At 44.0% G+C, this 72,089-nt stretch overlaps 1 protein-coding gene across 1 annotated transcript; it reads right to left on the bottom strand.

Annotated features, from left to right (window-relative positions):
• Positions 1-24,218: 24,218 nt before the first annotated feature.
• Positions 24,219-58,045, bottom strand: LOC141109843 (nesprin-2-like). Its single transcript, XM_073601104.1, has 6 exons — positions 58,007-58,045; positions 49,616-49,763; positions 47,190-47,831; positions 28,427-28,990; positions 25,821-25,991; positions 24,219-24,501 (listed from the first exon to the last, which is right to left on the bottom strand). The coding sequence occupies exons 4-6, from the start codon at positions 28,783-28,785 to the stop codon at positions 24,219-24,221; spliced, it is 813 nt and encodes a 270-aa protein (XP_073457205.1). The 5' UTR covers positions 28,786-28,990; positions 47,190-47,831; positions 49,616-49,763; positions 58,007-58,045.
• Positions 58,046-72,089: the final 14,044 nt, after the last annotated feature.

Genomic DNA, 72,089 nt, shown 5'->3' with positions numbered 1-72,089 from the left:
GCCGTTTGCAATAGGGAAAGGATCAGATAACAGACCGTTCACTTTCACCTGAGCTGTTGGGTTATAGTAGATCCTACCTATCCCATTCATCATCCGCTCTCCCATTCCAATGTGACGTAGGACAGAACATAAAGTTCCAGTTTACTCTGTCAAATGCTTTTTTGGCATCTGTACTGACAAAGACACATGGGGTATGACTAGCATTTGCTATGTGGACGAGGTTCAGCACCTTAATGGTGTTGTCCCTCGCCTCCCTTGTAGGGATAAAGCCTAACTGGTCTAGATGTGATAGGGATTGGAGATGTTGCGCTAAAGCAGGTAGCTAATATTTTGGTGAACAGCTTTAGGTCAGTATTTAATAGAGAAATAGGTCTATAGCTCCCGCAGGACCCCGGATCTTTTCTTTCTTTATGAATCAGCGTAATGTGCGCTTTTAAGGTGTCTCTGGGGAATCGTGTCCCTGTGCCTATTGCTTTAAAGAATGTCACCATTCGTGGACCTATAATTGGGAGGAGATTTTTGTAATATTGGACGGTGTATACGTCTGGGCCCGGGGCTTTACCTTCATGGTCCCAATAGCGAGCTGAAGTTTCTCTAAAGTGATCGGGGAGTCCAGGTCCTCTAGGGCTTCCAAGGGTAGAGAGGGCATTTGTGAGGTCGTAATATAGTCATCAATATCAGTTTGTGGGGGGCTCCTGTTCAGTAAGTTGTATAGTGAGTGGTAGAAGTCTCTGAACTCACGTGATATATGTTTCGGTAGTATAACTTTCCTCCCGTCTGGGCTCTTAATTTGGGATATTGTAAGCTGCTGATTTTTGATCTTTGACTGATCTGGCTAATACCTTACCACATTTGTTTCTTGATTCATAACTTATTTTCCGACATAGTTGTAATGCTGCTTTTGCTCTATAATGAAGTAGGTCAGTATTTTGTTTGCGTATAGTTCCCAATTCGATCTCTAATTCCGGTGTGGGGTTATGTTTGTGTCGGGATTCCGTTAAGACAAGTGTGGAAAGTAGTTTGGAGATTTGAGCATTGCGTTCTCTCTTGATGCGCGCCCCGTGTTTAATGAGTATTCCTCTAAGTACAGTCTTATGAGCTTCCCAAAGGGACCCGGAGTCGCAGTCTGGAGTGTCATTTTCCTGGAAGTACAAGGCTAACTCTTTCAGGACATCGGTCAGGACTTCTGGGGTCTGAAGAAGACTCTCACTGAGTCGCCAGAATCTGGGTCTAGTAGAGTCTCCCCCGTCCAGGGTGTATGTAAGGGAGATGGGGGCGTGGTCCGACCAGGTAATATGGCCAATCGAGGAGTCGGATACAGCATGTAATTGGTTATGGGGAATCAAAAAGAAGTCTATCCTGGTGTAAAGTTTGTGCAGTATGGAATAGAACGTGTAGTCTTGCTCCCCTGAGTGTTGCAGGCGCCATATATCTATCAGTTGGGACTTGTGTAGGGAGTTAGCTATCCTTTTCCTCTGAGATAGCGGGATCACAGAGTACCCGGACGAGGTGTCCGATGAAGGGATCAGAGGGACGTTGAAGTCTCCCCCAAGGATCAACTGGCCCTCCGCGAATTCTGTCAATTTGTCGAAGGTTTGTGAGATGAATTTAGCTTGTTGGTTGTTCGGGGCATATAGCGTCGCTAGAGTAAGTTGTGTTTCACCCACGAGCCCTTTCACAAATACAAAACGTCCCCCTGGGTCTAACATTTATGCCTGACATTTCCATGGTATTTTACTGGACAGCAATATGGTGACACCCTTGGATTTAGCTGTAGGGTTAGTAGAGTGGTACGTCAGGGGGAAGAATCTGCTTTTAAGGATAGGTAGTTTGTCATGCTTAAAGTGGGTCTCCTGGATGAAGGCGACGTCTGCGTGAGCCTTCTTTAGGTCATTCAAGAGCATACGCCTCTTTTCGGGAATGTTCAGGCCTCTGGCGTTTAGAGACACTATTTTTATGGATCCCATCACCCTGTCTGTAGAGGGGAGTTAAAGATAGGGGTTTGGGGAGATTGAAGAGGTGGAGCAGAGAAGGGGGGGAGGGGGTAGGTAAGGATTAGGGTAAGAGTAGAAGAGATAAGGTGACACTGAACTGAGGTGCACCTCACAAAAGGTAGAAAAACCTACTAATCGAGTAGGTTCAGATAATTAGTGAATAATGCACTAAAGTGCTAGGACGTTCACCAGAACAAAAGCTGGTATTCGAACGTCAGCCTACGTGGGGGAATGGGAAGGAACAGCCAGTGAGAGCCTCACCAGCCGCCCCCAGCCACCCCGGCTCTGGAATTAAATACAACAGCATATATTAACAACTTTTAACATTAACATGCAAGCATATATTAAGTTTGAAAACAGACAAGAACTACTGTAAATGAAAAAAAAAAAAAAAAACTATTGCATTACACAGTGCGCTAGGGTAAACGAATAAACTTCTGAGGTTAGCTGACCCCTCATTCCAACCCCTGGCCCCATGTGTTGGTTCTATCCTCATCACCCCCTATATGTCGTCTGACTCTCAAGAGGTAGCAAGTTTTCCCATTCTGTGCTGTATGCAGCATGTGTGACCCCTATAATAACCTGCATACATTTTGTGAGCAAGCAAAAATGAGCACAGCACAGCTCACCCCCCCTCCCACCCCTCTGAGCCAATGGTGTCGTACCCAGATACCTCTCTGGCAACATAGAAACTTTGAGGTAACAGTGAGAACGGGACAGGATCCCCTGTATAGTGTGAGCTGCCGGGGGGGACTCAGCCTTTGAGCTGCTCTCTGGTCTGTGGTGAGGGGGCTGCACAAAGTTCTCGCCCCTAAGTCACAATGTCCTCCGGGCGTACTGAACCTGAGGACCACTTCACTCCAAAAGTGAGAGTTCAGGTGCGGTGGAAACAACACCATGATGTGTGCCTTGCTGATGGCTGTGGGCGAAGTGGTTTGCCTCTGCAGGCGCTGCTGACATCAGGGAGTGTTCCAGGTGCGTTTCATGTGGACATAGGGGAGGCAGGGAGAAATGGTGTGGCAAGGAGTGATGAGGCTTATGCCGGGGAGGGGAGGGTTTCCTCCTAAGTCAGTAGCGTGGTGGGGAGTAGCTCCCTCAGTGAACTTGAAATTAGAAAGAGACCCCAACAGACTGAAATGCGGCATGATGGGGTAGGGTAGTGTCCATTTAAATAAGACCCTTCTACCGAAGATGACGTCTGCGCTCTCCTGCTGGGCCTCTGCTGGCGGGGAAATTGGCCACTCGAGGGTAGCGTTGCTTGGGTGGTTAAACTGGCGAGGGAGGTCCAGGCCAATCAACTTCTGGTCGAGGGGGGCGTGATTGGATGTGGGAGTGAGAGGGTGTGTGTGAGACTCCCTCTCCCTCCGCTCTGACCAGCTAAGATACTGGCCGAGGGAATGCAGGCTGGCCGGCAGTTGGAGAATGCAGTCGAACCGGGCTAAACTGTGCCTCAGAGATCGGTGTCCCTGCATATACCTGGCTCCAGCGCTGGCACGGGCTCGGAGGACGGGACAAAGGGGGCGGCGTGAGAGGCCCCTCTAGCTTGTCCGCGGCCATCGAGGAGACCGGCTTTAATAGCAGCAGTGCCGGCGTGTGTGGCGGTGAGAGGGCTTGGAGGACGGGACCATAGGGGCGGCGTGAGAGGCCCCCCTTCGGCATGTCAGCAGCCAACGAATAAACCGGACTCAGCAGCAGCAGAGGCGGGGAGCGGAGCGGTGAGTGGCCGTCGAAAGTAAAGAGGCAACGCTGTGAATTTGGGGATGAGCGCGAAGACGCCAGACACAGGTGAAAGCTCTTCCTTCTGTCCTCTCACACCATATCGGCCATATATGTTTTTTTTCCTTAGTTCTCAATTGGAGAAACTTGAATTATTTTGAACTTGCTATATGAAATCTTGCCTAAGCTGATACTGTTGCTTTACCAGTTGCTGGTGCTAAGGACACTGTACCTGAAACACAGAAATTGGTGGCATGGAATTATAGGTGAGCTGTGGGATTTTTTCTTGCTATTATTTTCAATTAAAACCAGCAGCATGGGATAGCATTAATTGCAGTCTAAAGTCTGCAGTCTGGAGGCCCAAAACACTGCAAATTGTAACCACAGTATTGGACAATAAATGGAAAATTAGTCCTAGTCCTACTTTTTTCTTTCCCCTGACATAACACTATGGCTGGGAAGCGGGCAGCAGAGGAAAAAGCAAACCAGCACCAGTCACAACAAGAAGGAGCCCAGGTCACACACTCTGCAAAAAAACAGACAAACCACACTGGATAGGACCTGGCATGAGGAAAGTCGCTTGATTCCAGAGCTCCTGCCGCCACAGGGAAAAGCCGATTGATACCGAAGGTATTTACTCCACACACTTGGCCAGACTATGGGGACGGCTTCCCGAACATCATCTGCCTCCCGTTCCCGCTCACCCCGGGCTCTCTCAGGGTCCCAGAGCCATAATATCCCGGAGATGTTCCGGAACACCAGGGGCAATATGGCGTCCTCTCAGCACGGGCCCTCCCGCTCCCAAGCACAGCCGTTACCACTACTCAACCCGCCTCAAACAACCTCCCCTCATATTCCCTCTCATGAAGGAGGGATATGCCTTGAACCTGGGCTACAAACACCGATTTGCCTACAGGATCTCCGCTCTATTGCGGACGAAATCAAGGAAACCCTGGCCGCAGCCATCTCAGAGCTGAGGCTCGACCTGCGCGACCTCACTGACAGGGTGACCGAAGTGGAGAGAGTGACAGACCGCCATGACACAGCCCTTCACTCTACCGCCTCATCCATTGACTCCCATACGCTGCAAATGCGGGACATGCAAAGGCACATCGAGGACCTCGACAACCGCGGCAGGCGCCACAACCTCAGGATCCGCGGTATGCCCGAAGCAATAGAAGGCGATCAAATCACCTGGGCTATCACAGCTCTCTTTAACAACCTCCTCCACAGGCCTCCTCAGACCCCCATTCTCATGGACAGAATCCACCGTGCACTGCGCCCTAAAGGCAGGGAGACTGATCCCCCACGCGATATCATTTGCTGCTTGGTGGACTTTAAAATAAAAGAGGAAATACTCAAACAAGCAAGAGGTCAACAGCAAATCCTCCATGGCAGCGCTTCCATACAAATCTACCAGGATTTGTCGGGCATCACATTGCAGCACAGACGAGACCTCAAGCCCCTACTGGACACCCTGAGGGAGAGGAACATTCCTTATAAATGGAAGTTTCCATTCTGCCTGTCCGCATCCACTCAGGGACGCACTGCCCTCCTAAAGGTACCCGAGGACCTGCCACACTTTTGTGACCTGCTTGGCATACCACTGACGCCGGATCCAAACTGGTACGCTCCTTTCCGCCCTCAGAGCTCCAGCAACGTTACGGAGCGGGAATCTCCCATGGAGACCCAGACCTCCAGATTCCGTAGGAGACGCTCTCCTTCCGCACATAGATATCGGGCCGATCACCGCGGCTACAGGGATCCAGTCTCTCCTGAATCCCCTCGGTCCAGGAGAGCCCGCCGGGGCCGCTGAAAAGGGTGTACTGTGCACCTTCTTATACTCTCAGTTGGCCCCGTTGGGCCCCCTTTGAAAGGCACACCGCATAATGCCCTCTAACGTAGGGCCGATAATTTTGAAGTTATCTAAAGATTCAGCGAACTTTTACTTTTTATTTTTCACTTTGCATTACACCAAGTTGATTTTTTGCTACAACAGCAGTTTTGAGGGGAAGTTCCAGACCCCTCAGGTCATATTTCTCCGTATGGCTTCCCAGTTCAGCCCAGGTTGACTGACCGCACCCTCTCTCATTAATGACCTGAACTACTACGACACCACAGCGTGACTCTCTTAACGGAGGCTCTCTCCCTTGGATCGCACATCTCGCTCTCTCCTTGGTATCTGCCCAGCAACAACCCCCCAGCCCTCTACTACAACTACCAGAATTCCAGAGGACTTACAACCACACCCCCCGCAGAGATGACGTCAGGACGGGCGCCGCTCTCCTCCTCCTGAACCGACGCCGGACTCCGTACAACGCCGCAAGACATCCTCACTGACGTAGCAGACAACAACTGCGAGACCCGCCTCCTCCCTTCACACCGCAAATGGACGAATCCTGCAGTAACAACACACCATGACCAGCAAAGAAAAACAAGCTACGCTTTGTAAAACTGAACTGCGTACACCGCAACCGGACATCAGACTGTAATCCGGGAAGGAGGCACCTTAGACAAGTCGGTCCACTCTTACCCCAGATTGTTTTACTGCACGGATCGGCGGACAAGGTACACGCAGTGAGGTACACCCGTAGCCTGAATGTGACACTACATACCACCCGGGTGCCTCATCCTCTCTGCCTCACTATGTTAGTATTAATATCTCAGGATGCTCTCTTATATATTCTTAATAGCCTTGATTTACTAGTTTGATACTATGTTTAGCTCTGCTATCACTAGACACTGGCAGCACTAATGTTTACAATGATAAGACACCTCTGCTGATTTACAGGGCCTCCTCCTCTAGCTTCCACTGACGTTTTTCGCACCCATACCAAAGTAATGCTTATTATTTTTGTCGTGACACCGGCTCTCCCTCCAAGCATTGATGCTTGGCACGCCCGTCACCCTCGAACTCACCGGGGAGGCTGCCGTGCTAAGCACTAATTTAACACACCCAGGCTGAGAGGGATAGCTGCTCTCATTAGACCTTACCCACTTGTTCAACCATACACTCCCCTACATAGTCTTTGCATCCATGCTTCAGTCGCTACTACTCCAACATACATGATCCACTCACACCTTCTGCCATACTAATTTCTATCCTGTGGCGGCGGATTATAGAATCCACTTTTAATTTTATCTCATTCATAGTTTTAGTTTCAATAGTACCTTATTGCGCTCTCTTCTCACCGTCTTGTGTTAGACCAACCCCCACACAACTACGGGCCAGAGCGTAGTACCTTCATAAGGTACACGTACTCTGCCTTGTATTGTACTCGACCGATACCCAATTCCTCTGAGGTCTGTGGACACCCCTCTCCACACCTCTTCGGTTTCCCACCAGTGACTGACGTGTCACAACTCCTTCACCGGCCCGACGGAGGCTCCCCTCTCCCCATTTACCCACATCCTCACCCCCCAACTACACGATGGTTAACACAAATACCATCAATCCCCAGAACACAGATGCACAACCTTCAATGAACTCCATCAAATTCTGCTCGCTCAACATTAGGGGGCTCAACACTCCTGAAAAGAGGTCCAAACTCTTATACTGCTTACGTCAATCAAAGACCCAGATAGCACTAATACAAGAAACACACTTCCGATCTGACGTGATCCCCAAACTAACGGACCACTACTTCCCCACAGTATTTCATTCTTCCAACGATGAAGCAAAATCAAAGGGCGTATCCATTTTGGTCTCTAAACAATGCCCATTCTCGGTTTCCGCAGTCCAAAGAGACCCACAGGGCAGATTTCTCTTCCTTAAGGGTTCCATCTACGGTAAACAACTCACGATCGCCAACATATACGCACCCAACACCAAGCAAGTATCCTTCTTCCGCTCCACACTCCAACATCTTACTAGCTTCCAAACTGGCACACTGATTGTTGGCGGCGACTTTAATGTCGCTCTCAACCCCTCCATGGACACCTCAAGCGGTACATCATCCTTGACATACAGGGCACTCAAAGCTATTAAACTTCAACTAAACACTTTACTGCTTCACGACACATGGCGCACATTGAATCCCACAGTGAAGGACTTCACCTTCTTTTCAGCCCCACACGGTATATACAGTAGACTAGACCACTTCTTTCTATCCCAGAACGAATTGACCAATCTTACCAAAGCTTCTATTGACCCGTCCATACTCTCTGACCACAACCCCATATCAATGACCCTCCTTATACCCACAGCACGTCCCAAGAATCACATTTGGCGACTAGATAGTTCCCTATTGACAGACCCAGTCAACACACAACGGGTGACTAACTGCCTTTCAAACTTTTTCACTGAAAACTCCTCGGAGACCACTGCACCATCGGTCATCTGGGCCGCACACAAATGCGTTGTACGGGGAGAATTGATAGCCATAGCCACACAAAGGAACAAATGCAGAAATGCACGTATCCTTGAACTAACTACACGCATTCGCACGTTGGAACAGGCACATAAGGCATCTCTAGCGACATCCTCTCTGGCTGATCTCACAAAGGCAAGAGGGGAACTCCTAGAGATGCTCAACAGCACTCTAAAACGCAAATTTGCACTAACGCAAAAACTTTATTATGAATTTAGCAACAAAGCAGGCAAACTCCTAGCGGGAGCTCTCCAATCCAAGAGGGCGGCCCAGACAATCCATAAAATACGCCGTCCATCAGGAGATGCAGTGGTTTCTAACAAAGAAATCTCAGACCAATTTGTACAATACTTTTCTGAACCCTATAACCTCCCAACAACACACACCCTTGCAAATCACACGAACCGCTCAACCGCCATCTCAGACTTCTTAGCGCAATACAGCCCCACTCCCCTCTCCCTAGATGACTCCCAAAGTCTAGACCAGCCTCTCTCTACGGATGAAATCCTTTTCGCACTAAAACAAATGAAAACGGGCAAGAGCCCCAGTCCGGATGGACTATCGGTCAGTTACTATAAAACGTTCCCGACTTTACTGATCCCGAACCTCACCAAAGCCTTCAACAATCTTACCCCCGACTCACCAACCCACAAGGATATTCTAGAAGCACACGTTACCCTCATCCCCAAACCTGGCAAAGACCCCACGTTGGTATCAAACTATCGCCCAATATCCTTGCTCAATGTGGACGTAAAACTATACGCCAAAACCTTAGCGAATCGCATTTTACCTCTCATCCTGAACCTCATATCGCTAGACCAGGCTGGCTTTGTCCCGGGCAGAGAGGCCCGGGACAACACCACGAAGGCACTGAACATTCATCACTGGCTCTCCACTACCTCCACCCCGGGATTCTTCCTTTCCCTTGATGCAGAGAAGGCGTTTGACAGGGTGGCATGGGATTATATGGAAGCCTCGTTAGGGGCGATAGGCCTTCCACCCCGCATGCTACAGATGATCATGGCCCTATACTCTCTTCCTACGGCAAGAATCAGAGTTAATGGTACCCTGTCAGACGCCTTCTCTGTCACCAACGGAACCCGACAGGGTTGTCCCCTATCCCCCTTAGTTTTTATCTTGACCATGGAACCCCTACTTCGAAGACTCAGAGACAATCCCTCCATTAAAGGCATAGAAATCAATCGCAAGCAATACAAAATGGCCGCCTACGCCGATGATATTTTACTATTCCTGACTGAACCCATCACCACCATCCCCAACTTGCTGGCTGAATTCTCACATTTTCAAGCTATTTCCAATCTAAAAATTAATTTTGAAAAATCCAAAGCCCTCAATATCACCCTGCCCAACGCCATGGTATCCCAATGTAAACTGAATTTTCCTTTTGGTTGGGAAAAACAGGCCATATCCTATCTAGGAATTAAGATCCCTGCAAACTTAAAAGTCCTCTATGCGAGCAATTTTACACCAGCGCTCACATCAATACAAGGTGATCTGCAGAAGTGGCATTTGGGATCTTTTTCCTGGATGAGTAGAATCGCCATTATCAAGATGAATGTCCTACCCAGACTCCTCTACCTCCTTCAGGCAGTACCCATCAAATTACCACCCTCCTTCTTCAAATCATATAAACATATGTGCAGACTCTTCATTTGGGCTTCTAAAACCCCACGTCTCTGCTGGGATAGGCTGACCTTACCTAAACCTCTGGGAGGCTTAGGGCTCCCAAATATTCAAAAATACTACTGGGCTTGCCACCGCCCCGCGAAGGACTGGATTTCTGTAGAAGACTCCTTTGCCAGCTTACCAATTAGGAACGCACCATGGATAGGAATTACATCTACCCCCAAAGAATACTTAGCACACCCCCTCATCGGGGCCACGCTCACCGTCTTTAAAATAGCTAGCAAAACACTCGCAATCACCCCTTCCACTGGTCCTATGACGCCCCTGGACAACAATCCGGAATTTCCACCCGGGCTCACACTCAAGGACCCAACTCTTGACGCACGTGCTTTCAACGCCAGAGCACAAAGATTCTTCCGCAATGGCTCCCTCTTACCATACAACGAACTCTTAACCTCCATCCCAGACTACAATATCCCTTTTTTCAAATATCTCCAACTACGACACTTTTTCTCTTCACACAAACAAACTACTCATTGGCATAAAGATCACTCACCCTTTGAACTCATCTGCTCTAGTACGGAACCTCAGAGCCATTTAATCTCCTCCATCTATTCTCTACTACACTTGAACTATACAATTAAGGAGGACCGACTGGTTCGACGGTGGGAGTCGGACCTTTCTTTGGATCTGACTCCCACTGAATGGGACCATATCTTCACCCTCCTACATAAAGGCTCAATCAACGTCACGACCCAGGAAAACAGATACAAACTGTTTTCAAAATGGTATAGGACCCCAGACAAAGTGCACAATTTCCACCCGACGGTACCCCCAACCTGCTGGAGATGCAACAAAGCGCGCGGCACCCTTCTCCACATTTGGTGGGACTGCCCCATCATCCAACCTTTCTGGCTGGAAATCCACCACTTAATTTCGCATATCACCACCTATACACCAGCCTTCTCTCCCGCACAATATCTCTTACACCACACCACGGCCCCACTGGGTTCCTATAAAAAAATCACTCACACTACATCTTATCAACGCTGCCAGCCTCTGCATCCCACTCCTTTGGAGATCCACTGCCCCCCCAACAATAAAAGACTGGATCAGTCGAGTAGACAGAATCGCAGACATGGAAAACCTCATTAGCCAGGCCCAGGACAACCCGTCCAAATTCCACAACACATGGGCATGCTGGCTCTACTACAAACAATCCACGATTCAGAATACACCTCCCACCACCTCAACACCTCAACCATAAGAACTGGACACCCAAAAACATAACTCTCTAGTCTGCCAACTACCGGAACCCCCAGGCCAATCGCTCTTAGCATGAAACCTACTGGCCCCAGAACACACTCCCTACATTCACTGCAGTTAATACTCTATGTACCACTGCACCCTCCGGTTGCACAGTAGAGACACACTTCGATTACGTCACTGTACCCCCCCCCTTCCTCCCATCACCCCCTCCCCCCATCACCCCCTCCCTCCCCCCCCTCACCTTCTTCCGTCGTTTAAACATTCCCTTGTTGATACTCCCTAACGAAACTGATTACTCAACCTCAAAGCACCGCTCCATGCCTGACCTAAATTCAAATGCACCTGGTCACCCTCCCATCCACAGCAAGTTCCCTCACAAGGGGTGGATGGTTCTTGGGCAACCAATGGCAGTATATATCTTGTATGATATGGACGACTACCTAACGACACTACTCAAACTTACACCTATACGTATGTGCTCTTCCCATGAGGAAACACAGGCACCTCCTGATTTCGATGTTAGGCAACTTTGCCTTATTAATGTCTATCTTTTTCATTTCTGTACAATGCAATTGCAATATGTATGTTTGATTATACCCTGTATTCATGAAAATTTTCAATAAACTTTTTGGAAAAAAAAACAAAAAAACAGACAAACCAAGCAAAAGCCGCAGCGGAAGCAACAAAGCTAGAGCGATTCGCTCGAACCTCCCTCTCAGCAGTAAAATCTCAACAACCAGCTCAGACAGGAACCTCGGCAGTTAGGAAAAGCCAAGGCAGTGGACTGGCATCGGCAATGGCAAGCCCGATGGCAGCACCGCCCACAAAAGAACAAGGAGCGGGGAAATTCGACATCATAAGTGCTGATACAGCAACTAAAAAGCCACCTAATATAACCGAGGCAAATACGGAGGGAGAACAAAGTAGAGGAGCGGAAGAGCCTACAATGAGGGATCTTCTATATGCGATAACTGCATGCAAGGAATCAATTACTGGTCTGGATATCCAGCTGAAAGGCATAAAGGAGGAACTCGCAGTGTTGGGAGGCAGGCTGAAAGAGACAATGGAAAGAACAACGGTCCTGGAGGAAAGATTAGGTGCAGTAGAAGATGCGTTATCTCCGCTCAGACAAGATATAACTGAGATGAAGAAACATATAAACAACCAGGCAGCCAAAATAGATGAATTCAAAAACAGATATCGGAGAAATAATGTAAGAGTAATTGGCATACCTGAACGGAGCGAAGGATCTGATCCTATAGAATTCATGGAGGGATGGGTTAAGGAGACATTTGGGGCTGCAACTTTTTCTTCCTTTTTCGGTATCGAGCGTGCCCATCGAGTCCCCTTTAAACCCCATCAGGGAAGGGAGTACCCAAGACCCATACTTATAAAAATGTTTAACTTCAGAGATAAAGTATCACTGCTCCGGAAGACAAGAGAAATGGGAGAAATTCTCTACAAAGGGGTAAAAATTTCATTATATCAGGACTTTTCTCCAGATCTTCAAAAAGGCCGAGCGGCATATATGCCGATTAAACACACGCTACAGCAAAACAAGATGGACTATGCATTGCTGTACCCCGACCGTATGAGAGTATCTACAACGAATGGTATACACTTCTTTGATTCCCCACGGAGCGTGGAAGAGTGGCTGGAGGACAATAGGAAAACAGCACGGAATATAGGAGATAAGAGACTAGAGACTAATTAGACCCTTTTTTTGGGTTTTTCTTTTTGTTTCTCTCCCCCCCCCCCTTTTTTTTTCTTTCTCCCCTCTGGACTCTGCAGCTGGTATAATATAAAAGTTAATTTTTTCTTAAAGGCACAGGGGTAGAGGGAAGGGAGAGAGGGAGAGGGAAAATAATGATAATAATCAATAATTAAAAATAATAAATAAATAATAATACGTAAAGCACGGATAGAAGCATTAGGGAGAGAAATGGGAATAGATTAAAGTAGAAGGATAGGCATACACTAATTAGATTAAAATGGGGCTGGTACGATAAAAGTATTTAATTTAAATGCACAAAAACTACTGCACATGAATAGTACTAAAAAGTGGTCAGAGTGGGGGGGGTGAGTTAGGGACCCCTGGAGATAGGGGGTATAGAGGTGTATGGTATAGGTGAGGATCTGGGGAATGAGTGTAGATGGGAGGTCAGAAATAAATCCCCTAGGGTAGGCCCAGTTGGGCAAGGAGGGAGGGGAAAGGGAAGGAGGGAGGGGAAAGGGAGGGAGGGAGGGCAGGTGAGGCAGGAGGGTGTGGGGTGGAGGGGGGGCAGGTGAGGCAGGAGGGTGTGGGGTGGAGGTGGGGGGGAGGTTTAACACAAATGAATAGTGGAAGATATCACAAACATAAGTTTTGCCACAAACGTTCTTTATGTCTCACTACTGATAAGTGGGGGAAGAAGGGGAAGGTATGTAGAAATGTATTATATGCTGGCAGGGTCCTAGGGGTAGGTAAAACCCAGAAGGATAATTGTATCTTGATCTACTTTTTATGTTGTTATTTTTGGTCTTACAATCACAGTAACTGGTTTGCTTCCTTATATGAGTAAGGGGAAGAAAAGGGGTATACTATTAATGACATTGAATGTGAGGGGGTTGGGGGACAGACACAAGAGAAGTGCAATGTTTAGATACTTTGATAAAATGAAACCTCAGATAATCTGCTTGCAAGAAACGCACATGCACCCTGACTCTGTTCACCTTCTGCGCTCACGGAGATATCCGATACAGTTCCACTCTATGCACACTTCATACTCAAGGGGAATTAGTGTAATGGTTTCCTCGGATGTCTCCTTTGAGTGCATACAGCAGAGGGTGGACAAGGAGGGAAAATTTATTTTTCTGCTGTGTAAACTCAATGGACTAATATGTATTATTGCCTCTATATATATCCCCCCACCATTCTCAACAGTTCCCCTCGGGAGCCTATCGCAATTTATGGCCTTACATCAGGATGTCCCGGTATTAGCATTGGGAGACTACAATAATATCTTGGACAATTCCCAGGATAGAATGTCCTTGACACCCAGAAGTGTGAGACAGACAGCTGGCAAGATGGCTTTTGCTGCTTTTGGAACTGGACACTTTGGGATGTATGGAGAGAGAGGCATGAAAAGGACAGATGTTATTCATGCTACTCTGCAACACATGATGGTTTTTCCCATATTGACCTAGGATTAGGGAATGAGGCACTTATGCAGCGGGTAGAGGACTCGGCTTACAAGCCGCGCCTACTATCTGACCACTCTCCATTTTGGGTACGGCTGGACGCTACTGGACGCCCTTTATGGAAAGTGAACCCTTATTGGTTAACTCTGTTCCCGCAGGTGGATAGAACGAGAGGGGCACTACGGGAATTTTTGCAATTCAATAGGGGATCAGCCAGTGCAGCGGTAGTATGGGACACACTCAAGGCATTCTTGAGTGGATGTCTCATTAAAGAAATCGCGGGAATTAAAACTCGATCCAGGGAATGGGAAAGTAGGGTGCTGGAGGAAGTGAAAGAAAGGGAACAGGCTTTAATAATGGACCCGTCACAATCTAATCAAGATTCCTGGAAGGAGGCCCAAGTAGTATATAACTCGGTTTGGTTATCTGCAGCAGAGAAGAGAAGATATTTTCAGCAACAGAGTTACTTTGAAGAGGGGGAAAATACTGGCCGCCTTTTAGCCCTTATAGCTAGAGAGCAACGGGAATCTACCAACATCTTAGCTGTGAGGGCAGAATCTGGGGAGAGGCAGACCCTTAGTTCAGATATTTTAAATAGCTTTCAGAAGTTCTATAAGGATTTGTACTCTAGTAAAACTAGTTATATTCCATCTGATTTGGTACAGTTCTTACAAACCTGTCTGTTCCCGCGGTTAATGGAGGCGGACAGGGAAATGTTGAATCGTCCAATTACACTAGCTGAATTAACAGAGGCTTTGGAGGGGGCAACGCACCATAAATCCCCAGGTCCAGATGGGATACCGGCGGAGGTATACTCTCATTATAGGGAGGACCTTTTACCATCACTGTTGCAGGCTATATCGGAGGCTGGGGAAGTGGGCAGCTTGCCAGATAGCATGCAAGAGGCAATAATAACAGTACTTCTAAAGCCAGGAAAAGACAGACTTTATTGGACTCTTACCACCCAATATCTCTATTAAATGCGGATGTCAAGCTTTTTGCCAGCGTTCTGGCCAAGAGGCTATCCCAAGTTATCGGCAAGCTGGTTCACTGTGATCAGTCTGGCTTTATAGCCACTCGTTCCACGGCTGATAATATAAGGAGGCTATATATGAATCTACAGGTGCCAGTGGACAATCCGGGGGTAGGGCCATTCTGTCACTGGACGCCACAAAGGCGTTTGATAGTGTGGAGGGGCTCTACCTCATGGAAATATTGGAAAGATTTGGAATGGGAAGTAAATTCGTATCGTGGGTAAAGGTACTTTACTGTAAACCTAGAGCCAGGTTACGTATTAATAATAACCTTTCCTCTCCATTTGAATTGCACAGTGGTACCAGACAGGGTTGCCCTCTGTCTCCATTGCTGTTCGCCCTGGTGATAGAGCCCTTGGCCATATTGATTCGGAACTCACCAGAGGTGGTGGGGTTTCGTAGGTATCAGAGAGAAGAAAAATATCCTTATGCGCAGACGACGCACTTATACATCTAGGTGACACGGCCTCCTCATTGCGGGCAGTGATGGAGATAGTGGGAGACTATGGTAGCTTCTCGGGCTTCACTATCAACTGGTCAAAATCAACCCTAATGCCATTAGATCAGCTGAGGGATCAATTACCAGAGGGGGGCGGAACAAATAGTTACAGTTAATAGTTTTAAGTATCTGGGAGCGACGGTGTCCCCAGATCCGGCTGAGTACCTACGGCTGAACCTGGGTCCACTGCTCGCCAGACAGAAAAAAAAATGCAATAGCTGGTGTAGGCTTCCACTATCAGTTATAGGAAGAGCAAACTTAATAAAAATGGTATGGGCTCCACAGCAATTGTATGTTTTTCATAATTCACTGGTATGGATATCAAAAAAGTGGTTCAAGCAAATCGATACATTAATGAGGGAACTGATATAGAAAAAAAAAGGCACCTAGGATTAGTTTAGATACATTGCAATATGGAAAAGACAGAGGAGGGTTGGCAATACCCCATCCTAAAATGTATTTTCTGGCATCATAGCTACAACAAATGGCAGGGTGGGGACGGAAAGGAAATGAGGACCCTATATGTAAATTGGTCACCATATCGGAACCCGCATTAGAGGCGGCCTCCCATTTGGAAATGGATTTACCAAGTATGAAGGGCCTAGAACCCACAAGTATCCTCCTTAAAAGGGTATGGGGAGAGATCCGGAAAGCGCTGAAAATAACGGGCGTGCTCCCATTTACACCGATACTGTATAACAAAAGATACACTGAGTGTAACGAGCCCCTTGCTCGCTCGGTTCCACTCTCCCGACACTCCTCTGCTGCTATAGAATCAGACTGCTGATCACAACATCTGATTGTTCGGTCATCCGATGCTCCGGGATTAGAATTACAGCTATGTGCCGTTCTAACCCAGTTGTGATAGCTCAGAACAAACACCAGGCAGGCTGTATGTAAGTTCAACCAGGAATCTCACTTTATTGCAAAATACAGGCTTTTATACACTAAAAGTGGAGGTGCAGACCTCCTGCTCATATTACTCTAACAATACAGCTGTAACCTAATTAACCTAATTAACATGAGCTAATTAACTAATCCCTTTAGACAGTCTAGATGACTCAGACATGACTTTTAGGCCAGACTGGCCGTCTTGTAGTTCAGAAAATCCAATCAACATGATCACAATCAACATAGACTCTTCTTCACACAATAGCAGAGTTAATTAACACAAATAACATTGGGGATCTAATGACTCTTAGATCCCATAGTAGACTTATTTACAAAACACATTTTAGCAGACAATAGACAGACAGGTGTTGGAATTTACATCAGCATCTCCCAACAGTATCTGTCCCAGCATTATGAATCAGCCACTATTCCAATATGGCAAATCTAGGGTCCCCAGAGTCTGTGTGTCCTGGGGGACCAGGACCCGAATCCACAGTAATACCACCTCAAGGGTCCCCAGGCATACAGCTCACAAAGAGCACCGTTCCCCCAAATGCAAGGGCCCCCGATCGATCGGCAAGAGGCTAGCATACAGTCCCCTCCAAAAATCTCTTTCCCGGCTAGGTCTGTCACACTGAGGTTCAGGAATTACAAGGTTTTACACATTGGAAAGAAAAGGGGATTTGTTTTTTCTCACAGCTCTACGAGGGGGAGGTGCTAAAGACATATGAACAACTATGTAGGGAATTTCATTTGAACCCCGGGGGTTTTTATCAATATCCCCAACTTCGCCATGCGTTGCAGGCACAACAAACAACACACTCCCTGACAGTATCAACATCATTAATATTGTTTGTGTTTTATTTGTATTTTTGTATATATTTTTGTTGTACTTTTGAATTTTGTAATAAAATTATATATTTTTTACTTACATTGCATCATTGATGGTAGTGCCTCAAAAGTCCCGCTCTAGGGGAATGTTTTGGTCTTTTTGGATTTTTGGGATTTGGCACACCCTCTGCTTAGTACTACTCCCTGTCAGAGACCTCTCTTTCATTATTATTGAGTGACGTTTTAATAACAGATACGAGGAAAGGGTTAATATCAAAAATATATAGGGAATTACTGAGCTTGGTTCAGGACCATGCCTCGTTAAAGTGTCGAAATAAATGGGCAGAAGACATAGGGGAGATAGATGAAAATCAGTGGGAAATGGCACTTGAAGCTATTCCAGTGGTATCGTTATCTGCATCCCAAAGGTTGTCACAACTATTTATTTTACATAGGGCCTACAGGACACCAGCACAGCTATATAAATGGGGAGGAAGAGACTCCCCGTTGTGCCCTAAGTGTAGAGTGCACAAGGGGGACTTCATTCACCTAATCTGGAGGTGCCCAAAGCTGTATAGGTATTGGGATGAAGTCTCCCAGTGCATTACTAGGCTGGCGCAAGTCCCCATCCCCCTAAACCCGATAATGTACTTGCTTGGAGCCATAAACGTAAAAATGTTCCCGGGAGGAAAGTATTATATGTTAAGTAGACTGATGTATTTAGCTAGAAAACCTATTGCAAAGCACTGGATGGCCCCAACGGTACCCACAGGGAAGCAATGGATTTCGTATGTAAATTCTTTGCTTCCTAGAGAGCGACTGGCCTATAGCCGCAGAAGTGACAAGGGCAACTTTGACAAGATACGGCAACCATGGCTGGGGGATGTGGACTTAGCACCACATCAACTGGTAGTGGAAAGGCTTCAGTTGTAGAGATATGGGGGGAATATGAGAGAGGAAAGGGTAGATAGGAACAGAAGAGGGAAAGGAGGAGGAGAGAGGACGGAGAATGGAACGGGGGGAAGAAGAGAAAAAAGAAAAAGATGGCCCGAAGGAGTAATGATTGTATAATTAGATAAGAATATTGGTTGTGGGGGAAGTCATTGGCAAATGAGAGTGTGGTGAATAAAATACTGTAAGCCATAGGAGACGATTGTAGTAGTGGAGGTGGAGGGGGGGGGGGAGGAATAGGGAAGGGAAAAGGTTGGGATATGAATTAGTAGTAGAAATTGTGAAATGAAATAGGGCACGAATATAAGAATGGGTTTGTATAATTTAAGTGTATTACGTTATCAAATAACATGTACAAACGCTATGAATAATGTATGTAATTTTTCAAAAATAAAAAATGTATTTAATTAAAAAAAAAAAAAAAAACTGGCGAGGGAGAATGACCAACCAGTCCGGGACTCTCACCGGTTCTGATTCCAGGAATGCGAAGTGTGCCGGTAGGTCTGATGGGGTCCACAGAGTAAAGGACGACGATGTCTTGCGAAATGTGACAGCCAGGGGGTATCCCCAGCAGTAGGTGTAGCCTTTCCTCCTGGCTAGGTCCAGTACTGGCCTCAGTAGAGCTCTTGGTTGCAGCATAGCTCTGGATAAGTCCGGCAGTATCTTTATTGTGGCTCCATCGAAGTTGACATCTCCATGCTCCCATGCCTTGCGCAGGATTAACTCCTTATGAGTGTATCGGTGTAGCCGACACAAAACATCCCGGGGGCGATCCGGGTCAGAGGGCCTGGGGCCTAGAGTCCTGTGCACCCGGTCAAGCTCCGGGGGAGGGATGGTTCCCCCATTATTTCCCGGAAGATGGCAACCACAGTCACCGCCAAGTCCTCAGCTCATGTAGCCTCCGGGAGACCCCGCAGCCGCAGATTATTGCGGCGGCTGCGGTCCTCCATGTCTTCCAAGTGAAGCTGTAGGTCAATGGCTGTGGCTGTCTGTGTTGCTTGTGCACCCTCCAGGGCCGCCACTCAGTGCTCAAGAGAGGAGACCGTGACCTCCCCGCTCTCCACCCGCTCAGTTATTGTCTGCAGCTCAGCTCTTACCTCCTGTATGTCGCGTCCATGAACTTCCTCTAAGCGGCGAGCGAGAGCTTCAATGTCCGCATTTGTTGGTAGGGCCTGCAGGATGGAGCGGAGATCCTCGGGCAAGCTGCCCATTTGTTGGGAGGAACTGTGCATGGCTGAGCGAAAAGGCTGCCGGAGTCCTTTGGGACAGGTCTGGATCCGTATCTGGTGCGGAGGGGGAGAGCAGAGTGGAAGCAGTGCACACCTCCAGCGACAGCCCACGTGGGCTCTCCGAACTGGCGCCTGGCAGAGTCTGCTGTGTGTCCCGGAGGAATTTTTGAATGCCGCTCCTCATGGTGAGTGGACGGTTTCTGCGGAACGATGTATTGGTTCTGGGTCTTTTGCTGTTGGGCATGCCGCTGTTTTAGCAGTGTAGTCGGCTGGATGCCAGGGCAAGCCGGGGGAAGACAGGAGCTCACCGAGAAGACATCTTCACCCGGCCATTGCTAAGCCACACCCCCGTGACGGCTCAGACCTTTTCACACAACTTTGGATACCTAGGAAATACAGAAATCTATCTTCTACCACATCACCACTTACACGCTCCACCCTCATGATTTGGGATTCACTATGTAAGGCGAACAAATGGTCATATAACTCCCCTCTTTTGCCATTGCATGGCCCTAACTACTTCCCAGCGGGGAACATAGACCCCAGGACTCACACCTGGAATCTTGGAGCTTCGACTCAACTTCATCAAATAACCACCTCAACGAGTATTGTACCCCTGGCTACAATCATATATAGCTCCGTAGTGACCCCCATGGACCAGTGGAGATATCGCCAGCTTGCAATTATAAACGGCTAACAAGGTGGCGCTACACTCCTATGGTGCTCCATAAAACCTTTCCTCAAGCATCACCCCTGTGTTGGAGAGGTTGTGGTGAGCGGGCATCACATGCTCATATATGGTGGTTTTGCCCACTTATACGTCCTTTTTGGCTTTCTATTCTTCACTGGGCTAGGGAGATCCAGGGAAATGAGATCTCCAATGATCCGTGGATTGTATGGTTACACTGTACAGGCAACCAGTGGGAACATATAAAAAATCTATAACACCACACCTCCTAAATGCTGCAAAGGCACTTATCCCACGATGTTGGAAACAATCGACCATACCTACTTTACGCCAATGGCTATTGGAAGTAGATCATGCATACCATATGGAAGATCTTACTCTTTCCCTTAGAAACAAATCTGACCTGGCAAAAAAAGATATGGTCCTGCTGGTTTGCCTTTAAATACACACCTGCTTATGCAGAAATTATCTCAAACCAAATAATATGTTTTTGGCTCCTGCTATTACGTAATAGAGCTTGGACCGAGGCAGGTTCATTTTCATTTCCCTTCTAATCCAATCCCCCCCCTCTTTTTTTCCCCCTTCTCATTCTCTATCCTTTCTTTTCTTCCTCTTTTCACTTATATTCTAATCTCTCAAGGTTATATGTTTGACTAAAGGTATTTTACAGGGAAGATCTTGATGCCTATACTCGGTATATGATGAAAATGTTTTCCATGATGTCCAGTAGGTAAACATGAAGTGCCTTAGGCCTAGATATGTGCCATGGTCAGCACTTGAATACTCATGTACCTCTATACCCCCACACATCTGGCTAACTGATTGTCTTGCATGTAAAAGAGTCTTATCTGTAAACGTGTATAGCTCTTCTCTGAACTGTATATTGTACCTTATATTATTTTATTAATAAAAACTAAACAAAAAAAAAAAATTTTGGTTCATTAAAGTGGTTGTAAAGGCTGTAGTTTTTTTTTTACTTTAATGCATTCTATGCATGAAGGTCAAAAAACCCTCTGTGTGGAGCCGAGGCGCTCTTGGGTCTCTCCTTTCTCATTGGCTGAGACAGCAGCGGTAGCCATTGGATATTGTCAATTACAGCCAGTGAGCCAATGAAGAGAGAGTGGGGCCGGGCAGCTTTCTGTGCATGATTGGACACAGAGCAGCGGCTCAGGAGCCAGCCTGCTCGGGTGTCCCCATAGCAAGCAGCTAGGGAGGGGCCAGGAGCACCAACGGGGGGCCCAATAAGAGGAGGGTGAAGGCAGCTCTGTGCAAAACCATTGCACAGAGCAGGCAAGTATGACATCTTTGTTATTTTTAAACAAAAACAAAAATCCACCTTTAAACATTCCTTTAAGCTTTGTTGATTAGCCAAGGAAACATGGGTAAGCATGCAAATAAAATTTAGCTTAATGGAAGTTAATAATGATGGAGCTTGACTTGTGGTCTACCAGTGCTGAGTTCTCCTTTTACAGAGAAGTTGATTGTACTGCTTATTGTTAGCTTGTGAAGTTAACAAAAGGCACAAGCCTTCAATAGAACAGTGCCTATTTATAACTGAACCTACACATCCCGTTCTAACAGAACAGTAAAATAAGAGATATAAAGACGTTTGTATACTGTAATGATCAGCCCTGTACCTTCATCATCGGCTGCTCATTACTCAGCACTGCAGCTCAGGTCTCTGCTGTGTATATATGATCCTCAAATTTCTATAAAGCAAATTAAGAAATTCCACCTATCATTGATCAAGAGGCTTGTCTTTTTGCTAATGCCCTAAATAGTAGTCTGTCTGTCTCTAACTTCTTTCTGAATGGTAATGTACCACCCTCCTTAGATTGAAACTAATCCTAGCACCTTTCTGGCTCACTGTATGCAGTGGAGCTGCAGTTCGTTGTTAGGTTGATATTGTTTTGACTCACTGTAATCAGTGTGACTGTCGATTGTTCTGGCCTGTTCTATGCCTAAGTGACTGCAGGATTGACTGCTTTCACCTGGCCAGTCCAGAAATGTTCTAGAAGTTACTGGGCAGGAAGAGTCTAATAAGAAGCTGAATATTCATACAGCCTGGCTAATCCCTGGGAAGAGGTGCCCAGTTGGTGAATGGGAGTCTGTATAAATACTCTGAGCCAGAGAGCAGATGGGTCTTCTTCCCTGAGGAGATCACAGCCTAGGAGGGCTGCTAGCACCCTAGATCTTGCTGCAATGTGCCTGCACAGTTGGGCTGACTGAGGGCCTATGCTTTGCTGAGAGGTGCTGAAGCTGATTGAGAGATTGTTGTCTGAGGATATAGTCTGGTATCCTGGTGTGAAAGTGTTTCCAGGATATTGGAAGGAGGCAACCAATTTTCCAAGGACATTTGTGAGTACAGACTGGTGAGAGAGATCCTAGAGACTGTGTGCTGAAGCCATCCCTCTTGTGCTAGAGTCAGTATGTGTAAAGGGGACATTGTGTCCGATGTCCTGAAGAGCTTAGTCTATTTTATAATTCTTAGCATCCAGAGAGGAAGATAAATCTCTTCAAGTTGCTACTGCAAAGCCCAGTCCACTCTTTACTTCTGTAAGGGCTTGGCTCATAGTTCTACAAGAGTTAAGATTTATTGGAGTATTCCTACCATTACCCACTACCTATCCAAATTCTACGGTAGTAGTGCTTCATTAATGCCCTGGAGTATTAAAGTAAAGTACTAAAGTGAAAAAAACCCCTATGATGGACTTTTAAGGCATGCCTAATTAAAGTAAAAGTATCTAAGAGTATTTCAGTAAAAGGTTTTAAGTACTTGTTAAACACATTATGTAAAATATACATATAAAGAAGAAATGTATTGTACATCTATCTCAACCGCCAAAAGGAGTCTTAAAACTGCATAGTGCATCTATCCCAAAGAGCTGATGCAGTTCTAAGACTCCTTTTGACAGTTGAGATATTGAAGCAGAAAGTCAGCAAGGACAGTTCTTTTTTTGTTTACAAACGTTTTTATTAGAAGATTATATAAAAACAAGGTGTACAGGCACTGAGAGGATATATGATACATTCACAAGGTAACATAACTTGTTATACAGTTACATCTCTCAGGTGGTATATAGACATAGTGATAAAACAACCATTTATCCTATGAGACGGGAAAGAAAGGAAAATAATAATAGAAAAACTAAGAAAGAACCAAAAAAACCATTAATATCTAGACCGTATGACAAAAAAAAAAAGTTGTAGTAACAAGCACAGTTCTTTTTATGGCTTCTTTGTTTTAATTGTAATATGATGGACTGTCAATCTACCACATCACCATAATATATGTAAGTGTATTTTCCAATCCTTTGTACAATTGTCATCCACAATATATATGTATATTTTCATGTTGCTATATACTTAATTTGTTTCAAATTATATTATAGCTATATTTTCCTTTTCAATATACACCCCTGAAGGAGATATCTGTACTCCGAAACGCGTTGGGTGCAAGAGGATCGTATCTGTTATGTTAGTAGATAGTGACAATGTTATAGATGTACAATACATTCCTTCTTTATATGTATGTTTTATGTAATGTGTTTAACAAATAGTTAAAACCTTTTACTGAAATACTCTTAGATACTCCTACTTTAATTAGGCGTGCCTTAAAATTACATCATAGGTTTTTTTTTCGCTTTAGTTTCAATACTGGATGTGACACCATAAACGCATAGAATTACCGTCCCATATTCTTTCTGGATTATTACTGTGCTTTGTTTGGACTACTTGTGTTCAGCTTGCCTGTGCTTAACCTGGTCACTTGCCTGTTAACACTGCTACTGTCCATCATTGCTCTGTTTCTCCATCAGAAACATGGAAGCTAACATCACTTGACCTGGCAGCAGTGTGTTGACTTATTTACAGTCTGTTGTTTGCTCTGACCAACTGCCTGAGGACTTGACCTACTCTATCACGTGACCTGCCTGTTATCAGCCATTGCTCCTAGCACCACACGGGGTCTAACAAACTCAATGACAAATACTTTTAAGATGCAATAAAGAATGCCCTTATGTAGCAAAGCATTCTGCACAAGCAAAATTACCTTTTTCAAGGTGTCCTGAAGAATTTCTTTTCCCATGTAAGATGACTGGCAGGGCATTAAGGTCTCTGCTTTCTGAATAGGTGACGTTAGTTCCTTTTTGTAACTCTGAAACTTGCGAAGGAGTTCTATTACCGCCTCGCACTGCTCCTTGCTGCAAGAAAATCAAGTTTATTCACTAAAAATTCAGTTGAATGGTAAAAATGTGAAAGACATTTTAGAGTCATAATTTCCCATGTAGCTTTTTTACACTTACAGGCCAACAAAACAAATAAAAACAACCCCACCAAATAAAACCCAACACCAATCCATTTGAAATTGTAAATGCTGACATGCCAGCAAGAAAACCTGATCTGATGTAGTCATGTAAATAGTGCTTTTATGCCCCTGCAGCAAAATGTACATCCAGAACCACTATATAATAGTACAGATATAGGCCAAAGAATGGCCCCTCAAGATTATGCTGTATGTGTGCTATAAATTGGTGGTTCTTGGTATACATTTGGCTACATGGACAAAGAGGAATAAACCCCTTATTTTTTTAAACTCTGATGGAAGGGAAAAGAGTAAATACCTTTTACTTTACAAAGGTTCTCATGTCTAAGCTTTTTCTGAAAATGCCAGCTGCTTTGCTCCTCAGGCTAATCCTCAGGCTTTAACAAGGAGGCAGTCCTTGTTGCCCAAAATGTGTAGCCAAGCCCCTACGCTCTCCATGTCATCCTCTGGATCCTCTCTGCATTTCTGCCTAGGCTCCAGTTTATCGCCGTCACCCTCCACACTGCTCCAACTCACCACTGCTAACCTCGACTGCCTCTGGACTAATCTGCCACCACCAGCTGTGCCTCCACAGCCAGATTGACATCATCCATCCAGCGGCTTCCATGCTTAGCTCTGCTGACCCAGCCGCAACCCTGCTGAGCAGTTTCCCTACGTGCATGCTTTTAATTTTGCAACAAAATGGGAGTGCAATTTTATATTTCGCTTGATTTCTATCTAACAATGTACAGTACAATCCAATCCTTTTTAGAACAGCTGCAGCTATGTTCTAATTGACCGCTATTTCTTATCACCTACTATTATCGACCAATTTATGAGACTCTTTTAAGAGACTATAATTTGCAATTTACCATTATCCTCATCCTTACCCTAGCTTGCCTAACACCATAAGCCAGTGGTTCTCAACTCCAGTCCTCGGGACCCACCAACAGGCCAGATTTTAAGTATTACCTTGGGGAGTTGCAGACTAGAATACTGCAATCACTGAGCAGCAAGTGATATCACCTGTGATGTATTTCAGCTATCTTGCAAACCTGGCCTGTTAGTGGGTCCTGAGGACTGGAGTTGAGAACCACTGCCATAAGCCAACACCCCTCCCTTTCTATAGAATTTTCAGAAGGATATTGGCAGCTGTTACAGTAAAGTGGGGAAACTTTGAGGAATATTAAATTGATTTTTATTTACACTTTCACCTACCTGTGAGTGATATTCTGCATTGCATCCTCCCATAGCATATCACACTCTTCAGGTCTACAGATATCCTTGGAGCGTGCGGTGTGAAGAAGCTCCAGGAAGCCAGTAGAAATGGATGTCTTTTCATTTATGAATGATTCCAGCATCTTCTCCAACTGCATCAACGATTTAATTCTATGATCAAAGCAAACAAAGTCAGTCCTGCCTAACTTGCTTTCACCTTAGACAAAATCTTGAATAGTGCGGTGCTCGTCAACATCTTTTTGAGTGTAATTCCATTAAGTTCATAGACCAGAACCCACAAATCCATGTCCAACAATTATTTCAAGGTACAACATTTAAAAACTCCCTGGTTATTTGTTGCAGCCTTTAGTTTCACCAGATGATCCTTCCAGTTACACACTTCTTGTCCAAGGGTGACAACATTTCCTCGTACTGTATGGAGGAGCAACATTAGCAACCTAGGCTGTTCACTAGTAATTTGTACTACATACACCTTCCCGTCCTCATCTCTATAACATGGGGGGGGGGGGGTAGTCTACGGAGAGAACTGAGAAGACTAGTAACACTCTTTAAGAGTTCAATTTAGAGCACAGAAAGTTATAAAAGACACTGGATTGCTGGCACTTAACCTGATAAAAGAAAACAAAGAAAAAAAAAGGAAATATTACTTTTTTGTTCTTTGGTTTGAATATACTTAAATTACAGCCACCATAGAAATGATAAACGTAGGGTTTGGATGAAACACGTCAACCAGGAGATTTTATCATTTATACGACATTTTCTCCCTCCTTGATATGATAAAGGATTGTTGAAATACATAGATTTGTGATTGCTGGACTTTAGACTTAAAGTGTTAGTTCACAGTTACCAAAAAACTGCCTATGCAGGTAAGGGGTGCTTGTAGATTAAAAAAAAAAAAATCATCAACTTTGACTAAAGTTGGATAATTCCCTTGCTACAGGTAAAGGCCATTTATGTACCGCTGAAAGACTCCCAGAGATCGCATAATCCCATCCTTTCTTGTTGCTAGGACGTTACTAAGACACTCCCAGTCATTACTGCTCCCCCTCACCATCACAGGAACAAGCTCTCAAACCCCTGCACATGTGTGGTCCACTATCTCCTCCATCGTAGCATCGCTGAACTTCCAGCCAGTGCTGGGTCTTGGCCTAGGCTGACAGGGCCAGGCCTAGGACAACACTTTGCGGGGGGAGGGGACAGCAAAAAAATCTGCCCCCCCAATGAAAAAGCCTTCCTTCCAGCTCCCACACACAGAGCCGCCATCAAGTTCTGGCACTGAGCTCCGGTAACCGGCCTGACAGGGGCGTGCTAGTGTGGGCAACTGGGGTCCCACACTCCACGATCCAATCACCTTTCTGTGGCAGCCGACACCTCTCTGCCCACTGACAGTCGGATACAGCTCACCGAGGAGCCTCCTCGGCTCCAAAGTTCTGATGGACACAGACAGGAGGAGGAGGAGCCAGGAAAGAGGGAGATTTCACTGCAAGAGCCGTGCTGATGATCTGGGGTCTATGTATAATATAGATACAGCGGAGAGGGACACAATAACTGAGAAGGGGGGGGGCTGGTAACATAAACGCACACATGGTGGAGTGATGGGAGGGGAGGGGGGTAAAGGGATATGTGCTAAGGGGGGGTTTGTGAGGGGAGAGGACATATGCTAGTGGGAGGATTCAAGCCCCTCCCCACTAGCACAAGTCCTCCCCACTCCCAAAGCACCCCCAGCACATATCCCCTTAGCCGCCCCTCTCCTCCAAATCAAAAGATGCTGCATCTCTTTCTGTCCCTCCTCCCACGGCATCCCTCTGTCCCTCCTCCCACGGCGTAGGCAGTTTTTTGGTAAAGGTGAGCTAATCCTTTATTGATTTTATATTAGTTTAAAAACAAAATATATATATCAATTCTGAATAGGTCAGCATGTCAAGAAAAGCATCACTGTCATCTAAGCTTTTTGAGCCGTTCATGGCTGGTTTCTTATGCACTGGGCATCAGACTCCGAAGCCAGTCAAATCCTGTATGACTTTGTAGTGTTTTGTCTTGCTTTTTGACTTGCATATGAGTTCAGTGCTTTAATTTGCTTTTGGATACAAGTTGAATTACATGGAATAAAACAGCTGCTCAGATGCAACCAAATGCATGTGAATGCAAGCCCTAAAGAGCAAGCCATTTTCAGTCTGTACAAAGAGTATGAGTAATTTAAAAAAATGATAGATTGTCTGGAAAGCGGATTACCAGTATCCGTGACCAAAACTGACAAAGATGCCTTATTCAGCATTTTCAACAAGGACAAGTCACAAGTATGAACTGTTATAAGAGCCTCTGAATGGTGGAAAGCTATTTTTACGCGAGAGAAAAGTAAAAAGACAATACCCTGTATTGATTAAATCAGGGAATGAGATAAAAAAAAAATTAAAAAGTGACTTCCGCATTCAGGAAAAAGTCAACCATGTCAACAAAATAAAGGGAGTTGATTTAGACAGTAGTTGCCTCTGTAGGTAAAACTTGCCTTTACACAGAATTCTATCCAAATAAAGGATAGATATTATATACCTTTATACAGGTTTAAAAATTAGTACATACAGTACCTTTGTTGGACAGCATGAATAGTTGGATCTTGAAGACCAATTTTATCAATCTGGTCCTGAATATCTTCAATATTTTTGCACAGGGCTCTTTGTCTGTTGTTTAGCATCTCCAGTGCCTCGCTCTCCTGCAAGCTCTGGAGGTCCCTCAGAGCAGCTTGTTGTGCATTTTCTAGCTTGTCAAAGAACATGGTAATCATTTTCTGGCAAGAGGTTACCCCTCCATACTCTGGGTCTTTCAGGGTGATCTCAGCCACTTGCAGGTTGTCATCAAGTTTTTCAGCTTCTTGGCCAAGGCGGTAAATGTCCTTTTCAAGTTCCTTGAGGTTCCTCTGTTTCTCTAGCAGAGTTTCCCTGTCCATAACAAGAACTGCAAATTCAGAATCAATTGATGCTTTAGCTACTTTAAGAGAGAAAAGAAAATTATCCAGTGCTTTAAGGGTTGTTTCTCGTGAGTTCGTTTGTGGCTTTCAATTCCATTTTATACTGATTTAAAGTAGGCTCAGTGGATGACAAGTCCAAACTGTCACAGTGCTGGATCTCATTTTCAAAAATATTTTGAACTTCCTGAAAGACAAAAGCAGATGTACTTGTGTAGAGATTAAAATAGGACTATTACACAATTACTTACACAAGGTACACAGACAACCGACCGCCTAGTCCTATGGTCCCCTGAGGTAATTTGGCATGTACTATACATCCCTCTTTGCCAGGTTCTCGCTGTTCTGTTGGATATTGTATCTTATTGCAATTTGACTACTTGGGAACATGGTTCCCTTTTGTTGAACCCTTGATCTTACATGTTTTCTCTGTTGTGCATACCATAACCTAAAAAGTAGAAATATAGGCAAAACATTTTTTTTTTTTGTTGGATAGAGTAAGGGAGGGTCATCATTCCTGTAAAGTTTATTTTTGCCATCTTTGTCCTATTGAAGAGATTTACCTTCACTTCCTGCCACATATCCAAAACAGGAGGTGAGGAGAAATCCCTACAAATTAAGGGAATCTCTTGGGGCCCCCCAGGTCACCAGAACTACTGTCCCTATTGGAAGTTTTTACCCCTCGGTTACTTTTCTGGGGACAACACAAGATTTTATTTTTATTTTATTTTTATTTTCACTTTCAATGATAATGGTAAACAGGACAAACAGAAAGGATGAATCTCCCTAATGGGTACACAAACATCCATAAAGACCTCTCCACTCTATCCAAAACTAAAAAAAAAATATGTCTTTAACCACTTAACAACCGGCCCATAGCCAAATGAAGGCTACAGGGCGGTTGCTTTACTCTGGGAGGGCGTACAGTGACGTCCTCCCAGAATTCCGCTCTCGCGCGCACCCGAGAGCATCCGTGACCGCATCACGGATCCTGATAAATGGCCGCTAATCGCGGCCGTTTACCATGTGATTGCGCCGTCAAATGACGGCGCGATCACATGTAAACAAACTGGCGTCATCTGATGACGCCAGTTCCTCTCCTTCCCTCTGCGTACCGATCGGTACACTGAGCGGAGAGGGGGAGGCATCGGATGGCAGCAGCGCTGTGGGCTGGATCTGTAGTGCCTACAGCACTGCTCTGTGACAACTGCCATCCATTCATCCATGCTCAGCCATCCCTCAATGCTCTGCAATACCCCGCCATACTCTGCAATACCCCGCCATACTCTGCAATACCCCGCCATACTCTGCAATACCCCGCCATACTCTGCAATACCCCGCCATACTCTGCAATACCCCGCCATACCCTGCAATACCCCGCCATACCCTGCAATACCCCGCCATACCCTGCAATAGCCCGCCATACCCAGCCATACCCCGCAATACCCAGCCATACCCCGCAATACCCAGCCATACCCCGCAATACCCAGCCATACCCTGCAATACCCAGCCATACTCTGCAATACTCGGTGATACCTGGCGATATCCTGCAATACCCAGCCATGCTCAGCCATGCCCAGCCATGCTCAGCCTCTGTATGTGGCCAGGCTGTGGAAGTCTCACACATGTGGTATCGCCGTACTCAGGAGGAGGAGAATCTATTTTGGGGTGTCATTTTTGGTATGTACATGCTATGTGTTAGAAATACTGTATAAATGGACAACTTTGTGTTAAAAAAAAAAAAAATGCGTTTTAACCACTTCGCGCCCGCCGGCCGTCATACGACATCCTTGACTTTGTGCAGGGATATCTGAATGATGAGTGCAGCTACAGGCATCATTCAGATATCAGCTTTTTCAGCCAGCAATTCCCTACACCATAAGAACAATCATAGTGGCTGTTCCACTGCTTGATCGTTCTTACGGGAGGCGAGAGGGGACGTCCCCCCCCTCCCACCGCCCTCCGGTGCTTCTACCGACTCACCGCTACGATCGAAGCCAGGATTTTTTTTTTTTTCATTTCAGGCTTCCCAGCCTACAGGTGAAATGTGGGGTCTTATTGACCCCATATCTCACTGTAAAGAGGATCTGTCACGCCATATTCCTATTACAAGGGATGTTTACATTCCTTGTAATAGGAATAAAAGTTGGGAAAAAAGCGCCTAACTAAAATAAAGTAAAATGAACAATAAGGAAAAATAAAAATGTTTTTAAAGCGTCCCTGTCCCCATGTGCTCAAATACCGTGCGAGATAAAAAGTTGCAACAACCGCCATTGTATTCTCTAGGGTCTTTGCTAAAAAATATATATAATGTTTTGGGGTTATATGTAATTTTCTAGCAAATAAATGATGATTTTTACATGCAGGAAAGAAATGTCAGAATTGGCCTGGGTGCTCCAGAACGCCTGAAGGTGCTCCGTGCATGTTGGGCCGCTGTATGTGGTTACGCTGTGTAAAAGTCTCACACATGTGGTAACGCCATACTCGGAAGTAATAGCAGAATGTGTTTTGGGGTGTAATTTGTGGTATGCATATGCGGTGTATGAGAAATAACCTGCTAATATGAAAAAAAACAACTTGATTTTGCAAAGAATTGTGGGAAAAAAATGACAACGTCATAAAACTCACCATGCATCTTTCTAAATACCTTGGAATGTCTTCTTTCCAAAAAGTGGTCATTTGGGGGGTATTTGTACTTTTCTGGCATGTTAGGGTCTCAAGAAATTAGATAGACCGTCAGTACTTCAGGTGTGATCAATTTTCAGATATTGGCACCATAGCTTTTGGACTCTATTACCTTCACAAAGACCAAATAATATCCACCGATTTGGGTTATTTTTACCAAAGATATGTAGCGGTATAAATTTTGGCCAAAATATGAAGAAATGAAGAAAAATTACTAATTTGCAAAATTTTATAACAGAAACGAAGAAAAATGCATTTTTTTTCCTGATTTTTCGGTCTTTTTTCTTTTATAGCGCAAAAAATAAAGAACCCAGCAGTGATTAAATACCACCAAAAGAAAGCTTTGTGTGAAAAAAAGGACAAAAATTTCATATAGATACAGTGTTGCATGACTGAGTAATTGTCATTCAAAATGTGAGAGCACCAAAAGCTGAAAATTGGTCTGGTTATTAAGGGGGTTTAAGTGCCCAGTGGTCAAGCGGGTAAACAGTAAAACCTTGAATTGAGAGTAACTTGGTCTGAGAGTGTTTTGCAAGACCAGCAATTTTTTTAAATAAATCTTGACTTGATAAACGAGTGATGTCTTGATATACAAGTAGTGTCACATCACAACTGGGTATAAAAGAGAAGAGAGGAGCCTCTAAGTGTAGCAATACGATTACATCTAATGATGGTACAACATCTAGCAACTCACATGGCTGATGATTAAAACAGGCACATCTATGTATGCAGGCATCCTGCATACTTAAGATGTGCCCATTTTAATCAACCATGTGAGTTGCTAAATGTTGTACCTTCATTAAATCTAAATATATTGTTAAACTTAGAGGCGCCTCTCTTCTCTTTTATACTCTGTAGCTCCTGCTGGATTTTGCTTCTAATCCCCTTGTGGAGGCTGCCATTTGTGGATGGACATTTTATGGTTACACAACATATCACATTGCTATAATCTTTTTATATGGACTACAAACCGAAGGACTTATGAATAAATGGTTGTGGAACGAATCATCTGAGTTTATCATTATTTCTTATGGGGAAATTTGCTTTGCTATACGAGTGCTTTGGATTACAAGCATGTTTCCGGAACGAATTATGATTGCAATCCAAGGTTTTACTGTACTTTAAAGGCCCCTATAGCAAAATATATTGGCCTTTATTATTATTTATCTACACCTTGAAATGCAGATCAAGCTGTCCAGCAAAAGTGACAGTTACCCAGATTGGGACAAATTATAGAAAACTGCTGGGGGATTTACAACAGTTAGCTTTTATTCCTATAGTTTAAACCTTTCCTCCAAAAGAAAAATTCTGCTGTAGCTGCTTAAAAAGGGGTAGCAAGAGTTAGGGTTTAGTTCAGGAACATTTTTCTAAGTCAAAGCGACTTGAGTTGCACAGATTAGAATGGTTCCATTGCAGTTAATGGGGCGCGACTTGTCATGTGACTTTGAACTCTCAAGTTGCATGACAAGTCACGGCAGTGTGAACCGGGCTTGTTGTCCATATAAAATGACACATCCACCTAAGACTATATACTGTCCACAGGGTGACAATTCTGCAGTAATTTTGCTGCAGAACAAACAGCGTTGTCACCCTGTCACAGGAATAGGAAATGAACAGCTCTACTGGCATGATTAACAGCTAAAAAAACTAGGTTACAGGCAGACTCATTGGAGGAAAGACACGACCTGCTACATTAATGACAGACATATAAAGTATGTCATATATGCTTTTGCCCACAGTTACACTTTAATTTTATACATTTAAAAAAATCATGGATTTAAATATTGCTCACCAAGTGCTGTAGAAGTTGACACCTTGATCTTATTGTGAATATACTAAAACACTTTTTGATAGTGATCCAATCACTTCAATACTAGTTTACCAGATGTAAACGACTAATTTAATTGGTGTTGACATCTGACAATGCCTGTGGTTCAATTATTTGCGGACCTTCTCCTCCCAAATTCAGCAACATGCAGGTTTGGTCAAAGTGAAAATAATGTGTCAGTTTATCCTTGGCTTGGAAAACATTATTGTCATCTTTGGGCCATAAACCAAACCAATTACCCTGGATATCAAGATGCAAGTCTGCCTATAACCTAATAATTCAGTTGTTGATAGATAGTGCACAGCTGGAATCCTTGATGGGTACTTTTACCCCTTGTGGACACCATTGCTGTTGCCAGGTGCTATTACAGGTTACTATTGCCAAGTCTGAAATTAAAGAGTGAAATCTGTAATTTGGTAAAATAATTTTCTTTGGTGAAAAAGGAACACGTGCCCATTACCACTTGAGAGTAAATCTATATGCTGTCTGATGAGAAATATGCAAAGAATTACAGGTGATATCGACATTTGCCTTGTTCCTTATATGCTCTTTTTCTAGCTAAAATGGCCCTGACTTATTGTTTATGCAATCTGCTTAGTTCCGACCGAGTACAACAATATTTAAAGAACTAGCAAAAGTTTACCATATTAGGTAATCTTGTGAAAGCACGCTGGATTTGACAATAAAGCTGACAATGCACCATGAGTCACCAGAGTGCCTTAGCCAATGGTAGCTTGCCAAATACTGCTATAAAACAACCTGTGTACAGTGTTTGTGTGTGACTCTGCTGGAACTCCTTGCTGTGAACAGAGTTCACCCCTATGTACTGATACATTTGTAATAAATCTGTCTTCTAATCAACATGACCGGAGTTGACTGATCAGTGAGAGAATGGAATTTTACTGACATTATGGTCCTTCGAGCCGGAAGTAAGGATTAGGTGGTGGATCGAACGGTTCCGTCCAAAATATCGGTGAGTATCAGACTCCCTCTCGCCGAGACCTAGGTCCTCCCACTCAAGTTAAGTGGTAAAAAGAGGCTGGTCGGTTCCGGGATCCACACCTGACTTCTACTCCTGGACTTCTGATCCAGTCCTCCGGGTCTGTGAAAGGTAAGACAGATCTTTTCTTTTCTCTTCTACTCGAGGTGATTTGGGTTTTTATTGAGTATGCCGGCACTGTAGTTGATCACAAAAGATCTAGGTGACACAGGGGCCAAAGACAGAGGCACTTGGGGACGTTGCCTATGGTAAATAGACGTAGCCCGCTGTCCGAGACAGATTACAAAAAATGTAAGGTACCGAAAGATGATAGATGATTGACAATTGTTATGAATAGTGACTACAATTAATCTGGATAGATTACAGAGAGTCACAGTGGCCATTTCAGGTTTTTTTTCTAATTGAGTGGTGGTTAGGACAAACAGGAAGTTAATGTATGAGCAGGAATCAATCTAAATTGATCAGAAACACTTCCCCCATAGATTGATTGTTTTTCTCTTTTTCTCTCGAGAGCAAAATTTCCTGCACTGTTCCTTTTGCTGCATTTGTTAAATCATGAGATTAACTCTCGCTCTTTCCTAATCATGTTTAACCTTACTGCTAACTTTATGTGTGGGGAGTCTTGATATTTTTGCTTTTCTTATATTCTTACCTTTACCGTGATCCAAGGGTTGCTAGTCTGGTGGTTTACAGGTTGATAAAAGGCCCGCTTTATGATTTGTCTGGCTGCAAACTTGTGGTTAAAAAAAACCAAAAAAAAAAACACTGGACTCACTCACTCCCCCCCCCCCCCTCACGGACACCTAAGTGCACTTCCTCGTGTGTGTGTGTGTGTGTGCGTGTGCGTGTGCGTGTGCGTGTGTGTGTGTGTAAAAAAAAAAATAAAAAAATAAAAAAAAAATTCTGATCAGAATGGAAAACTGTTTGTTTTGACCAACTGTACTTTGTAGTAAATAAGGTAAAGGTATAAGTTGTTTTACATGTGTGTGTGTGTGTATATATATATATATATATATATATATATATATATATATATATATATATATTTCCTGTTTGGACTTTGTTTGCTGTTTTATATAGATTTTGGCAAAGTTCGAGAGTAGAATTACCAGTCTTGTATTCTAAACTCAAGGGGAAAAAAAAAAAAAAAAAGTATGGCTTAGAAATGGCGGAATACTTGTTTGAGCACGCTAGAATTAGAGTAGAAGGAAGGAGAACAAAAGAGAAATGCCAAGCCCAACTGCCCCTAGTGGACAAAGAGGTAGACAAAATGGTCACTAACTATGACTGTTTTTAATCCATGGACTGAGAGTGACGTGCAGAAGGCTACCGAGCATATTAAACATCCTAAGTTTGGGGCCCCAGAAATCATTGAAAATATGGAAGGTCTGAGGAACAGTTATAGGCTAAACGGGGTCGAAGTGGAAAGGGCCTTAAGGAGGGTTCTAGGATCAGATTGGGCATCAGTAAAGGGAAATTGGGACCCCTGTGTAGCCACAGTGCCCCCTCAACAAAGAGGGGAACCACTGGCCCTTGATAGCCAAGATTTGACAGACAGATTGACTGCCTTCTATCAGAGATGCAATCTCCGATGGGTATAACAAACTGACTGGCAAAAGATTATTATGACTGTAAAGGAAGACAAGGATAGTGTCAGTGATTATCTAAATAAACTATGAGAAGTTTTTAAAGTGTTCTCTGGGATCCCCAAAGCTGAGGATGTGAATAGTGCACATCAACAACAGCTAAAGATAGCTTTTGTTAATGGTTAAAACAGGATCATAAGTATTACATTGTTAAAAACATGGTTACTTACCGAACTGCATCAGTTTTAAAAGTTTTGCAATATGTTAAGCATTCTGAGAAGTATTTTAAAGTGATGGGAAAAAAATGTGAAAGTAAAGGTTTTTGTGCAAGGTGATGAAGGAGATACCCCCTTAAGAAGGAAGCAGAGGAGGGTATAGCCCCTGCAATACCCCTCTTTTTCCTGTTAAGAAGGCTCCGCCTTCCACAGGCTGGAGAATGGTACAGGATTTACAAGCTGTTAACCAGGCAGTTATACCAATGGCATGAGGAAAATAAAACTAAACTCCAGTTGTGGCAACAACAGGTCAAATACTTAAGGTATAATATCTCAAAAGAAGGTCGACACCTGGATGAGGAGAGAATTTGAGCCCTCCACCAGGTGCCGAAGCCAGAATCAAAGAAACAAATGATGTCTTTTTTGGGCATGACAAATTTTTGTAGAGCTTGGATTTCTGGGTATTCAATACTGACCGCGCCCCATTGGTCCATACATTTGAGCCCAGCACGACACCTTTCCTGTATGACAATACTTTTGACACAACCTCACTTAAAAATACAGAGATGGGGGGCGTGGCCTGGACATGGCTGAGTGAAGCTGCTTTTCTTTAGAGCTCCCGGCCCCGGCCTTTCCTCAACGGCGAAACTAACCATCCAAAACAGAATGCACTCGGCCAGAAAATACAGGACAAGAGCAGTATTCCGGGTAACCCGTTCCAGCACATCCTCCGGTGATATACACCGTTATTTCAGGCGGAATCAGGAGGATTCTCCCGGAGCGATAGCAACGGCACCACGAGGCTCTCCGCGCGGCATTACAATAGAGGGACAGGTGCGGATCAACAGGGAATACCCTTCTGACACCCCCAACTCACCGGACCACACCCTGCATACACTGAGGTCAGATCTCCCAGCAATGGCAACCCCCACACAAACTCCCGGGAACTACCAGGCAGACCAGGACATTCGGGCACTCTTACAAGCCCTTCCCACCAGAACAGACATTGAATCCCTTATCCTCCGGCTGGAGGAGACTCACCGTCGGGACACCCAAGAAGTGAGGAATGATGTTTCTACCCTGGCTGACAGAGTGACCACAGGAGAGGCGTCCTTTTCCACACTGGAGAATCAGGTAACGGATCTGGAGCGATCCCGAGACCTACATCGTGACACACCGCCATTGCCCTCCAGCTCCACCTAGAGAACATTGAGGACCGGAGCCGCCGGAACAACCTACGGCTCCAGGGAATACCAGAAAGAGCAGAGATGGAGGACCTTGGAGAAACAGTTCAGGAGATATTCCGTGCTATTCTGGATGACCCATCCAGCCTAACTGAAGTAGACAGGGTGCATAGAGCTCTGGGCCAGAGATCAGAAGACCCCGGGAGGCACGAGATGTTGTTTGCAGGCTGCTGCGCTACTCACAGAAAGATACCATCTTACGCAAAGCATGGGAGATGGGTGAGGTAGGGCTGGAAGGAACACCAATCAAAGTGCTACCTGATCTTTCCAGAGCAACACTAAGAAGTAGAGCCCTGCTAAGACCTATCTTGGATCTTGCCAAACAGAAGGGATTTACCTACAGGTGGGGATACCCACTCGCAGTCACATTTCGCAGGGATGGGGCCGCCTTCACCCTGCAAACACCGGCAGATCTGCCTGCACTCTTCCGTTTTTTCAACGCCGACCAGATCCCGGTTCCGTATTGGCTTTAAATACTACTGCGCCCTCCAGGCAGATCTGGTGTATCCATGTATCGTGGTCCGGCACAACCCCGCCAACTGAGAAACAGAAGAAGACAACGGGCCGCATCGGGAGAAGAGCAGCGCGAGTAAGCTGTATTCCACAAAACCCTGACAGCCTCCCCCACATAGACCCACAGTTGACCTTATCCTTATATAGCAAAAAAGACACCATGAACGAACACCTTCATTGAAAGTTAGATGAGACACAGGCTGATGTATTTCTAACCAGTGGTGATACCAACCCCCCGCAGACGTGGCAGCTCCTCTCCGCCCATGGCTCCGGAGGAGGCTGAATGCACAGACAGATCTCAACCCGCTCTACCTCCTCTCCACCCGGCGGACCACAATACCCTCCCCCCCAGGCGGACCAATGCATAGAACTGGCCAGAGCAAAGAACCCGAACGACTAACACAACGTCCCAAGACGGCACAGGTGAACGCTGCAGGGAGCAAGGACAAACTCAGTCTCCATTACATGATGAGGTCACGACTTATACATGTACACAGTCTTCATAATATGAACTAGCGCAAGGATTATTAGAGGTTGCCACGATCCTGCCTCCCCCTCAGTGACTGAACAGAGGGTGGGCTTAGTGTCCTCACGAAAAAAAAAAAAAGGGAAGGGAGGGTAGAGTCAGCTGAGCCATCCTGACCACATACCACCTTGTTGATCAGCAGGACCCTAACCCAGAGAACCCATGACAGGCAGCAACAACCTTACTATCCTTTCCTTTCTCCCTCAAGCATGGCGCTGGGGAGAGCCCTGTGGGCCCACTGCGGAGATATCTACAGACAGAGATCGGATAAAATATCGTTGTACTTTTTATCATTGTTCTCTGTGAGTGTTGGGAGATGTGTGCCCCCCCCATGTGGGTTTTTGCCGGAATTACTACCAAAACTTGATAAAGAAAAGTGTAGCACTAACAATTATAAACATAATCAATAATCATGTTCCTGGTTTAACCCAATATATAAAGTACATAAATGTTTATAATAATCCTTCCGTTACAAGATATGACTTTATCAAATGCCTGAGATGGATGGAGGGACCCGGGAGCTTGCTTCTCAGCTCTGTCTATCCACCGACCCACATAGGACTGCGCTCAATACCCAGTAATTGGCTGGAGAGCGTCTTAGCTAGTTTTAGCTATATTAACACCTCCTCTGGAAGCTGCACAGCTCTGTGACAGCCTCCTAAACTATCCCTATTTCCCCAGGATAGTCTATCCTATCACACCAGCCTACTTCTATATCTGTACCCCACCCTTTTTTGTGCTCGACCCCCAACACCCCCCGCTTTATAACCCACATCCCCACCTTAATTCACGAACATGGATATGCTGAATGTAGTCTCACTAAATGTAAAAGGGCTGAACACTCCTGAAAAGAGGCGAATGCTGCTCCATGATATGAAACGCATGCGGGCAGACATCGTCCTCCTATAGGAGACAAACTTCAGGGTAAAATAATATACCGATCCTAAAAAACAGGTATTACCCTACGGTATACCACTCCACATACACTGAAGTGAAATCCAGAGGGGTTTCTACACTACTCTCAGCTAAGGTTCCGTGGAAACACATTGATGTAAAGACTGATAGTGAGGGACGCGTTCTATTCTTGAAAGGTCGAATTGGAGACGTGTTGATCACCCTAGCAAACCTTTATGTTCCAAACGACCACCAGAATAGATTTCTGAAACAACTCTTAGAGCATCTCATGCAATATACGGAAGGACAACTTATCATAGGAGGAGATCTAAATATCCCTCTATCTCCGACAGAAGACCCCTCCACTGGAGTGTCTTCATCCTCACAGGACACGCGAAAAAAAATCGCTACATCATTGCACTCTGCACAACTGATAGATGCATGGCGCCTCTTTCATCCTGGGGAGAGGGATTACACGTTTTATACTAGACCACACCATGGAGACTGAACGAAAGTCTACTTCAAGTCTACTTCAAGATCCAGAAATAATCCAGAAATAATGACGGATATAGTAAAAGAGATAGGACAATACTTCAATACTAACTGTACCCCTGACTGTTCACCAGGGGTAATATGGGAGGCACATAAGGCCGTAGTCTGCGGGGTTCTCATCAAACACGGCTCCCAACTCAAGAAACAAAGGACAGCACAACTGTCCTAATTACTTCTCAAACTACAGAGACTAGAAACAAAACACAAGCAAGCTCCATCAGAACAAATAAACACTGAACTTGACGTCACCCGCAAACAGATCATTTTGACCTATTGCACTTCAAAGCCAAGGCCGCACTCCAAATTTGTAGGAAAAGAGTATACGAATCAGGGAATAAATGCGGAAGGCTACTTGCTCAGACCTTACGGGCACAAAAAATAGCATCGTACATCCCCCATATTATATCCCCCAAAGGACAGAAGCTATCCTTACCCCAACATATCTCACGAGAATTCAGATCTTTCTATAATTCCTTCTACAACCTGAACACAACACCACTGACTCCTGAAACGACAGCGGAATACATCACCTCCTCCCTCATGCCAACCTTACCGTCAGAAGCTAAGGAATTATTAGAAGAACCCATCACCTTACCTGAACTTCAAATGGCATTAAGTAAAGCCAAGCCGGGCAAGGCGCCAGGACCAGATGAGTTCACCACTACATACTATAAAACACTATTACCCTCCTTAGGTAAGCACATGGTAGACCTGTTTAATGACCTAAGTTCAGGGGCTACACTACATAGCTCCACACTGCAAGCACAGTTATCCATGATACCAAAAGAAGGCAAGGATCCATCCCAATGCGGGAGTTACCGCCCAATATCCCTATCAAATACCGATCTTAAACTTTTCACCAAGATCATAGCCTCTAGGCTACAACATCATTTACCCTACCTAATACATTTGGACCAAGTTGGCTTCATACCTACCAGAGAAGCCAGAGATAATACCACCAAAGTCCTAAACTTACTGCATATAGTCAATAGTAAAAAAACCCCGTGCATATTCCTTGGTACAGATGCCGAGAAGGCGTTTGACCGGGTGAACTGGCGATTCATGTTTGCGATATTAAAACATATAGGCCTGGGCGATAAGATGCTTAGTTGGATATCAGCAGCATACTCAAATCCGACGGCTAGAGTAAGGGCGAATGGTGTGATCTCTGAGGCATTCCCGATCATTAACGGGACCAGACAGGGATGTCCTCTCTCGCCATTACTTTTTGCGCTATCCCTAGAACCCTTCCTATGTCATGTAAGATTAAATCCAGATATCTCCGGAATTACAGTTGACAGAACACAACACAAGGTATCTGCTTATGCAGATGACCTGATGTTCTCAATAACGAAACCCGCCATCTCCCTTCCAAACCTAATGCGTGAATTCGATAAATACGGCAAACTTTCGAATCTAAAAATTAATTTTAGCAAATCAGAGGCAATGGGGATAGCACCACAACTCAGGCCAGCTTCAATTTAAAGTGGTCAGACAAGGCACTAAAATACTTAGGCACCTACATCCCCCCAAAACTATGCCAGCTATTTAAGCTAAATTTCCCACCTCTCCTGAAAAATGTCCAAAAACTACTTAACCAATGGAACAGCGGCCTACACTTTTGGTTTGGCCGCTGTAACATTCTCAAGATGACAATTTTGCCCAAATTTCTCTACCTTTTACAGGCTCTACCTATACATATCCCTGTGGGGTACTTCAAACAAGTTCGTTCAATATTCATAACATTCTTATGGGCAGGGAAAAAACCTAGACTGCACAAGAAGATGCTTTCCCTTCCAAAACATTGTGGGGGCCTAGCCATGCCAGAAATCCGCACCTATTATCATGCGGTACACTTAAGTAGACTTATTGATTGGTGCCGTCATAGAGATTCCAAACTCTGGACACAGATAGAGCAAGCACAGAGCGAGACCCCTTTGAATAGAGCTCCCTGGTGCCATGCAGATCTACCTTCGGAGGTTAAAAACCAACCGCTGATAGGCAACACCACCAAAATATGCGCAAGTTGATGGCTCAGACCTCTCTATCCTCCAACGATTCACCTCTGCGCCCCATTCTAGGCAATCCCAACTTCGAACCAGGCATTAGGGACATGAATTTCTGAGCCCTGAGAGAATCAGGGCTATTCCAAGCTTCACATTTTAGCAATACGGGTAGATGGAAAACAATCGCAGAATTCTCTGATCCGGCAGGCCAATATAAACTGGATTTCCTGAGAGCCTATCAACTTAGTCATTTTCTTGGCACTATAGCACCTCCTACCGACACAAATCAACCTCTCATGATTTTGGAAGGGCTTTGTACAGAGGCGGGAACTATACTTCATACCCTATCCCTTACCTACAACCTGCTAATCACACCAGCAGATGAATTTCAACTTCCAAGCCTAAAAAAATGGGAAAGAGATCTAAATTGCCACCTGACCAACAAAAAAAACCAACACATCCTCACATTCACACACAAATCATCAATCTGCACCAAAATTCAAGAAACCAACTATAAAATTCTTACACGCTGGTACAGAACCCCAGCACTACTAAACAAACTCTTCCCAACAACATCAGACCTATGCTGGCGCTGCAAAAGGGAAAAAGGAACACTGTTACACATCTTCTGGTCCTGTCCCCGGATACAGAGCTTCTGGGGAGAGGTCCGCCGGATAACACAAAAATTCACTGACCGTGAAATCCCAGATGACCCAGCATACTTCCTACTACATGCAAATGACACCCCAACACGAATATACAAAAAATCAGCGATGCGTCACTTCCTAGATGCAGCTAAAGCATGCATTCCACTTCGCTGGAAATCACAGAGCCCACCTACCATTGACCTATGGCTTCAAAAAATAGATGACATTAATAAAATGGAAGACCTTATCCTTACCAGCCAAAACAGACAGGAAACATACTCCAAGACGTGGCAACTATGGAATAGTTTTAAATACTCTGAAGAGGGACAAGCCCTCAGAGGAGGGGTTTCACCTACTTAACAAGACATTCGGTTATATCATATCTGAAGAACACTGTACTCATTGAGGGCAGATAGAAGTCCATGTTCGTGAATGGTACCCCTTTTGTACCATTCATTCATACCCCACCCCATCTTCCGCCTCCTTTTTCCTTGCTCTTTAAGAGCAATGCCTCATTTCAAACTACTACTACTCTCTTCTATTTTCCAATATTTAGAAAAAGACAGGGGACCGGACTCATGGGCCTAAGAGGACTTAACCCACTGCAACCAGGAAACTGAAATAACCTCATATACATAGGTTCCTGAACCAGGAATCTATAGACATACCATTAATAGTTAGACATGTATAAGGAAGCCAGCCATACATTTAGACTCCCGATACCCACCATTACAGGTTAAGGCTGAGGTTCTACCAACGTAACTAAAAATATTTGACTATGTACATGTACCTTTATTTATATATATTGAGTCTTTGCAGTGATATTTTCCTTTTTTGAATGTATTACCGTTGAGATCCTGCGGGCCTGTTTCCTGATATAAATAAAAAAAAAAAAAAAAAAACAATACAGAGATGTACTACATTAAACCCATCTACACTAATACCACTTCCTACTGATGGTCATAAACATGACTGTACTGCTGCCGTCGCTGCAAAGGTACTGCCATGAAGTGATTGGAAAGATGTACCGTTATCTAATCCTGACATGACACTTTTTGTTGATGGCTCCGGTACGAAAAATGCAGATGGCACAAGTGTAACTGGATATGCAGAAGTGACACATGACAGAACAGGAAATCATAGAGATAGATCATACAGTCCTTACTGATATACAGCAGAATGTATCCCCTGCGGAGAAACAATATTGGAAAACAAAAGGTTGCACAATAATAGAGAACATCTACACATCACCTGAAGGAAAGCTGGTATTGTCAAAATCCTTATTTATGTATGCAGCAGTATTGACACATGGAGTAACTCATGTGTCAAACAGGGGGATGACTGAGATGTTAAATAAGGTATGTACAGCCTATGGCTTCACAAACTACTAAAAAACTTTGTTCTCAATGCATTATATGTGCAAGACACAATGCTCAGGGAGGCATAAGACCACGGAAAGGGAAGTTCCCCACACCGCAATATCCATTCCAACACATTTGCATGGATTTTATTGAATTAGACAAATGTGAAAAGGAAGAAATATTGTTTGGAAATCATTGATGCATTGACCACATGGGTAGAGATATTCCCCACAGGAAGTGCTGAGGCCTTAACAGTATCCAAAGCCTTACTAAAAGATATCAATTCACAATTTGGGATACCAGAGAAGATTTATAGCGATAATGGTCCACATTTTGTAAATCAGACCATAAAACACCTAACAGAAGTGATGGGTATAGAAGTAAAGAATCACTGGGCATATCACCCTCAGTCAGCAGGGCTCGTAGAAAGACATAATGGGATATTAAAGAGCAAGCTAAAAAAGGCTATGGAGGAGAGAGGGAAAAATTGGATGTACTGTCTCCCACTAGCTATTTTAAGCATGCACATCACCCCCACTAAGGAGGGGCTGAGTCCATTTGAAATGATGTATGGTAGACCTTATAAAATACCTTTATTACCAAATGAGACTCACACAGAGGAAGGGGAGATAACCTTAGCAGAATACATGTCAAGGTTATTAAAACAGAAACAAATTAACCAAGAGTGTTCCATTCCAGAAGGAGAGCCCATAGGAGAAGACAAAGTACAAATCTGAGACTGGGTCCTCATCAAGGTGATCAGAAAGAAGCATTGGCACTCCCCTAAGTGGGACGGGCCATATCAAGTACTCCTTACTACTCCCACTGTAGTAAGAATTGCTGAAAGGATTATCTGGATTCACCAATCCCACTGTAAAAAAGGTAAACATAGGCAGAGTAGGGACAGAAAGACTGAAGGAGGGGGAAAGTCCAACTACAAAGGGAGTCAGATAAAAGGTCTGCTTGTCTCAACCTTGGTGAAGAAAAGGCCCTATTTAGGCCCCCCTCACTTCAGATAGGATGGTAGGGATTTTGTTCCTCGTGGGAGCATTGGTGACTCTAGGAGAGGCCTCTATACGGGGAGGTAGGAGACACGGGAGGATAGTGGAACCAATCAATTAGGAAGAGATAGCAAGAGCATTGAACCTCACCTTTGTTGAAGGAACCACCAGTACTATACAGGTGGATTTCTGCCAGATGACAGATTGTGGAGATAAGGTAGAAACAAGCAAGTTGACCTGGGCAGACAAATACGTGTGCTACCTGGCTGGAACTACCGGGTGTACTACTTGGGATTCAGTCATGTGGACAACTGCAGACCAGGATTGGAGATATGAGATCCCAGCAGCAGGAGATTTAAAGAATAGATTAACCATAACTAAAAGCAGCCCACTCTCCCTGTACAGAACAAAAGAATTGCAATACATTTTTGATTTCCCTGAAGGACCCCAAACTAGAAGATCAGAGGTTATACCGTTTAGGAGCTTGGATATCAGGAACTGACCCTTTGGGAAAATTCTTTCTTGAAGTTAAACCAAAGAATGAGACAAACAAGAAGAAAGAATTAGATAATGAGGGCCGACTTAAAAGAGAGGTATTAGGACCCACAGTGAGATTCACCAATCTAACAGTGGAAGAAGCTATAACATTAGAAACAGGATACCAGGATAAGAATGAATGGCTTGAATGGTTAATCTATACTGCTAACATCCTTACAAAAAAAAAAAAAAAGAGAGAACTGCTTGGTCTGTGCAGGGGCCAGACCCCAGCTGGCTACAGTGCCTTTTCCCTTAAATAACAATACAGATCCAGATGGTTTAGGGTGTATGCTAAAACTATATAAAAAAAACATACAAACCTGACACCAACACTCCCTGTCACACGTTAAGTTTGTTGTTTCCCCAGGTTCAGAGATCTCAGATACCCCCTGCTGTCACGGCATACCCTGGCAACTTTACTTGTTTTGCACTTCCGGGGAATGAGAGTGGCACAGATTTGGGGTCTTTACCGGATGACTACTGCATAGAGAGGATTAACAAAATTGTAAAGGGAGAGGGTGACAACTGGGTTGAGCAGGACACCCAGAGAGCAGACGTCTGCTGGTTAAGCAAAGACAAGAAGCTCAGAGCGAGCATCCCAGCCAATTCCCGAGGGGATTGTGCCCTGGTACAGCTGGCAATGCCTCTGTGCTTACTGTCAGAGTCCCCTTGGAAGAAGGGTCACCGGAGGAGCAGAAGGGACACCTCTCCTGCGGGGTCTTTTGACCCCTAGATCTATATAGATGAGATCGGGGTTCCGCGTGGAGTGCCGAGTGAGTTTAAGGCTAGGAACCAAGTGGCAGCTGGATTTGAGTCTCTTCTCTGGTGGGCGACAGTAAACAAAAATGTTGACTGGATTAACTATATATACTATAACCAACAAAGGTTTGTAAACTACACCAGGGATGCAGTTAAGGGATTGACAGAGCAATCAGCCCCTACCTCTCTGACGGCATGGCAGAATAGGATGGCATTAGACATGGTCCTAGCAGAAAGAGGAGGGGTCTGCAAAATGTTTGGCGGTATGTGTTGCACCTTTATTTCTAACATTACAGCTCCTGGAGGAACCGTGACTAGAGCCCTCGAAGGATTGACAGCTTTATATATAGAATGAATTAGCGGAAAACTTGGGTATTGATGATCCATTCACAAATTGGCTTGAAGGTTGGTTTGGGAAATGGACTGGACTTGCCAAGGTCAAGGACTTGCTAAGGTCTGAAAACCCAGTTGTGGAACGGACCTGCACTGAAGTAATAAATTGAGGAAGAAAATATAGATATCAAAGGAGGGAATGATAAGAAATATGCAAAGAATTACAGGTGATATCGACATTTGCCTTGTTCCTTATATGCTCTTTTTCTAGCTAAAATGGCCCTGACTTATTGTTTATGCAATCTGCTTAGTTACGACCAACGAGTACAACAATATTTAAAGAACTAGCAAAAGTTTACCATATTAGGTAATCTTGTGAAAGCATGCTGGATTTGACAATAAAGCTGACAATGCACCATGAGTCACCAATGTGACTTAGCCAATGGTAGCTTGCCAAATACTGCTATAAAACCTGTGTACAGTGTTTGTGTGTGACTCTGCTGGAACTCCTTGCTGTGAACAGAGTTCACCCCTATGTATCGATACATTTGTAATAAATCTGTCTTCTAATCAACATGACCGGAGTTGACTGATCAGTGAGAGAATGGAATTTTACAGACACTGTCAATGACTGGATCCTTAAACAATAACGACTTATGAAACTGGCCCTCTACCAAAAAACAATCACACTGTCTTTACCTTTATTTCCTTCAAAACTGAATCGATTTTTGATGCCATGAAGGTCTCCATCTTCTCTTCCTGATAACGGTCATTTAATCCTGAAGGTACATCATCATCAGATGACAAATGGCTATACGATGCACCATTTAGTGATGGTATCTCAAAATCCTGTCTGTCCAAGTTCCTTAATTCTTGTAAAACAGCTTGCTTAGCAATTTCTATCTTTTCAAAAAATCCATCAACCATTGTTAGGCATTATGTTTCTCCCCCATGTTCTGGGTCTTCCAAGTACATTCCTGCTGGTACCAAGCAGTCATCTAGAGCTTTAGCCTCCATCCTCAATCTATGAACTTTCTGCTCTAGTAGCTCAATATTCCTCTGTTTTTGTAGAATGATAGTTCTGTCCTTTTCACTCACAGCAGCTACAGCCTGAATGGACCACTTAGTTGATGCCAGAGAAGACAAAAATGACTCCAGGTCTTTCAGAAGAGTCTCACATTCCTTCATGGCTTCACTTGTTACTCCTAGTTGCATTTTGTACTCTTGCACAATGAACTGGACAGTTTGCACATCGACAGGACTTTCTGCGTCAATGACATCGGCAGCAGATTTCAGGTCATCACATCGCTGAATCTGATCTTCTACAGAACTCTGGAACTCCTACAAAGTGATAAAACAACATTAGTACGTTAGGAAAATTCAATTTGTTAAAAAACAAAATCACATATTCGATGCCCAACTGCAGCTAAACCTATTTTAGCTTAGTTTTGGACAAGGTCTAAAAGGACAAGTTCACCCTTTCTCAACCTTTGCAACACGGAAGAACCCTTGAAATAAACTTCCCAGTCTCAGGGAACCCCTACTAAAAAATCACTATATCTACAACTCACGATACATTAATGTGATGTTCAGTGGGAAGAATGCTCCTTATATTTGTGATCATTTAGAAAATAACCTGCCATCAGTGGGAGCTTATCTGAGAGGCATAAACTGCTCGTTGCTGGTTGTAAACCCTTACAACACTATTTTGCTACAGGTAAGCCTATAATAAGTCTTACCTGTAGCTACCCTGAATATCTCCTAAACCAGAAACCAGATATCCCCTGTATTTGCATGTGCCAATGTCATTGGCATATGCGCACTGAAGCAAACTGAAGAAATGGCGCGTATATGCAGTTGCTTCAGTGAGTGTGCCGTAACTGGTGGCTCCAGCGCACATGCGCGGGAGTGACGTCATCCCGGCTCTGGCCAATCACAGCGTCTGAGCTTGCGATACCTGGAAGTAACTCCAGGAGCGATGTCGGCCGTCGGCCCAATGTACGAGGAAGGGAAGTAATTCATAATGAGCTAGTATGCTATGCATACTAGCTCATTATGCCTTTGTCTTGCAGGTTTTTTTTTCTTGGGTTTACAACCACTTTAATGACTCTCGCAACCTCTGGAGGAACCCTAGTTGAGAAATCATGGATTAGAACCTATTTTAGGTTTAAATGTTATCCGTATCCCTAATAAAACAAACCTTCCATGAAAAAGGAAGGTCTGTTCTATTGAAAATTACCATCTCTACCCTAAAGTTATATTTCCTACAAAGCATTTTAAAAGTAAAGCTTTTGTGATGCTTCCAGGAGGCGCCTAGCTCCTGGTAAAGCTGGGAGTTTAAAATGCCAATGCGAATGCGCACCTGCATTGGGCTGGAGATATCAATATTCTCCCTGTCTGGACATTGGTCAAAAAGACAGGAAGTGAAAAGCTCTCCAATGGAGGCAGCAGTAACTACCTTGCAGATCAGGGAGGCCAGTGTTAAATCAGAAATCTTGATCTGCATACAGTACTTGATCTAGGTCAGCGGCCCAGGAAGAACTGAAGCCACTGGGTTAGCATGAAGGCTAGGCAGCTAAAGTTTTCATAAGGAGAGGTCAACAATGACAACAGGCTACAGCACACCTGAGTTTTAATTGAAATAAATGACAATGCATGAAAAACACATTGCAATATTCTTGGTTCACAATAGCATGCTGTTTCATGCACATCTATTGATTTCAATAGGAAATGCATATGCCTTAAAACAGAGGTGTGAATCCAGCCCCAGTCTCCAATGAAATTGCTAGTAGCTTCCAGGCTTTACAACTGTGCCACCTGCTGATAATATTTAATATTGCACATATAAAAGTTCATTTTCAGCTCCACTATGTTTGTAGTCAGACTTCTGTTGGATGAACAATGTAAACAATAGCTGTACCATCATCCTATTATAGCTGTGGGATGGGGGAAAGGCAAACCGAAAAGCAACCTCTCTCCTAAGCAACTCACTGAACTTCCACGCTACTGAAAGTAATGGCCATTTTGGCATGGCAACTAAAAGACGATGTGCACACTAATGACAACTCTACATAATAATTACAAGGGGAAACACTAGCTTGAATTTAGACTGAACACATGTTTACCTGGAGATCCTGATACACTGAACCTATACTGGAGACAATGAACTTTTCCATCTCTTTGACTGGACTCTGCAGGTTTGATTCACACAGAACAGACACGTCTTGCTCAATAGGCAGAAGCACATTTATCGTAATCAACAGAGACTATATCCTGGCCAAAAACAATGTGATAATAAAGCGTTAAACCATTGTGCAAGATGAAAATGAAACCCTACAAAAATATGATACATTGATGACATTTCTTTCATACAGTTCTAATATTTTACGTGAAAGCCTTTTCAGAACACAATATAAAGGGGGACTCTGTTGCTGCTCCAGCTCTGTAAATGCATTTTCTTCTTTGTAATGCAAGAATACCTTACAGTTAACCTTCTCTGACTCCTTTGAGGTTTGACAAATTGTGGCTTAACCTTGGATTGTAGAAAGGGTTCTTTACTGTTAGAGCAGTTAAATGTGGCATTCCCTCCCCAGGAATTGGTGTTAGCTGGAGTGTCGACAACCTCCAAAAACATTTAAAGGTCTTCCTCAGGAAACAGAACATAAGGGCCAAGGAAATTACTACAGAATAAAAATCACACAAATGCGTTCACACACACACAGGTTGAACTGGAATGTATTTTTTTCAACCTTATGACTAAGTAATATTATCTAAACTTCGTATCAAAGTATTAGTTTGAACTGCAACCAAGAATAGAATTTACAGAGAACAAAGTCGAACAGAGAAATAAAATTAGCAGCTAGCTGACCACTTATCTCAGTGTTATATTAAGATTCTGGAGTAGATGGTTTTTCAAATTTAGAAGTACACTACACTGAGGGGTGGCTTCTGAGTCATTGACCCTGCTGGGCACTTTATCTGAGAACATGGGACCAAGCCCAGGCACTACACTTACAGTGCCTTAAAAAAGTATTCATACCCCTTGAAATTTTGCACATTTTGTCATGTTACAACCAAAAACATAAACGTATTTTATTGGGATTTTATGTGACAGACCAACATAAAGTGGCACATAATTGTGAAGTGGAAGGAAAATGATAAATGGTTTTCAAATTTTTTACAAATAAATATGTGAAAAGTGTGGCGTGCATTTGTATTCAGCCCCATTTACTCTGATACCCCTAACTAAAATCTAGTGGAATCAATTGCCTTTAGAAGTCACCAAATTAGTAAACCTGTGTATAATTTAATCTCAGTATAAATACAGCTGTTCTGTGAAGCCCTCAGAGGTTTGTTAGAGCACCTTTGTGAGCAAACAGCATCATGAAGGCCAAGGAACACAGACAGATCAGAGATAAAGTTGTAGAGAAGTTTAAAGCAGGGTTAGGCATTAAAAAAAAAAATCCCAAGCTTTGAACATCTCACGGAGCACTGTTCAATCCATCATCAGAAAATCGAAACAACTGCAAATCTACCAAGACACGGCCGTCCACCTAAACAGACAGGCCGGGCAAGGAGAGCATTCATCAGAGAAGCAGCCAAGAGGCCCATTGTAACTCTGGAGGAGCTGCAGAGATCCACAGCTCAGGTGGGAGAATCTGTCCACAGGACAACTATTAGTCGTGCACTCCACAAATCTGGCCTTTATGGAAGAGTGGCAGGAAGAAGACCATTGTTGAAAGAAAGCCATAAGAAGTCCAATTTGAAGTTAGCGAGAAGCCATGTGGTGGACACAGCAAACATATGGAAGAAGGTGCCTTGGTCAGATGAGACCAAATTTGAGCAAAACACTGTGTGGCGTAAAACTAACACTGCACATCACCTGAACACACCCATCCCCAACGTGAAACATGGTCGTGGCAGCATCATGTTGTGGGGATGCTTTTCCTCATCAGGGAAGCTGGTCAGAGTTGATGGGAAGATGGATGGAGCCAAATACAGGGCAATCTTAGAAGAAAACCTGTTAGAGTCTGTAAAGACTTGAGACTGGGGCGGAGGTTCACCTTCCAGCAGGACACTGACCCTAAACATACAGCCAGCGCTACAATGGAATGGTTTAGATCAACGCATATTCATTTGTTAGAATAGCCAGTCAAAGTCCAGACCTAAATCCAATTGAGAATCTGTGGCAAGACTTGAAAATTGCTGTTCACAGACACTCTCCATCCAATCTGACAGAGCTTGAGCTATTTTGCAAAGAAGAATGGGCAAAAAGGTCACTCTCTAGATGTGCAAAGCTGGTAGAGACATCCCCAAAAAGACTTGCAGCTGTAATTGCAGCGATAGGTGGTTCTACAAATTATTGACTCAGGCTGAATACAAATGTACGCCATACTTTTCACGTATTTGTAAAAAACTTTGAAAACCATTTATCATTTTCCTTCCACTTCACAATTATGTGCCACTTTGTGTTGGTCTATCACATAAAATCCCAATAAAATACATTTGCGTTCTTGGTTGTAAAACAACAAAATGTGGAAAATTTCAAGGGGGTATGAATACTTTTTCAAGGCACTGTATACCCAAATGATGTGTGTGTGTCCGAGGTGTCATGTCCATTGGGTTAGTTTTCTTGTCTTTTATCACGTATGCTTACATCAAGTCAGCCATACAGTAATCAATGCACATAGAGCTAGGGTTACAGTAAAAATACGCAGGCAAAACACAATACACTATTTAAACAGTTATGTAGTTAAACATAAAACAAACCCCATAAAGCTTTAAAATTGAAGCAGGAGCTGCTTTTTTTTAATTAATTTATTTTATTTTTTATATCATCCTGCTTCTGTGTGCCCTAGACGATAAACTGGCCATTACAGTCTATGTAGTTCCAATTAGCACTGAACACTCAGATCAACAACATACAGAAAGTTTACTACCAGCTAAGGGAATGTTGTAATCTAAAAGGAGATTACAGGTACTGCTGTAGTCAGAAAGAGTAAATGCACATTACCTGACACTTCGTGTATAAAAAAAATCACCATGCAGATTAGACATGTGCAATTCGTTTTGTTCCGAATTTTGACAAATTCGTTAATTCGGAAATATCTGAACGAAAACCCGTTTAGCGAATTTTTCCGAATATTCGTAAATTAGAAAATTTGTAAATTTGTACATTCGTAAATTCGTACATTAGTAAATTTGTAAATCTGAAATAATAATTAACTAATAACAAACTTCACCCCGACGCATAAGATTTCTTTAGCAACTAGGACTCAAGAAAAAGGATTTAAACTGTTGACGAGATGGTACAGATGCCCTGCGACTATACAACGCTTCAACCCCTCTTTGCCAGATGCCTGCTGGCGATGCTTGTCCCCTAGAGGGTCCATGCTTCACATTTGGTGGACTTGCCCTCCTATTTGGAAATTCTGGCAAAGGGTCTTTGATTTGTACTGCAGGCTGATGGCGACCTCAATTAAGCCCACACCAGAGGTGGCCCTCTTATCTATGATCCCGGGCCCCCTCAAGATGATTAAAGATATACTGCATCACTTTCTTGCAGCAGCTGGGGCGGTGATTCCTCGTCATTGGAGAAAAGCGAACATACCTTCCCTGGGGGCTTGGGCTGTTGAGGTGGATCAGATAAGAGACCTGGAACGTCTGTTGGCCTAGGAAACCGGGAAGGAGGAACAGGTCACCATCACATGGACCTCATGGTCAATGTTTCGTCACTCCGAAGACTTCACTATATGGGCTGAAGATGACCCAACCTCATCTACCAGAGAACCATGCTGGAGCGATCTTTTAACTCCCTATCCCCCCCTTTTTCATTGCAACCTCTCTTTTCTTCCCCTAAATGCTCTCCTTCCCACCTTGAACTAAACATCCGAGCATCTGAACTGAGGCCACATGCTCAGTTTGGATCCGTGAGTTAGATCTATGCCCTGAGACAGTGAGGGATCCCTACAGCATATCATCCCACTTAGAACGGTCTACAGTATATCTTAGCTCTGCGTAAGATTAGAATGGAATTTTATGTTGGAACCCGTCCACTTATTATTGTTTGCTCTTCTACGCAGTATGCTACTATATTGTTTTGCAAAACTATTCCACCAGGAATACTAAAGCTAAAATACCTTAGAATACGCATAGCTCATAAAGGTTTTCCTCACTGCCTTATGTAAGATACATGTTTATAACATACTGTAACATGTTTATTTCACTTGTTCTTCTTTCACCACCCAATAAAATAAGATTGAAAAGACGACCATGGTCGGTACATAATTCTAGTTGCTATTATAGACAATGTTACTTACACAATAGCCAACATTTACGCTCCTAACAAGCATCAACAAAAATTCATCCGTAAGCTGTTGAGAAAGGTACAGAAAATACAGAAAGGGCATATTATCTGCGGATATTTTAATGCCCCGATGGATCCTAATGTAGATACTACTAAAAAAGACCGCACAAATAGATTGAGTCTTGGTAATATTTTCGCTGAGGAAGATTTATACGATCCATGGAGGTGTTTGCATACTACTGGAAAAGACTACTCATTTTTCTCTAATGTACATAAAACGTTTTCCAGAATTGATTTCCTGACGCATCATGGCAGCACACATATTGGGTTGTGACTCCGCCTCCACAACCTGATAGGACTGGTTAGCTATAAATTTTGAAGAGGAGTCCACCGTTGTATTCTCTTGTTTTTCCTCACCTGGATGGTTGGACCGGTAAAAGCTTGGAACCCCTTACTGCTTCGCCCCAGCTAGGTTCAACCTCTCCTAGTTGGAAGCCCTGACTGTACAGTCTCTAAATGAGCTTTATGCAGGGAACCCCACTCTGATGGTCTCAGGGGTATGTAAAAGCATCTATACTTTACAAGCCTTAAATAGGTTTTTGTTACATTTGCAGCAGTCTCCAGTTCTTACCCATTTCTGTCATCTAGCACACGTTTTCCTTGCTTGAACTCCCCTGTGTATATATTAACTTGTGTTTATGTTTTTGGCATGCTTGGCTCGCTGGACGCTGTAGTCCCTCGGCACTGCCATTCCCATCATGTCGCCGGGTCAGGATTCAGTGGCGCACAGGAACTGACACAGGCGGCAACCTCTCCTCTCGCCAGTTTCCAAGATGGCGTCGGACGCCGCAAATGACTACTGCGCATGTGTGACGTCAGAGCCGCCGCGGCGGCGGCCTATTTAAAAGACGAAAATTTCTGTCTTTCAGCTCCTATGAAGGTAGAAGCTTTCCTACCACACCGGTTCTGCTCCTCACATTGCTGCCTTGCTGCCCCAGTTTTATTTCTGCCACTGGTAAGTCTTATTACCCTTCCTCTTTCCAGCACTGCATATCTAGCCTTTGCACCTCTTGCTGAAAGACCTCTTCCTTTCAGGTACACTCTATCTCCTTCCATGGAGGCCGCTGCTCCAGCAGACCATCCACGAACTACAAGGTAAGGGGGCATACATTGGATAAAGTAGTGAAGAGGAGAAAAAGAGCCTTGCCACTAATGCTATCTCATCCTGGTAGCTCTGGCAGATCATCAAGGTCATCGCACTCTAATCGTGAAGACCATCAAGTCACTCCCATTCCAGAAGAAGTCAGTCAAGAACCTCCTCCCATCACCACAGAGATGTGGCTTCATCCCACCAGTCTCACGATGACCAACGTACCCGTCCTGCGGCCAATGCCTGCTGGGTCTGCGGAGCATTAGCTCTGCCTAGCAAATTAGTCTGCCAAACCTGTTTGAACGAAGCAACCTGTGATAAAGAATTGGATGCAAGGGAATCATCCAGCATAATAAGAGAGTCAGTGAAAGAAACCATTATGCAAGTGGCGGCTTCTGAACCAGACAACCTACAATGGCCTCAACTTCTTATATACCGCAAGATCAAGAGGATTCTCCAGAAGAAGACGAAATTCTAATGCCCACTTCATGTGTCTGAGCGTCCTGGGCTCAATGTCTTCCACCTTCCTAATGGTCCAGTGGTCCCAGTGGAATTCAAGGATCTTCCAAAACTCATTCCTGTCACAATGGAACAGGTCATCAATGAACCAGCGAATAGTCATCAATCAGACTGTGAAAAAATCTGCATGGTGGTGGACACGAGTCAGCAATCTAACACGCTGTCGACCCATAGTCCCTCCATTACCAGAAATAGTCATGACAGATGCCAGCCTTCTAGGATGGGGAGCACATTACCGACATCAGGGAGCACAGGGACGTTGGTCCTTTCGCCCACAGGGCATAGTCTCAAACATCCTGGAGTTCAGGGCCACCTGGCAGGCCCTCCTAACATTCGGGCCTTTCCTCGCAGAAAGGAACATTCTCTTGCGTATGGACAACACGGTGGCGGTGAACTACATCCACAGACAAGGAGGCACCAGGAGCAGGACGCTTATGGAAGAAGTTCGTCCCATACTCGAGTGGGCTCAAGTTCACCTGGCGGACTTGAAGGCGCTCTATGTTCCGGGAATACAGAACCAACTAGCGGACGACTTGAGCAGGATATTTATATCGAACAATGAGTGGTCCCTCAGTCCTCAAGCCTTCGCTCTCCTTACTCACAGATGGGGAACTCCCGACATAGATCTGGCGGCAACTCCAAACAACAAATGTCCCCGATTCCTAGCGAGGGCCGACTACCCTACAGCAGCAGGGATCGACTGCCTTCACCACCCATGGAAGTTTCACCTGGGGTAGATTTTTCCTCCAATTCCCCAAATAGCCAGATTTCTGACCAGACAGAGGAATTCGACATCCATGGTCATAGCAGTGTTGCCATTCTGGCCGAGGAGACATTGGCTCGCGACCGTATTACAGTTGAACACAGACGAACTGCCTCCGATCCCGGTGAGCTCGGATTTGCTCTCGCAGGTTTGATTCCTACACCCATCACCAGAACGTTTACACCCAATGGCCTGGAGGTAAAGGGAAAGGCTGCTGGATCAAGGCTGTTCACTTTGAGTAGTGACCACGCTACAACAGGCCAGGAAAAGGTCAACAAACAGCACATATAACAGGATCTGGGAGAGATTCACTGCTTTTGCTCAGCAACAGTCTTGTGATCCACTCTCTCCGTCAGTCTCTCAAATTCTAGAATTCTTGCAACTAGGCCTAGAAAGGGGTCTAAGTTCGAGCACTCTCAAGGTACAAGTCTCGGCCCTGTCCGCAATGATGGGAACCAGATGGGCATTAAACCCTCTCATAACTCAATTCCTAAAGGCATGCCTGAAGATAAGGCCACCCAGGAAACCAATCTTTCCAACCTGGGACTTATCCATTGTTCTAGAAGCCCTGTCAAAAGAACCATTCTTTCCTCTTGAACCGGTATCCTTATGGGATCTAACGCTAAAACTTTCATTTCTGATCGCAATAATGTCGGCCAAGAGAGTTTCAGAACTGCAAGCTCTGTTAAAGAGCCGCATCTAATCTTTTACCCGGATAGAGTCGTCCTCAGACCCTCAGAACAGTTTATACCCAAGGTGGCATCTACCTTCCACTTTAACTCTGAAATCAATCTTCCAGTCTTCCTCACTAATGAGGGGGATCCACACCCCTTGGACGTGAAATCTGTTATTTCTTCCTACCTAGAAGCTACTAAACTGTTCAGGAAGATGGAAAACCTGCTAGTTCTTCCACATGGGCCAAAAAAAGGGCAAGCAGCCTCCCCAAGAACAATAGCGGCTTGGCTAATTAAAACCATCAAAAGAACTTACCTTATACAATCACTCCCAATACCGGATGGACTGAAGGCTCACTCGACCAGGGCAGTAGCCACCTCCTGGGCAGCGTACTGTAGAGTGTCATCAGAAACTATTTGCAAGGCAGCAACTTGGTCTTCAAGAACCACGTTCATGTCACACTACAGAATAGTTCCAGCTCAATTAACTACGACTGAGTTCAGGAGATCAATCAAATTAACTATACCTTGTACCTGAGTAAATAAAATCTTCTGAAAGCACCCACCCATGTAGCGAGTTATTTCCCAATGTGTGTGCTGCCATAATGCGTCAAAAAATTGTATACTTACCTTCCGTAATTTTCCTTTCCTGACGAATCCCATGGCAGCACACAGAATCCCACCCTTCTAAGGTGATAGTTACTGAGAATACAACAGTGGACTCCTCTTCAAAATTTATAGCTAACCAGTCCTATCAGGTTGTGGAGGCGGAGTCACAACCCAATGTGTGTACTGCCATGGGATGCGTCAGGAAAGGAAAATTACGGAAGGCAAGTATACAATTTTCCGTTTTCTTCATTGCAGACAAAATGCTCTTACAAAAAATTTCAGAAGCACAAATTCATAATATCACTTGGTCGGACCATTCACTAATCACTTTATCTTACGACAGGCTAACAAGGCCTAATGTCAACCCTTTGGAAGAATAATACATTTCTATTCTCTCAAGAGAGATACGTGTCTGCAGTGAAGAACAAATTGACAGAATTCTTTGATTTGAATGATAATGGCTCTACATCCACTACAAATCTGTGGTGTACTCACAAAGCCTTTATTAGGGGTATCCTTATCCAGATGGCATCTAGGGATAAAAGAGAAAGGCTAAAATTTGTTAATACCCTTTTACCCTTTTAAAAGATACATCTAGTCTTGAAAAAGAACAATCTCCAGATAATTCTAACTTATTACAAAAACTCAACAAAAGGAATGAGCTTAGGACAACTTTATTAACTAACCATGACAAATACCTCAAACGACTGAAAATTAATTTTTACTCCCAAAATAATAGGGCAGGCAAATTGATGGCCTCTGTACTACGTCACCGCCAAAGAACACAAAAATTGATAGACTAATTCATCATAAATCTGGGAAAGCATTAATAAACCCACAAGAAATAGCAGATGCTTTCTCAGATTATTATGGAGATTTATACAACTTAAAAAATGACAAGGATACCATCCAACCAACATTAAAAGACATTACAGTATTCTTAGACAAAGTGAACTTACCCAAAATCGACTCTAATACACTTGACACACTAAATCAACCCTTATCGTTAATGGAAACCCAGAAAGTTATAAAAGACCTTCTGCTGCATAATTTGCCAGGTAATGATGGTATAGCCAACGAATATTACAAAACATTCATTAATATTTTAGCTCCGCACTTAACAAACCTGTTTAATTTCATAGCTGCAGCCAAATGTTGCCCGAAAGAACTATTAGAAGCGGTAATAATTACTCACCCGAAATCTGACAAAGACTTGACATCATCCCACTGTCATATGACAACCGCCCGCCCACCGTCATATGACAGTGGGACGAGGCAGCTCTCGTTCTGGGCAGACGTCATACGACATGACCGCCTTCCTGAGCCACTAGGGGGTGCATGCCCGTCGCGTCGCTGGGGACCCGAGGCGCGTGCCTGGCGGCTGCGTTGTCCGCCGAGCACCCGCGATTGCCGGGTAACAGAGCAGGACCGTGGATCTGTGTATGTAAACACACAGATCCAGGTCCTGTCAGAGGAGAGGAGACCGATGGTGTGTCCCTTGTACATAGGGATACCGATCGGTCACCTCCCCCAATCAGTCCCCTCCCCCATAGTTAGAATCACCTCCCTAGGACACACATTTAACCCCTCGATCACCCCCCTAGTGTTAACCTCTTCCCTGCCAGTCACATTAATGCCCCGTACACACGGTCGGATTTTCCGATGGAAAATGTCCGATCGGAGCGTGTTGTCGGAAAATCCGACCGTGTGTGGGCGCCATCGGACATTTTCCATCGGATTTTCCGACACACAAAGTTGGAGAGCAGGAGATAAAATTTTCCGACAACAAAATCTGATCGCGTCAATTCCGACCGTGTGTGGCCTGTTCCGACGCACAAAGGGCCACGCATGCTCAGAAGAAATCCCGACACGGGACAGCTCGTTCTGGTAAACTTAGCGTTCGCAATGGATACAGCACTTCCGTCACGCTGCAATGTTAAAAATGGTTTAATACAGCGCACTCTCTTCTTCTTTATAATGTGACAAGAATTAAGTAGTTATGATGCTCATATTCACACACACTTCTCACAAACTTCTTTCGTTACTATTTATCGGGATTCCCTCAATATATTTTGATTTCTCACATCTGACAACATATTTTTGTATATTTTTTTTTTTGCCTTTAATGTAGAATCTTTTTTTGTGTTTCTTTTTTTTTTGGTGATTTTGATTTGTACTCCCGAAAATGTTTGTGTGTTTTTTGTGACAAGTTCCCACAACACCATTGATATGTTGTTCTATTTAATCTGTAGGAGATTGTTTCGTGTTGTTGTCCCTTGTTGATTTCACATTTTATGTTAGAAATGTACCTGAATCGTCACCAACAAACTGTCCTTTTTGGATGAAAACACACACAGGAGAGTAGAATTTACCTAAAAAAATTTTATTAAGGGGTCACAACTATAAAAAAACAAAGAGGGAGGCAACGCTGGAGAAACTGCAGAAGTGGGCGAAGCCTTGGACCCCCAGGGCAGACATCAATTATTTAAAAGCAAAATTGGTGGCCTGAGGAGTCCATATCTAAGGGAGGGCAGTGTGGTCCAGAAGTCCCAGAGATCCGGAAAGCAGCAGATGACATCTGTGTCCCCAGGCTGTGGTCATACGAGAGACTGCATCTTCTGTCAGACCAGACTGAACCCAGGGTCATCACTCTCTGGTCTTCTTTCCACGCCTCCTTCCACGTGGTGGCTCTGGTGGTGGAGTTGTGGCAGCAGGAGTAGGAGGAGGATCGTCGATCTCAATGACATCCGTCTTGGGTGTCAGTTCCCCACTCTCCCCCTTACGTAGGACTTTATAAATCAGGTCCTCAGAGAGCTTGCGTTGGCCCTCCTGCATGCCCTGCAATTTGGTGGCAGCCATGCAGGCAAAGGCCTCTGCAGGACTGGGGAAGGCTCTGAGGGACGCAGAAGCCTCCTGGATCAGCCTGTATGCTGAATCCTGCACAGGACTGGGAGTGGCCTTCCTGGCCCTTTTGTATGGCAGGTGGAGGGGAGGAACCTGAGACTCAGTCAGGCTGCGACTTGTCCCAGGCTTCTCTTGGCTGACACTTAGCCCCGCCTCCTCCTGGCTGACACTAATCCCCGCCTCCTCCTGACTGCCACATTCCACAACCTCCTCCTGGCTGAGGTCTTCCTGTGTATGAAAAAGGGACATAGTTTTAGTATTTTTTCCATCAATCACACACAATTTTCACCTCCTGACTGCTGCAAATTGAATGTTAACAAATATAACAGACTATCCTTCTGAGCCCAGCATTTTTCATTCTTGTCCCAATTTTGGGTGCCCACTACTGTCTATTGATATGTAAAACACTTTCAATTAATGATCAATAATAACATCTAGTAAACATCATTTATTTATTGCCCAGAAATCTGTAGAAGAATGCTATACCTGACTCCAGCTGGGCTCCTCCACTTCTTCCTGGCTGGAAGTCCCAGGTTGGACATCAGAAGCCTCAGCTGGTATGGAAGGAAGAGTGGAAGGAAGAGTAGAGAGGGATTCCCTGACTTCAGTGTGGTCTGACAGAAATCGCAGTCTCTCATAGTACCACAGCCTGGGGACATAAATGTCATCTGCTGCAGCTCCGGATCTCTGGGAATCTGTGACCTTCTTGCGCTCCCTAAGATAAGTGCTCCTCAGGCCACCAATTTTAGCTTTTAAATAAGGGATGGTTGCTGTGGGGACCACCGGCTTCACCAACTCCAGCAGTTTCTCCAGCGCTGCCTGCCTCTTTTGTTTATGGTTATAGTGGGGGTGTCTGACCTGCCACAGACAGGGCAGCTCCCTGTACTTGTCAAGAAACAGGGGCAGGAAATTGTGGTCGTTGAACCCATCCATTTTCTCTGCAAGACACAACACAAGACAAACCCTAATGTCAGGCCAAACTCCCCTCATCTTGTTACAATATAGGCTTCCATTTCGAAGCAGTATAGGCGCACGTTTAGATCCTACCTTCGTTATCACGATCGGCGTCTCCGATGCTCCTTCCTCCGCTCACAGATCGTACGTAAGACGCGCGCGTGTTACGATTTATACACACTGCGCATGCGTATAACTCCACCCGCCCCTGACGTTCTTTCTAGTCTATTCCCCGCCCCTTTTCGTTCGGCGCAGTGGGGGAAGAGCACATGGCGGATAGACAGCAGGATCGTGCTAATTGTAGCAACGAGGAGGAGGAGGAGGAGGAAAGGCCGGAGCCTGAAACGTCCCGATCCAAAAGGAGATTGAAGGACTCAAATATGTCCTTTGGGGAGATGTTGGAGATGGTGGACATCCTGAAGAAGGCCGACTATGATGGAAAGTATGGGCCTTACCCCAACCCCAATGTCCGAAAGGCCAAGATCATGGCGAAAGTGGTCAGGAGTCTGCACCGGAAATTCGGGGTACGAAGATCGAAAGATCAGCTCAGGAAGCGGTGGTCGGACCTGAAATTACGAGAACATGAGCAGTACAGAAAGATCCGGAGAGTGCTGCAAAAAAGTAAGTAGTTGTGCTGTGTTCCTATTCTTTTTGTGTTTATTACGTTCGTGCTGCTCCATGTGCTTTTAGGAACTGTTGTACAGTTTAAAATGGCAACTTTCATGTTCATTGGCACATTATTCGTTCGGATCTCACATTTTTATTTCGGACTATAAAATACCATTGTTTAGCCCATATGCATTTGGCCACCATTTTGACGCCCTATACTTGGCTTCAAAGAATTGGGTTGTGTAGATGGCTTTGTTACTAGAATGAAATGCAAACTAGATTGTGTGTAAGGAGAGGACACTGAGCAGCTGTTTTCACATCTGGACACTGGAGCACTAGTGTGGGACACAAGAACACCATTTTTATTAGGGGGGGCACACAGGTGCTCCAGTGTATACTATAGGGGGGGGGTCTCCATCTGTGAAGCTTGTACTAAACAGGTAAAGTATTGCAGGTTGACAAAGGACACTAAAAAAGCTACGTCTTGGAACTCGGCTAAAATAGATAATTGTACCCCACTTCCAAGCAATGTTTCATCTTTATAGTTCTGCCATCAAATATCTGTGTGCTAAGTATACCTTTTTTGTTTTACATAGGGGAGAAAAGACTCGGAGGACACCCTTCATCCGAGGAGACCAGAGAGCCCCCACCTCTGGAAGAAGGGGAAATCTACCCAACACAAGATTAGCAGGAGGAAGAAGACGTGGTGGAACTAGTCACCACAACAGGTGAGTGTCTGCGACCACAGGCTCCGATAAGAGATGGATGGCGGCATTTTTTTGGATACCTAATTTATTTTGGGTTCCTCTCTTTTTAGGTGATCGTGAGGTTGTGGATGAAGATCCTTTCACATCCGAAAGTGCCCAGATCCTGATCGGGGAGATCATGGGGTGTAATTTACAATTGGAAAACATCAAGCAAAACATCAATGATGTTATTCCAAAATATAAAAACATCATTGATGTTTTGGGGCGAGTTTAAAACCCCTCCAAATCACTTTCTTCTTTTGTCTGCTACAATGTGCGAAATGTTTTTGTGATTTTTCCCAAAGCCAAATTTGGAGGATGCACACAGTGTGCCAACATGTGCTATCTGCCATCACGGGAGATCAATGGACGCGTTTTGGGGGTGCAACCCCTTCCTCAATAATAAAGTAGTGGTGAGGAAGGGCTTTCTCCCCCAAAACACGTCCCTTGATCCCCCCTGATGGCAGATAGCACATGTTGACATTGTGAAATTTGTGTGCATCTTCCAAATTTGGCTTTTCCAGGGGTGATTTTCCCCCATCTGAACGCAATATCAAACACAGTTCCTAAATACTGATGTCTGATATTGCCTTCAAGTTCTACCTAATGTGAACTTTGTAAGATCAAGATTTGTGTCTTTCTTGTTGGTTTTACACAGGCCTGTTTTCTATAAAATGGACATTTTGATTTTGGATAATGCCACCACAAAAATTGTTATACAACAAACATGTCGGTTTCAGAAAAACCTTTGGTAAATGCACATGTGATTGTGCAGGTATTAAAAAGATTGTTCATCAAGAATGTGTGGATTATTGTCTCAACGCTACAACACTTTTGGGGTGATGTAATTGTTGTTTTATGAGAAAATGGGGGCAATTTCCTAAGGGCAAATCCACTTTGCACTACAAGTGCAGTTTCAGTGCAGTTGCAAGTGCACTTGTAGTGAAAAGTGTCTTTGCATTTAGTAAATAACAGCCAACAGTGCTTTGTATAAGGTTACACAATCACAACGTTTTCTGGACTCCACACATTTCTGTCAGGGTCAGCTCAAACAAACACAAGCAGTAAATGTCCACAAAGAAGAGCCTGGGAGGAGATGCCTGTCGAGAACTTGAGGTCCTGCAGACTTCTCCCTGTGGCCAAATACCGCAGGGTAGCGACCAGCCTCTGCTCCGGAGTGATGGCTTGCCTCATGCAGGCATCCTGCCTGCTGATATAAGGGGTCAGCGAAGCCAACAAACGGTGAAATATGGGGTCCGTCATCCTGAGAAAGTTCCTGAAATCATCAGGATTATTCTCACGGATCTCACGGAGCAAAGGCATATGACAGAACTGGTCACGCTGAAGCAACCAATTCTTGGTCCATGAACTCCTCCCCACCCTGTTCATGGACTGGACTTGTGTCAAGGTCAGGACCCCAACACCAAGCCCCCGCACAGCACGAACTCTACGAGGAGTACGCATACGAAACATGGCTAGAAAACGGTCGGCTGCTCAGAACGAAGTAACAGAACGCACTGAAGAACAGCAAGGCCTGTGACGAGCGACCTGAAAACCAGTAACGAACGAACAAGAATACAATGACTACCTAAAGTCTTGCGGAACTTGCTGCACGCACTGAAGAGCAGATACAAACCCACAAGCACAAACTGAACCGCAGAAAACGATCTGAAAGCCACGAGTCTGAAAAAGCGCGAATCATCTCTCACCAAACTTTTACTAACACGAGATTAGCAAAAGGAGCCCAAAGGGTGCCGCGCTTAGTTCTGAACCAGCCTTTTCTAGTCTCGTCGTACGTGGTGTACGTGACCGCGTGGTTGTCGATCGGAAATTCCGACAACTTTGTGCGACCGTGTGTAGGCAAAACAAGTTTGAGCCAACATCCGCCGGAAAAAATCCTAGGATTTTGTTGTCGGAATGTCCGAACAAAGTCCGACCGTGTGTACGGGGCATTACACAGTAATCAATGCATTTTTATAGCACGGATCGCTGTATAAATGTGAATGGTCCCAAAAATGTGTCAAAAGTGTCCAATATGTCCGCCGCAATATCGCAGTCACAATTAAAAAAATAAATAAATAAAAAAATCGCAGATCGCCGCCATGACTAGTAAAAAAAATAAATAATAAAAATGCTATAAAATCTATCCCCCATTTTGTAGACGCTATAACTTTTGCGCAAACCAATATAAGCTTATTGCGATTTTTCTTTACCAAAAATATGTAGAAGAATACATATCAACCTAAACTGAGGAAAAAATCTGTTAAAAAAAAAAAATTGGATATTTATTATAGCAAAAAGTAAAAAATATTGTGGTGCTTCCCTCTTCTTTTGTTTATAGCGCAATAAATCAAAAACGCAGAGGTGACCAAATACCATAAAAAAGAAAGCTCTATTTGTGGAGAAAAAATGATAAAAATTTCATTAGGGTGCAGTGTTGCATGACCGCGCAATTGTCATTGAAAGTGCGACAGCTCTGAAAAATGGCTCGGGCAGGAAGGGGGTGAAAGTGTCCTGTATTGAGGTGGTTAAACTATCGACCAATCTCGTTGCTCAATTCAGACATTAAAATTTATGCCAAAATATTGGCCAATCGTTTGTTAGAAATAACCCCTTACCTGGTCAACTCTGACCAAGTAGGCTTTGTTAAGGGTCGTCAAGCCCCAGACAGCAAGAGAAGGATGATCAATTTGATTAACTACGTTGAGAACACACGAACGCCTTCTCTGCTCCTAGGTCTGGACGCAGAGAAGGCATTCGATAGAGTGCATTGGAACTATATCTCCAGGACTCTTCAGAAGTTTGGATTTTCAGGATTTATCCATGAAGCAAGTATGCTACTTTATACACAACCATCAGCAAAAGTTTCCACCTCTGGAATGTGGTCTAATACTTTTAACCTCACGAACGGCACCAGACAGGGTTGCCCACTCTCACCCATTATATTTTCTTTGGTAATTGAACCCTTAGCGGAAACCATTAGGTCCAAGGAAAATATTTCAGGAAGAAATATAGGCGATAGCCCAATTTTATATATTCTATTTGCTGATGACATCATTCTATCTTTAATCCCAACAAATCCTTGCACGTGCTACAATCAACACTTAACTCCTTTAGTAAAGTATCTTATTAAAAAATTAATAGGAAAAGCTCTGACCTACCTATGAATATATCTAACGATACCTCTACCATCCTCAAAGAAAAATATAATTATAATTGGGATGCATCTTCGTTCACCTATCTACGTATCAACCTTACATTTCCCACAAAAGAACTACTGTATATGCAGCTAATTTCCCTAAGTAATTAGACTTGATTTCTAAAGATTTTCAAAATATAAAACAAAAAAGGCACTTATCCTGGATAAGCAAAATTGCAGCATTTAAAATGCAAACCCTACCCAAGATACTTTACCTTTTTAGAGCCATACCTATTCCAAAGCCTTCAAGCTTTTTCAAGATTTTAAATACTAAATTGTGAAACCTGGTCTGGAATAACAAAAAAACAAGGGTAGCTTTCTCTATTTTAACATCTTCTAAAAACAAAGGGGGGTATGAACTTGCCTGATATGCATAAATACTACTACGCAACACTTTTGGATTAAATGAAATACTGTTTTTTCCCAAATGACGATAAGCTGTGGTTATCCATTGAAAGAGAAATCACCAAGGGAAATGATTTATTTACCCTGTCAGTGGCTTATGTGATATTCCCTAAGGTCATAGTTCCTAAATTGCTTTCCATTAAAGCTACCCTGTTAGCATGGAAGTTTCTGGTCTCAAACTTCCATGCTCTAGGGCATTTACAAAAGATACCTATACCACTCAGAGCCCTTGACTACTGTAGAGGCTGACTCTCGAACAAATGGATTGCTGAGGGCTTTAACTTTTATATACACCTTCCCTCAGGATACAAAGCCACGACTGATGATCAGTTAAATAAGCTTAAAGCGGAGTTCCACCCAAATTTTGAACAATATCTGTATGTATTCTCTTCCTTGCCTAGATGCTGACATGCCGTTTAAAAAAATTTAAATCGCTGTAATTACCTTTTATTTTTCTATTCTTCTTTGCACTTCCTGGTTCTCCTCCCGTGGGAGTAGGCGTGTTTCTAGCCTCTCCCAGACTCCTGGGAGCTAGTCTCAGGCTTCCCAGGATGCCACTGAGCATGTGCGGGAACGAGCGGTGAATGCTGGGAGCACAGCATTCACTACATCCAGGAAATAAATGCTTGTGGGCTTCAAATGCCCACAATGAAGATGGAAACCACCTGCAGTGAATAATATAAGTTATTCTTTCCAACAAAATCTGACACAGGCGGACATATTACACACAATATGTGAGTATGTAATGCTGAGAAGAAAAGTTTGTGAATGAACTAAAAAAAAAAAAACGATAGATAGGTGGACCCCCGCTTTAACCATCTGCAAAGCTTTAATCCACATCAAGATTTTGAAATTCCATCTTTAATTTGGTCACACCTCACCATTAACAAACCTGTAAAAAATAAAAGTATAGCTTTCTAATATTAGGTTTTTTCTCAGTATCCTAAATATGAGAAAAACCCTAATATGTATAAATGGGAAAAAGATTTAGGACAATCCTTTTCGGACGAATGTTGGTACAATGCTATGAGAACCAAACTGCAACATCCTGCTTAGAGCATTGGGCAACTCCCAGAAAATACTGAATAGATAGTACCTAACTCCTTACAAATTAGCTAAAATATATCCATCTACAGCACCACTATGCTGGCGTTGTACGGATCAAGTTGGTTCCTTATTCCACATTTTATGAAGTTGTAAAAATCTGACCAGTTTCTGGAACTCCACCTTTATTGCCTCTCTCACAGGCAACTTGTTAAAACTATCACCTGCTATGGCCCTTTTAGTTATCAACCTTGACACTTTCCCATTGCAATACAGAATATTAGTGGCAAATATTCTTGTAGCGGCTAGACTTAACTATAACGAAAATGTGGAAATCATTTGCGGCCCTAACCTGTGTGATGTCATTCTTAGAGTCAACACCCAGGCGTACTATGAATTACTGTTAGCACTTAAAAATTATAACGCAATTCACTTTAAGAAGCACTGGCACGTATGGATCATACATCCTACAGCATCTACAGTACTAAAAGACTTGTACGCTCAGTCTTAACTACCACTAGGTAGCCTGTTGGTATCACTTATTCCTTGTAGAGACTTATGCTGCTTTCATTTCCTGATTGATTTACTAGACAACATCTTGTTCTCTCTTGTTTATTCATGTTAGAGTAGACCTGTTCACAGTTTGCTCCCCTAGGAGTGAATAGGTTTATTCTTGGAGGTTTACTAGCTAGAAACTAAATTTAAAGATATGAATTTGAAGGATTATTCACAATTATTATACTGAATTAGTGTATTTATCAAAAATGCATTCGCTATACTATGTAACTGTAATGGTGTGAATCCTGTTATACTTTTCTTAATGTCTATTTGTTATTTTATGTTCTGATAACTAAAATAAAAAATTCAATGCTAAAAAAAAAATAAAATAAAAAAGTGAAACTATGCAAGAAAAAAAAAAATTCCACAGTAAAATCATACTGTAACGAAACGTCCTAGACGCTTGAGTACTTTCGTCATATACCGCTTCCTCCCAGTCTGAATATAGATATCAGATATTCCAACCGCTCACAAGCACAAAACAAGACGTTACTTGTTTAGTTGCCGAACATGGACTCTTTATTAGACCAAAATACAAGTCTTATATAAAAGTAGAAGAGGAGGTCCCCCCTCCAACAATACACCTGTAATCAGAAACCTAATTAACATGAGCTAATTAACTAATTCCTTAAAGCAGCCGATGTAACTCCATGCCCTCCTGAGCATTGTTATGATTAAATCAGGATTTCACTGCAGCTCAGACTTGTCACACAGTAGATTATACATTATCATACAAATCAACACAAAACTCCTGCATACAATTGCAGGGTTAATCAGCACAATGGGTGAAAGACACTTAGAAGCCGTGGTAAGCCAGACTAGACTCATTTACATTATAGAAGACAGACAGGTGGCTGGAGTTGATGACATTAGCATCTAACAGTATTTGTCCCAACAGTATGAATCAGTCACTATTTCTAATATGGCATATACAGGGTTCCCCGAGTCTGTGTCTTGGGGGCATATGGACCTGAATCCAAAGTAACACCACCTCAAGGGCCCCCAGGCATACAGCTCGCAAAGAGCACCGTTCCCCCAAATGCCAGGGCCCATGATCAGTAGGCAAAAGGCCAGCATTCAGTCCCCTCCAAAAGCATCTGTACCGGGTGAGTCTGTCACATGGTCCAATGGGAGATTTTGTTTCTGATCCATTTAGAAATTGTGCAAACCTGTCAGTTTATAGCCAATAGGTTGATATTTGTGGCTCTGTATCTTTAAATTTCCACAGTAAAATCATATCATAATGTAAGATATCATAGAGGGGGGGTGTGTGACACATCTGCAATGTAAACGTATTGGTCCAATGGGAGATTTTGTTTTCCTGACGCCAGACATGGCAGCATTGATATAGGGGCGGAGCTATATCATATGTATGCCGCCACACCTGTTTATCTCCATAAAAGTCTGACTGAGAGCTACCTCTCCCTTTCTCCTTATTTGTCCTCCAAAGATCAACACCTACAGACCGTTACACTCAGGATAAAGCTCTTACCTGCCGACTACGTCGGAGTCCGTCTGGGTTCAAGCCTCTCCCACCACGCAGTCCCACATCTTAGGTGGCTAAACGCACTGACAAGGTGGGAAACCCCTTCTGGTGGTCTTTTGGGGTCAAGGTGTTCTCTAATCAGAGACAACAATCTTCTTGTGGCATGCCTGCTTTGGAGTCTGGATCCAGCAGCTGGGACTGCATGATGTCTTCTCTCCTATGGAACTCTTTCCAGGTCTGTCAATTTCTATAAAAAAACTTTTCTTTTTCTTGCTCTCATGTCTCTAAAGACCCCATACACACTGTGCATCTTTTGTTGTCTGATTTCCTTTAGATTTGCCGGGACCATGTGGTGCAGGGGCTGCCCGATTGAATACAAATTAAGGCTCTTAAGGTTTGACCTCATATTGTGTGGTTTTGGTAAATCTGAGGGGAAAAAAACCTGCAGAGTATTGTATGATGTGTAGCCAGCTTAAAAGTGTCCTTTTGTATGGATGGACGTTGGCCCTCCTAATTGTACTAGCCCTTATTTTGATTAGACCAGAGGTGAGAGAGGGCTGTGTCTCTCTCTCAGGTGATCTATTTGCAGATTACAAATGGCCAGGTAATGGATGCCTTTGCTATTCAGGCATCCAGAAAGGCAGCATCTCATTCTGAGGAACAGTCAATGACAGGTAAGACTTGCTATCCTAGTAATGGGGATAGAAGGGGGGGGGGGCAATGTATCGCTAGAGGATGGGGGGGGGGTGCCCAGATTTCTTTTATTTAAATTTGTTACTTTTTGCAAAAGAAAAAAAAACCGGGGTATATATGTATATTTTTCTCTCTTGCTTCCCTTATTTCTCTCTGTTGCCATGCAGTCCCCCTTGCAGCTTTCGGTTCTTCCTCCAGCATTAGCCTAACACCACATAACCAAGACCACCGCAATACCAGGTAAGGGCCAACTTTTGGCAAGTAAGAAGATGCAGGAAAAAGAGTGCGTTCTGCCGTGACGAGCGCGTCCTCCTGTCTATTGCAGTCCCGGCCGCTTCACACACCTGTTCAAGGAGGTCCAGAGTAAGGATGAGCTCCGGCATGTTTGCACACTCCCCCACCCTCCCGCCGCGATAGGGTGCCCTCCACTGCTTACCGGAGCCGTTGGCGATCGCATCTATCCCCTTGCTGGGTATGGAGATGAGTGAGGAGAAGATGGCCCCCACCCGTCTCCATACCATAGCAGGGCGGAAGCGAAGTCAAAACGTCACTTCGGCCCATACCTCTTAAAGGCACATTTTTTCAATGTCATTTTTTCAAATGACAATTTTTTTTTTTTTAATTGCATTTAAGTCCAAATATGAGATCTGAGGACTTTGACCCCAGAACTCATTTTAAGAGGACCCGTCATGCTTTTTTCTATTACGAGGGATGTTTACATTTCTTGTAATAGGAATAAAAGTGACCCAATTTTTTTTTTTTTTTGTAAAAATAAATAAAATCAAGTAAAATAAGAAAAAAAAAAAAAAAAATTAAAAAACGCCCTGTCCCGACGAGCTCGTGCGCAGAAGCAAACGCATATGTGAGTAGCGCCCGCATATGAAAACAGTGGTCAAACCACACGTGAGGTATCGTCGCAATCGTTAGAGCGAGAGCAATAATTCTAGCCATAGACCTCCTCCGTAACTCAAAACATGCAACCTGTAGAATTTTTTTTAAACTTCGCCTACGGAGATTTTTGAGGGTAAAAGTTTGATGCCATTCCACAAGCGGGCGCAATTTTGGAGCGTGACATGTTGGGCATCAATTTACTCGGCGTAACATTATCTTCCACAATTAAAAATTGGGCTAACTTTACTGTTGTCTTATTTTTTTTTTTATTAAAAAAGTGAATTTTTTCCAAAAAAAGTGCGCTTGTAAGACCGCTGCGCAAATACGGTGTGAAAAAAAGTATTGCAATGACCGCTAATTTATTCTGTAGGGTGTTAGACAAAAAACAATATATAATGTTTGGGGGTTCTAAGTAATTTTCTAACAAAAAAAAAAATGTTTTAAATATGTAAACACCTAAATCTCAAAACGAGGCCGGTCTTCTCCTCCGAGGGCTCAGCGCCCGAAAAGGCAAATATTAGTCATGTGGAGATGACCCTATGCCTGGAAAGCTACTTTGCAGCAGCTGCTTCAGGCAGCTTGCCAGAGACCAGGAGTATGAGAGTCAGCTGGTGTCAACCTTGCTCAAGAAAGTAGACCCCAACTCCCTAGCAGAATTTTTCCGGTCATCTTGGGCAACCAGGGACAGAAGTGGACGAACAGTGTGGGCCCTGCACCAGGTCTAAACCAAGCCATACAACCCTCTCTAACTAGAGGGGCACTAGGCATTTCAGGGGTGACTCCAGCCCGGCAGATTAGGCAGGCTGATATTCCCCAGACCCAGTATTACAGCCAACCTTTCAGGCAGAGGGAGAAGATATCGCCTCCTCCTCGGCAGAGGATCCTGAATGTTCAGGCTTTGTTTTTTGTGCCAATACATTTCTGCATATTCATTATGGCAGTAAAAGCTGCACTGGAATGGGAAGATCCGGAACCTCCTTCAAAAGAAGAAGAAAACCTATTATCACACACCATACAATCTGATTTTTAAATTGTGTGACAATCGCTGCAAAACACGCATTAGGTGCCGTTATCCTTTCAGGGCACCCT

Source organism: Aquarana catesbeiana, linkage group LG10 (assembly GCF_042186555.1).
Source record: "Aquarana catesbeiana isolate 2022-GZ linkage group LG10, ASM4218655v1, whole genome shotgun sequence".
Lineage (NCBI taxonomy): Eukaryota > Metazoa > Chordata > Amphibia > Anura > Ranidae > Aquarana > Aquarana catesbeiana.
The sequence above is the reverse complement of the archived record's forward strand: the minus strand, read 5'-3'. Positions and strand labels throughout refer to the sequence as shown.

Bases quoted from the DNA above. Each gene is read 5' to 3' on its own strand.
- LOC141109843 (XM_073601104.1), bottom strand. From the start codon at position 28,785: ATGGACAGGGAAACTCTGCTAGAGAAACAGAGGAACCTCAAGGAACTT. The intron at 25,992-28,426 runs GTACTGTATGTA...CTTTGATCATAG, and splicing joins ATTCATGCTGTCCAACAAAG to AATTAAATCGTTGATGCAGT. The intron at 24,502-25,820 runs GTAGGTGAAAGT...ATTTTCTTGCAG, and splicing joins ATGCAGAATATCACTCACAG to CAAGGAGCAGTGCGAGGCGG.